The following is a 50505-nucleotide window of genomic DNA, read 5'->3' as shown; positions in this document are numbered from 1 at the left end:
GCTGTCCTGGCTCCTAAATGGTGGAATGAGCTCCCCATCGACATCCGGACATCTGAAAGTTTACACATCTTCCGCCGAAAACTAAAAACATACCTCTTCCGACTATACATTGAATAATAAAAAAAAAAAAAATAACAACTTTTTGAAACTAACACTTTAGTAGCACTTAAATGGCACTTACTTATAGCACTTTGTAGTTTTCCTTTATTTTGAAGAGATTGTACTTTCTTGATTCTTGTCGTCCTGGGTCTGTACCCTCGGGGTTGAATGCACTTATTGTAAGTTGCTTTGGATAAAAGCGTCAGCTAAATGAAATGTAATATAATGTAATGTATTAGAGCCAATCCCAGCTGACACTGGGTCTGTTTTCAGACGGATAAGATAGACAGATAAAGTCCAGAGAATTGTGACGTATAACGAGATCACAGTTTCACACAGACCCCGGTGTGACGCTCTTATCACCACAAACTCGAACACACTTCTTCTTCTGTGTCTTTTCTGTGTGTTTCATCGCCTTTTCACCTGGAGATATTTCTTTTCTTTTTTTTTTTATTTGGCATCTGTTACGAAGCGGCATCAACCTCCCTACTCGCTCACTGTGAATCCAGCAGAGTGAACTTCGGCTGAGTTCTCACATTGCATTCTCCTGACTGTCTGCGTACTTAATAGGTCCAGATGATTTGTGTTCACACGTGCAACTCCTCCACAGAAGATGTGGAGAATCTCCAGAGTTCAGTGCATGTCTGAAAGCAGCTAGGGTGAGAGGTGGGGTACACCCTGGACAGGTTGCCACTATACCACTGCCACTAGGTTACTACAGGGCCAACATATATAAATTACCCTGACCCCAATCTGCATGTCTTTGAAAGGAAGAGAGAAGAAGAGAAACCCCATGCAGACCTAGGGAGAACATGCAAACTCCACACAGAAAGACACTGGACCAACCAGGATTTGAACAGAGAACCTTCGTGCAGTGAGGCGACAGTGCTAATCACAAGTTCACAACAACTGCACTTTTTTTGTGAAATTATTAGTTTTGTGTCTCACAATATACAGATATATTTGTGAAGAAAAAAAGGAAAATTATTAAGGGAAGAAGCCTTGGGTTTAAGCAATAACAGATTAACAAATTGTTACGTTGCATATTGCCAGTCTTATCCTTTAATGCAGCTGTTTAATCCCGAAAATTCCTTTTTACACTAAACGTATCCGTGACTAAGATAATTAATTTTGTTTCACATAAGTCCTGTAAGGGGAATCATTTGTTCTTGTATGAATTTACTGTTAAACCCTGGAAACCATGGCAGCTGACTCAGCCGACACAGTGCATGTAGCTTAGACGTGTTTATTTCGTTCCTCTCAGTGGGAAACGAGGGAGACTGAGACTTGAAAGTTTGGTCGGCGTGTGTGTAGCTGCCCCACATACACACTGACCCTTTGCTGAACCAACCGCCGTTTGATCCTCACTGCAGGCAGACTGCCGCCCTCACGTTCAGTAGCACAGCGCTGCTTGATGCATTGTGGTTTATATTAATCACTGAGGTGCATTGAAGCCTCATAGACAGCAGGTAATGCTTTCATGTGAAGCGAGAAGAATCAATTAAAATGGAAAAAGCCTGGCTCTATATATTTCCAGATTATTTTTGCCCGAAGGCGACTCTTAGGCAAGAGTTGTCTGGAGAAGAATCTGGGCAGAACTTAATTAGACTGACCGGAGTGTCAAGCTGGAGTTTTCCGGCAGTAAAACTCATGCACAAACACACACAAACACACACACACACACACACACACACACACACACACACACACACACACACACACAGACACACACACTAGATTGGATAACTGTGTGGGAGAGCTGACCACTTATCAAGCCCTCACACACACACAGACACACACAATAAAGAAGGCGCCCTGTTTAATCTGCTCCACACATTAAAGCACACAGCACCTCAAAGCAGGCATGTCCTAACAGCTGTGGACATGACTCTCCCTCTGAAGTGATGCAGCACAGCGGTGTCCACAGCCTGTGCACGGAGGATGGAGACTTGGAGACCACTCACCACGAATGAGTCAATCTCACACCAGGGTTGTGACAATCCAAAGAGGCTTCGAAACCCAATGAAGCACATCCAGCGTGCACAAAGGGCTTTTCTCTTCACTGTTAAAGGTGTCACACTGGTGCGGCAGCGCTTTGAAATGCTGATATTGTTTTCTGCAGGATTTTTCGTCATACTTTCAGCACGAAATCCCCAGAGGTAATAAAAAAAGAGATCAAAGAATGGCTTAATATTTAATCGCCGCCGATCATGAAACTATTTAGCAGATTACAATCGGCGCTCTGGCTTTTAAAAGACGCAGAACTATCATCACGGCTGCATCAGGATTTATTTATTTGTGACTTAATTAACTGTGGATGGCTCACAGGCAGCCTGCTGCTGCGTGGAGGTCCAGCTCGGAGGCCTTTGGAGAAGCACCACTAATGGCATCTATCATCAGCTACTAATCATGCTGCCTATACGAGCTCGGCTGGATCTGGTTTCAGCTTTGGGCTCCAGCCACCGAACACTTAGCATTCATTTTTAATCACACGTCATTATCAGTCAACAATATAGGAGGGAGGGAGAGACTTCACCTGATATGCCAGACAGACACAGTCAATATATAGGCTGCAGACACAAAAGAAAATCTCACACACAAACAAACCTGCGACACACAAATTTAGCAGTAAGGCATACGGCGGCGTCCCGTCAATGGGCGTCTTCTCTCGAAGTGACTCAACCTCTTTGATGAGCGGTAGCGCCCAAACTCTGTGCCTTCTCAGCGTGTCGCGTCCTTTCATGTGAGATCCTTTTCTTTTCAGAGTTTTCTGGTTCAAAGAGCAGCAAAAGCAAGCAGGGGCTAATCCTTTATCCTCACAACAACCGCCGGTTTGTTGCTGGGTTATCAGCTCACCGTGATGTCACATGCACTCTTCAGGTGATAAGCAGTCTGATGTCGGACATCAAATTTGACTTTGGTCTGCCCAAAGCACCTGCACATGTCATGGTCATGCAGGTGAAACTTGAATATGGTGACTCATGCTCCTCAGTCGGGGACAGTTTCAGGGTAATCGGGGTCGAGTTTTGCATTTGATTCGGCTCCATGTGTGCGTTCAGTGTTCCCTCGTGTGTGTTTGTGTGTGCACAAGCAGAGTGTGTGCACGTTAGCAGCCAACTAGAGAGTTACTGTATCTGATGTGCCTCAGCGTCTCCTTTCAAGAGCCCGTCGGTGCAATTTGTACTTAACGCTGGTGCGGATAATTATTCAGCACTCGTTCGTCAAGCTCTAGGATGCCGGCCAGCTGAAACTGGAGACGCTCCTGAAAGATGCAGGAGCTATTAAGCAAAAAACACACTACTCTCCTCTTTCATCAAGCTGTGAATAGACAAATAAATCAAATATCTCGTGAGTGATCTCTCCCTTTATGATTTTATCAATCTGGTGGTGAAAACTGAGCTTGGACACATTAATTAATTCAAAACCACACAAACAGTGGGCCACACATGACTCAGCATTGAAACCGTAAAGACATGACATGGCCAATGACTTTCTCCAGAGTTTGCCCCTCACATAGGAATTTCGCAGCAACAGGTTATACAGGTCAGACGATTCAGAACAACAGGAAAATCTTGGGAAGATTAAGGTGAGGACTCCTGCAGGTCGTGATGTAAGAATCTGCGTGTGTTGACACCGACGTCGGCCCTTATCTTTCAAAGCTATCGAATCTTGTTGAATTTCCAAGGTGACATCTTTGATGAAATATGTAGTCATTGTTTGTTTCGCGTCTGTCACGTGTAAGAAACGTTATCGACGCATTCCACTCCCTCGGTGTGAATATTCAGTTTTACTGCTCAAAGGGGCTCACTTGGAGATTCTACAGTTTTATTGGGAGGCCAGCTTGAAAAACTGGGACTGAGATTGTGTCAAGCAACTGCTTTGGACATTTGCTTTCTCACAAACAGTGCATTTGGATAATCTCTGTAAAATGCATTTCTGAAAGCATCTTAAATAATTCCTATAGTTCTTACCTTTGGATATCAGATTCCAGTTATTAGCAGACATTTACAATTTGTGCTTGCCAGAAGAAGCATGTGCAGGATTGGTAGTTTTTTTTTCCAACGACATCTTGGTGTTTTGCGTGTTGATTACATGTCTTTACATCACACGTCATTACATCACATGTCACGTTGTGGTACTCGGCGTCCACAGCTAAACGCAGTCCTGAGAGTTGTCTGCACTTGGTCCAGAGCCTGGAGGTGGTTGTAGAAGTGTAAACAACACATTTAAGAGTCATTTGACCCCATGTGGGGGCAAGTAATCAGTGTGTGACCTCAGACTCACGCCGTCTCTCATTTCTCCTCACAGACAGGAGGCCAAGAGAGAAAGTCATCATCAGGCACGTACACTTACGCCTCTAACTCCCCACGGCACGTTGCAGAAACATATGTGGATACACATCAACTCACATACACATGTAAAGTAGTGAAACAACAAACACGGCACGCGCAAGCAGATTCAAATCCTCTTTCATCCCATCAAAGACTTGTTTTTATCATTGTTTAATACATTTTTCGAAAATCTAACTGAACCCGATGATGAAAAAATGTGTAACAGAATATGCTGAAGGTGTCACAAGCCATAACCCTGAATTATTCATTGAAGAAATGACGCCTGATAGAAAATCAATCATTCAATCCCGATCTGAGACACTACCTCCTGAAATATTAGCTGTAGGAGAAACATCATTTATCAGCTCCTTAATGTATGTTCCATTAAAAATTTACACAGGTCTGAGAGTGTGTGTGTATATGTATCTGTGCGTTCACTGAGGACAGTGTGTGTGTTTGAGTAGGGTGCGGTCACTACGTCCACTCTCTAGTCTCGGTCTGGAGGTCCGTGATGGCCTGTCATCGAGGCAGCAGACAGTAGACGGGAGGGGGGGGGTCACATGAGCGTGGTGACCTCCAGGCAGCGTTACGTGACCCCCCTCATGGACCATGATGAGGTCAGATTGGCTAATCCGCGGAAAACAAAGGTAGCGTCAGTCAGCCTGGACGAGTCATCAACAACAACAACAACAACAGCAACACAAGCCTGGGAGAAGAGTTTCACCGGGCCGGGGCGGCACACGTAGCATTCCACTTATGGGATATTGATGACGGAAAGACGCCCGGCTTTTACGCTGCTGCCGCTAATGGTCTCTAAGTGTTCACCAGTGAAAATGGACCATGCATTTTCATGTTCAAATAAATTGGATATGCTCATTATGGCGGGCGCTCTGTGTTTTATTGTAAGTGCTTTCGACGATTGGTCTCCGAGTGTCAAATAACAATCAATGGCGGGCGGCCTCGAAGGCGACGACGGAATATAAACGTATGAAATGTATTTAGACGAGAGAGAAGGAGTCTGTCAGAATAAACAAAGTAATTCTGTGTTTGCCCATATGGAAGGGATTATTTAAATCCCCCTGGAATTATAATCCATCTCAGAGGGAAGGTGCTTATCAGTCTCCCAAGCACTTTTACCGCACTGTTCACGTTTGGCTACTATGCTTTGTTTTCTAGTTGTTGTTCGGGTGAGTTGGTGCGGTACGATAATAAACCAAATCCCAGCGCATCCCAATCCACTAAAGAGGATGATTTCTCATGCACTACGGGCCTGTACTGTAATATACATTGTTTACCTCCTGTCCACCCTTGAGCGTCTCCAGAGAAGCGTAATGAGCATTATGAATGAGATCATCATACAGAACGAGAGACCCGCACAGATAAATGAGAGAAAACCCAGTCTGCAGCAGTGACAGCTTCCTTTGGTGGAACCCCCCCTTGGCAACGAGCCCTCCGACTGAACCCACCCCCCCCATGTTCCACTTCAGATGATGTCATTTCAGCATCTCTGTTATTCTTTGTGAATATTTAACCCAGATAAGCAGGATGCACTGACAGGAGGAACCGAGTGAGAAGCGGGAGGAGATGCGATTGAGAGCGAGCCGGACCACATTCCAGGGGTATGAGTTGACCAGGTCCCGACTGGCCCCGTGAGGAAACCCCTTTGATGGCGCTGCTATCTGCCCGGCGATCAATACGAAGCACGGCACTGATAAAAACAACGCGGCTCACATCAAAGCGCACGCCTGCCACAATGAGGGGGGGGGATAAGTAATAAAATGTCAATTATTAATGGAGGGGAAGGGTCCCCTTTCAAGTGGGAGAGGATTCAGATAATGAAAATCAAACAGAAGGCCAGATGTAACATCCTCAAGGTTTTCTAATCCTCACTTTTTGAAAGCCTCCTCTCTAGCCTTATTAAACAAAAGCCTCAGTCAGTTGCTGCTTCAACCGGAGGTCCAGTTTGTTTTGGAGAGGTCCATTCATGCATTAAGAAAGGATTGTAACCTTCAGATTCCTCCACAGCTGCTGTGAGGCTGAAACTGTAACCTCCACATAACCCTCCACATCTGTCCCGACAAACTATGGATGCACAGATCCATATTCACACACACCTGAACTCTCCACACCTCTGTGGCTCTCGATCAATACTCTCCTCCCTGGACTCTCTATTCTTTCATGTTTTGAGTCAGGTAGCCAACAAAGTTTGGTCTCAGCTGAGCTGACTTTTTGAATTCATGCCTTTTGTTGCAGTTTGTCAGACGCTATGATTTATTGATCAGAATGCCTCCGATAATCAGAGAATGAGACATCGGCTTAGCACTTAGGACCTCTACATTGTTATTAAATGAAGTAAAGCCTTGTGTTATATCCCTCAGTGTGGCTGGCATGTTAAATATTCATGGGAAAGGACTTATGGATTAACATGCATATTTAATGTCGGCATTCCCACGTGGAAATGTACAGTACAGCGCCAATAGGCTCTACAATAAAAAATCATCTCTGTGTTTCTTTGCCCTTTTCACTTTGCCTACAGGCAACTTCTGTCAGCCTCCTCCCTGCTATGAAGAACAATCACTAATGAACCTGTGCGAGTGTTTTCTGGGTCGTTCTTTCCCGTAAAGTTCACATGAAAGCAGATTTATTGATTTTCTCAGACCAGGCAAATGGAGCTGTGAAGCTTTTCTCTCGACTCCCACCTCGAGCCTCGCACCCCCTGCCTCTGCTGGTGCGGCCTGTGCGAGCTCGATGGAGGGTCATGTTTGTTTATTTCCACTCAGCTGCTCTCAGAAATTAGTCTCTAAATACCCCTGTTTTTTTTTGTTGAAGACTGCTTTATGAACTCCTTGACGTATTCCTTTGAATATTAATTTAAACTTCCTGGGAGCTCAATCATACAGTATAAATAATGCAGCGCCACTGTAAACATGGGTCTGAGCATACATTAACTTAAAGCTAACAATCTTTGACAAGTGCCAGAGCATATAAGAAACAACAAGCCAAGGAGGTCCCACAGGCCTCAACCACCTATTGCCTAATGTATAAATGACTCGTGTTGGGTTTGTGTTGTTCAACATCTGGAATGATATTAGCTGCTACAACAAACATGAATGTTCACAGCTGTAAAGCCGGAGCGGTCTGGGGGCTGGTAAGTGTGGGTGCAGGGGGATCCCACTCCCTTTCCCTCCCTCCCTCTCTCACCCTCTCTCTCTCCCTCTCCCTCTCTCTCCCTCCTACCCTTCCTGGCTTCCTAATCTGCTCCTTTTGACAAGCTAATGTGCTGACTCTGGGATTCTCCAGCTCTCAGCAGGGAGCTCCTGGCCACCTGCAGCTGAGGACACTGCAGCCCAGGAATGACCACGTCGACCTGAACAAAGGGGGCCCTCTGAGGTCAAGCTGGGATCAGTATTTAAATGTCCCTCACCGCAGGGAATCAACCGGGAGGAAAGCTTTTATACAGTAGTGATCCCTGTGGGGGGGCGGGGGGGGCGAGGGTCACGTTACCATCATCATCTGGATCAACCAAATCTGTAATTAGCTCCAGCAAGGGGGTTATGTTTTCATTGCTATGTTTGTCTATGTTGGTCAGCGGGATAACACAAAAAAAGAATGAACTGGGTGAGGAATAGGCAGTGGAAGAACCCATTCACTTTTGGAGTGGATTCGAAAAAGGGGGCGGACCCAAACAAACAGGAAATTTAAAACCTTTCAAAAGTCCTTTACCAGTAACAGATATAGATCCTGTGGGAAGCTGATCTTTATTCTTTACTATTTCACCATATCAGAGAATGGATGTTTGTCTTTTAAATGATGTTGTGGTGTATATGATATATGTTTCTGATCTCATTACATTACATATGCAATAGGATGATAAAGTGGCTGATCAGCCTTGGTGGAGGTATGCCTTCTCCCAATGCCCTTGTGGTTTTGTAACCCATTTTCAGACATAACCTCCGGGTAAAATCCAGAGAATAGGCTCTGGAGTTTACCCGTAGTCTGCCTTTCAACACGTGCACAACACAGCTGGAGGTTCTCTGCACAGACGCGTTCACAACAGCATCAAATCCTCCGTGATACTCAGGCAAGAGGTGGAGACAGAGACAAAGAAACACACTTCGGTGGAATCAGTCTTAAATTCTATCAAAATGGGATCTGTTGTATTTTATTTATTAATTATTTACACATTTATTTCATTTTTCAGCCACTGTTGTTGCTTTTTTCTGACTGACGTCACCATTAATTACGCTCTCCATCAGTCACAGCTAACTAGCCTGTTTTAAAATGCCTTTTTAAATACTATGAGTGAACCTCGTGAAGCTCCAGCTGCATAACTGTGTACATATTGAAATCAGTAATCTTGGTATTGTGTCTGAAGTTTGGAGTAAAAAGGGAAAAAATACTGAAACAACAGTGTGACAGCTCCTGTCAAATAACGGGCAGACAGACCAACCGAGAAGCTGGCAGCTTTTCAGACGGATCGCAGACGGCTGCCAAACCGTTACCACAATACAAAGACGATGATGTCATGCCACCTCCTGCCTGGCAGCGCTGGCACCTCCAGTCAATGTTACTGCTATTAACATAACAGTCAGGAGGAGACGGCTCATTTGAAAGACAGCGACAAACCACAAAGAGCTCATAATGCCGGCTTTTTAAGGAGGCACCTCACCGCAAAGAAGCCATCAATTCAATCACACCCTGCGTGTGTAACTCGACCCCTATGTGATGACATCATCAGTTCATAATTAAAGAGTAAGTGTTGGCGTTTCCCGAAGAGAGATCCTCTGACTTACCTCAGGGGGATTTGAGAGACGGAATGAGGGGATGTGCTGGGACCTACTGTTTGTAGATTAAGCAAAAACTACTGAACAGTTTTTCACAATAAAGACGGAAAATGAGCCAAGAGAGAATCCGTTCATTGGCAATTTTTGATCCAGACAAATCGGAGGGTGCAGGAATTTCTTCATCCCATTATTTAACTTGGTTGGATCGATTGTAGCTTTGGCAGAGGTATGTGCCCTTTCTCTGTCTTTATTTTTCTTAAAGCCAATCAGATGTTTTCACATACAGGTACAACTTTAAGGAAACAAGAAGTTAACCTATTGCCCCTAGCAATTATTTATGTTACTATAAGTTGTTTGTCTTTCTCACTTCTCCTCCACTCACAGACCTGCCAATGACCCATCATCAGCTGCACCTCCACATTCCTGAACCTTTATTCCCCTCTTTTCACACTCATCTCCTAGGTCCCCCCCATCGAGTCCTGGGTTTCTAATCTTGTTCCTCCTTGTCCCTTTACGCATCAGTGTGACCTCCTGATATCAGATTAGCTTCTCATTATCCTACTCTCCTCCCCTCTCCCCTCTCTTCTTCTTTTCCCTCCTCACCTTGTCTCAGTGTCACCGCATCTCCTCCCTGCTACCCCCCCCCCCCCCCTCCCTCAGGCCGGCCTGCCTGTGTGCCGAGCCTGAGGTCCAGGATAAGGTTACCGCGCTGGGGTCGCTGACCCGCAGGAAGGGGTAAGTTAGTGAGTCATGGGAAAGATAAAGACACCCCCCCCTCCCACCTGGGTGCAGACGCTGATGTCATGGCGAGACGCCTAGGGGACAGGCCTCAGACGAGTAATGTCATAATGCTTTAAAATCTGGTGGTTGGTTGATGTAAGAGACGGGTTCATGAGTGTTCTCAAAATTAGCCTGATACTGTCGCCCCTCTTGTGTGTTTCTTGTCAATACAATGAGAGACGTCTCATCTGGAGCAATTCATTAAAAAAAGATTGAAAATGTGATTTATCTTTATTCAGTTTTTTTCTTATCGTCATATCCAGCACTGCAGCCTGTAAAGATCTTAAATAACAGAAATGGCTCCACTGGACAAGGTGACCTTGAGTGAGTAAACTGTTATTCTAGGATGGTGACCACAAAGATTTTCCACGTCAGACAGTCGCACTGCTTGTCCATGTTTTTTGTTTGTTGAGTTGTTTGAGTGGTGGAGGTCCGGGGAGGCGCAGCTCTGGCCAGTATAAGGTGCCACCACCTGTGACCTTGTTAAAGAGAAGTGATGAAACATTAATGGGAGAAATCCGAGCGCTTTTCTTTTCTTTGGCTGTTCACAGTTCGTGATTTACGTCCTCTCTCATATTTTGTCTTCACACTCGATCTGATGCAGAGCAAATCGCACGCTGCGAGCACAGGCAGGTGCTGTGGTTGTAGATCGGTAACTGAAGAGCCAGACAAGCTGTGGTCAACTGATTTATATCTGCGAGTGACATATTTTAGCCGCGTGCCGATCAGGTTTTATACCGAGGCTGTAAAGCAATCAGTGAGCTCAGCGCTCTGCCACATCAGTCACGGTTGTGCACCAAGGTGAAGAAAGAGTCACACACACTCACAGACACTGTAGTGTACACACACAGATACCACAACAGAGATCTGCTTTGATGTGTGGTCGCTGCACATTCCTGCCGGTGTGTGTTTGTGTTATTCACCCAAGGAGAAAGTGCGCTGTTGACCCTTCCGTCCTCCAAAGTCTGTGGCTGATGGAGCAAAAAATAGCTGTGCAGTATGAGGGGCAGCTGTGATTCTGTGTGTGTATGCGTGTATGTGTGTGTACGTGTGTGTACAAGCTCAAAAACAGCACAAACAGGTGCCTTGAACATACACCAAACACACACACACACATGTCCTCTGATATGCCACATTCCAGCTGAAGGCCGAGCGCGCTCCCCTGCACATTAAAGTCTCAAGACTCCCAAACACTTTGATTACAAGATCCATTTACATTACCAAGCCAATATTGAAACATAAGGGGGGCGGTAACTCTCTGTCAGTTACTTATGGATCGTGGATGAGGTCACTGAGAATACGCGTGGCTGCTCAGCCTCACTGTCACTTTTCTAATTGGAAAGACAGGCGGGGTCACGTCGCTCCGAAAATTAAGATCTTAATCTTCTCAACGGGATTGACGCAGACAATGTTTTTTACCGAGCGGACATAAATATTGACACAAGTATCCAGATGTATGTGGGATGAGGTGTAACACTCGGCCGTCTGTCTCCGTTATTAATGACAGGTGATTTGCCGACCTTGGCGATGGCAAGTTCACGCCCGAGGCGAGGGATGCAGCTGCACGCGAGGCTGGACATGGGTGTGTGTTTTTGGTACATCGTGTTCTACCATGGACCTTCAACATCGCAGGCAGTTGTTGCCTGGCAATCTTTTCCCCGGCCAACCGATCTGATGAAATCACAGGCAGCTGTCATGTGGCACGGCAACCAAATTCACCAGGGAAGCGCCAAAATGGCTGCCAACCGCACCGCTCCGACCGCGGTGCTCTGCTTCGCGTGGAGGGAAAAACAAAGCTGTGGCACCGGGGCGAAGGCTCCATTAAGGGCCATCAAATATTCATCCGCCATACAGCACCGAGCCCTCGGCTCTGTCCCCGCAGCAACTAACTGCCAAGAAAACTGTGCCGGTAAACAACAATAACAACCTCACAGCGAAGGGCGGAGAAACTCCTTTAATTATCTTTGACCTTCCGGCGGATCAGACTGATTTATTTATTGAGGAATAGCTCCAGAGCTAAAAAGCATCACACAGATCCTAAGCACCACTATCTCAATGGCGGTCTAATTTGCACATGATAAACCAGGCACGTGATTGGCTAATGGAGAGGGGAACTTGTTCTCTCACTTGTCCACTTGATGCAGCGTTGAAAACAAACAAGGGGGCAGAGCAGGCATTAATGAGGATGAGTATGACATCACCGGGCTGACCACACGGCTCAATACGTTGAGTTAACTCCAAACTGTCAATAAAAACTCCATCAATGAATCAAACCCGGCCTATCCAGCCTGCGATCAGGTCTTAAATGTGTTTAGTGCTGCTGGTGGGGTGGTAATAGCCTCAGTCGGCTAAAGCAGGCCGGCCCTAATGGCATTATCAACCTGTTAACAACCACAGAGGAGCTGGAGTTATTCCTCGAAAGGCTCTGTCATCCGTCAATTTACAGTCAGCTGTACGGCTTTTCATCCACACTGCTACCTTTTACTGTTCTCTTGTGTTCTGGGGGTTGAATTTTAATGTTTTAATCAATGAGATGATGGTTTCGTGATCACAAACACTGTAAAAGAAATAAATAAAGGAGCATGATGTATAAGACTGGGTTAAACTATGACAGGAAACTGGCAGCAGCGACCATCAGGGTTTCACCAGGGGGCAGTATCACACAGCAACACATTTTTCACAGTGTTCATACCTCAGCTCATTCATGCCTTAATTTGTCTTATTTACACTGATGCTGATTCGACCTTTAACCTAATATAAGTTCTTGGATCCATAATATCATTTCATAAACACAAACTGTATTAGCAATGAATATATACCAATTCATGTTTTGTACCATCTGCGTTAAAAAAGCCGACGAGATGATTTTGCGTTATGCTTCTGGGGAGTTTGAGTCGAAACAAACAAGCAACATTGAAAATGCATGAAAAGTGAGACCTAGTGCTTGTGGTTGGAAGACTAAAGGACTCATATTCATATTATATATTCATTCATATTCAGGATTAGAATTTAAAATGTTGTTTTTAGAGGTTTGATTAACACTTCTGCCAGATTAGCTGCTTCCTCTTGTTTCCAGTCTTTATGATAAGCTAACATAACCAGCAGCAGCCTTATATTAACCACACTGATATGAAGTGGTGTGGGTTATTCTTATTTAACACTGTTGCCTGCATTGAGAAAATCTCACTCAGGTAGAAGGAGCCACTCTGCTGTTGGGTGACACATAAAAACAGAATAGAATAGAATAGAATAGAATGATGTTACAAACTGATTTAAAGTGTCGCTGGATGTTTGTTGTGAAGACGTTGATTCTGATCTGTTCCACCCATCTGAAAGCTTGGTATAAATCAACAATTTTCAACACAGTTTAACATCTGCTCTACCGACATGTATGTTATAGTTTTCATTTTTGTTCTGGTAATGTATTTTTTTATTTGCTGATCTGCAAACTGAAAAAAAAACTGTTTGTCCGTGCCAAAGAGTTTGATGTGTGTTTTCCATAACACGTCAACTGAAATTCTAAATGTTTTCAAAGGATTGCTCTTAAATGTATTTAAATATGTCAGTGTGGATTTGACATTATTTTTCCATCACAAGGTCAGTGGACCTGCATGAGGGAAACAAAACAGATGCAGGAGCAGTTATTTAATTATAAGCCAGACTTCAACCCTTAAGAGAAAAAACATACACATTGTATAACCCATATTATCAAATCACAGTTTGTCTCACAGGGTTTGACAAGGTACGACATCCCCTGTCCTTGACCCTCAACAAGAGTTTATGGCCTGTTGTTCAGACAGATTTCAGCTGCAGCACCGAGATAAACTGTGTCAAAGCAAGATAATGTACTGATCACTGCACCAGGTCCTAACTTCATGTGTCATCAAACGTCAACAACAAGGTATTGTATAATCCTCAAACCCTTTGCTCTGTCAACTCTGAAAATAGGGAACCGTCAAATTCAAACCGTCTGACTGGCTCCAATGAATTCTTCTGGTTCTTTGTTAAGCAAAAATAGTTAATACTGTTTCACAGATTGTCCTGATTAAAGAGGGCATAGTTATACAGCAGGGAAAGATTGCCCCCTATTGGTCGAAAAGTTGATTATACTGCTGTGGAACTCAATCACACTGTCAAATTGTTTCATACACAAATTCTATTTAGAAGATCTATTGGAGCTTTTCATTTCTCTCTCTCTCTCTCTCTCTCTCTCTCTCTCTCTCTCTCTCTCTCTCTCTCTCTCTCTCTCTCTCTCTCTCTCTCTTTCTTTCCTTAAAAAAAAATTACTTAAATATGGATAATATTATAAATCCATAAGAGATCACCCTGAGTTGGTAAAACACTCTCAACAGTGTGTGTGAATCGTAAGAGGAACAGAAATCTCACATACCATAAACATTCGTAACAGTGAAAAGTTGAATTAGATATATTAACAAGTAGGACAACTATCTTTAAAATGAAGTATACATCTGTTGTCTTTTTTATTCTAATGCAAAGGGAATGATTGCTTCTTGTAGGTCATGGGAAGGTAAAAGTACAATGTAAAAAATGTTCTTTAAATATTTTTAAGCTGCCTGACACCTTTTCAGTCAGTAAAAGATAAATAAAGGTCTAATAACAATATGTTGGTAACTAAACCATTTTATTTCTGCAGGGATTCTCCTTATTTATCTTTTATTAAAATTCCAGCAAAATTGTTAAAGAGAACAAACCCTCACAGTTCGTCATCATACTCATTAATAAGGTGTTTATATCGTGCATGCTAGATATAACAGAGGCAGAACTAACAGCCACAAGGGGGCAGCATTTCATTTCACAGAGTCAAGCCTCTCCTGAATGAGCTGAGGTCATTCAGCTCCCTGCCTCTGCTCCGCGTGCCTCTGAATCACTACACTAATCTGAATTGTCTTCATTGAGAAAAACAAAAGTCTGAACCGAGTCCAGCTGTGCCAGGGGAAGATGGAGCGGTGTCCTGGAAGTCATTTGTGCTGATGACTAAAGGCCCAGTCTCCCTCGCAGTAAAACCAGCCCAGATTACAATGTTGTGATTCACCCGGAATACATCACGCTCCTCTCGGGCAGTCCGAGCTGCAGTCATGCACCGGAATGCAGCGTGTAAATGTTTGGGAAGAAAAACACGCCGCTGTTATGACTGATGTGGTTGTCATATGAACCGAAGATGGCAAAACTCGGAGAGCACAAAAAAAAAGAGGTGAAAGGAAGTCTTGTCCCCCGCACGCACTGTGCAGCGTTGGGGGCCGAACCCGGCAGCTCGCACTGTGCGTGCCTGCAGATCATTATCCCGTGCCGACAGAGAGCAGCACCCCCTGTGCCCCTGCGCCTTAACTGGCTGACAAGCAATGAGCTCACGACTACCCGAAGTGATAAGAAGCCTGAGGGCACTAGTCTGATATATGACTGCAGTCTATACTCACATCTATAGAAGCTAAAACGTTTCACCAACATTCGTAGTGAGGGATCACTTGGAATCATGTGTTTTTGAGTGTGTGTTGCTATGCAATATGCATTTCTACCTAATGTGATGTTCTCAATTCATAACAGATTCAATCTCACATTAACAAATTGTATTCATACTTCATACTATTTGGCCTAGTGCTGTCAATTAAATGTTACACCTGATCATAGAAGGTTGTCCAAGTTTTTATTCTGGTGAAATGTGTTCAGGATTATAACTCGCAGACGTGTGTTTTGGAGTATTACAGCTTTTTAAAACTTACAGCACCTTAATTGGACACCACGCTGTATCCTCCCCTCATGCAGAACTCATGTCGGCCCGGCCGGTTTATTTATCTATGTCGGAATAATCTTCTAAATGACCAAAGCGTGCCAGTCGAAAACTGGGGTAATTACTGCCATGCACATCTGGGGGAAAAAAAGGGGGCCTTCATGCAGAGCACAGCAGGCGGCTATGATATACCTGAGTGTGTCGGTATGTAAGAGCTCACTATGTAAGCCGCAGCTGACACTTCATCTGTAAACTATAAAAGCTGTGATTACAAATCAGAGGAGTGATGGTGAAATACACTGTGGAGAAAAACGTGTCGATTTCAGGAGGCCGGTACACACACACACACACACACACACACACACGCACGCACACACATTTATTACAGCTAACGTCAACATAACTGCTTTTTATTCATTCATATCAGTGCTGGGCTACTTAAGTACATTTTTGTATGTATCTGTACTTTACCTGAGTAACTTTTACTTTTACTCCACTACATAAATTATCAAATATCTGAACCCAATACTCTATTTTGATAGTGTATTACGTCGCATGTTCACATAGTTAAAAAAATATATTTTTAGTAAGTAAGTAATCAATAACGTCAAGTAATTTTGCTGTTTTAAAGTCATAAATCTTGACACCTCTAAAAACTGCATGAAAGGAAGCCGTCGTGTTGAAGCTTCTGGGAACATTTGAGTTAAAAGAGACGGGTGAGGAAGAATTTAAACTCTGTCCAATAAAACTGTCCTGAGTGAAAATGTGGCCACCAGAATAAAATCTTAACATATGAAGATATGTGTGCTTCAGTGGCCATAAATCAGGGGCCACAGAGGGGCCACACTTAATACAGAGGGGCCAATTATATGTCCAACATCGCACATTGAGTAATTCAAAACAGATCGAAAATTCTCAATAAATTGTATTATTATGATTAATAGTTTAAGTGTATTGAAATAACTGTTAGTCTCATATAACTGATAGGATAGGGGTATTTCAGGGGCCAATCCGATTTCAGCTGGGGCCAGTCCCCCCCCTGAACTTGACCCTGGATCCGCCTCTGGTTTGCTTTAGTGGATGTAACCTGATAAAACACTTGTTTGTTTTAAGTAGCGCTTGGAGAGACACATCATGCATCATTTTGTGAAACAGAACAACGTCATGAAAAGTCTCTCTGTGATACTGTAATGACTGCGAGTGGATTTCACCACTTCGTGCTCCTTGTGACGCTGTATACTTTCAAAAGAGAATTTAACTCGGGCCTGAGCAAATAAACCATTCTTCAAAAGTTCAGTTTCCAGATGGGAGATCATTAGCCTTTAGTAGAGCAGCACTAATAATAATAATAACACTGGTCCTAATCACGGTGTTAAGTGTGAATAGGTTGGGTTTTAATGATCAGCATATTTAAGGTGCAGGAAAAGAGACATCGGCGTTCGCGTGTGTTTTATTAAACAGTGTCTGGACTGAATCCTGCCCTGTAAAAAGCCAAATTGCTGATCTCAAATGACCTATAAAGCCTGAGGTCTTGTTCCCGGAGCCTCGCGTGTCTGGAAGAAATATGATTAGTCAGATTTAACTACCCGTGCACCTAGATTTTTATTTGACTTAATAATAATATACAGCGTTCTCTATAACTGCCTTCTATAAAGAATGGAGTGAACATGAGGATCAGAATTTGACATCTCTTAGTGACAATGCAAAATAACTCTAATTGGACCCTGCTCCCTTGTTTTGCCATTTTCCGGGGGGGGGGGGGGGGGGGGGCAGCTCACTTCCTTGCGCCCTCCCTTTCCCGTCTCCTTTTTCATAAATACTCAAAATGATTTATTTCCTAGTAACTTTGCTCGTGAAATTGATGTGGACCCGGGGCCTTTGTAGCGTCTGGTTTCCCCCCTGCAGTAAAACCAGGCTGAGGTCCAGGCGCAGGGCAGCGTTTGCGTGACTACAGAGGGGGGGTGCACCGGCCATAAGTCTCGGCGCAGGGGCACCTGTGGGCACCCCCCACCCCCCCTCCCCTCCACCTCCTTGCGTGTCACGATGTGGCCCCCGGACTCAAAGCACTCAGGCTGATAGATTCGAGGGCCCGTGGTTAAGTGTGCAGATTTATGATGGGCGGTTGCAGCATGTCAGGCAAACTCTGTTACTTTTTTAGGGAGCACGAAGGGGAGGCCCCCTTCCTGCAGGGAAACAGGGAGTGAAGAGGGGGGAAACAGAGCCAAGGTGCTTTCAGGTTACCGGCCGTGACTTGGGAAACTCTTCAAACAACTGTAATTGGTGAGGGGTAGCCAGATGGCTGCAGGCGCATGTACGCGGCCACTTGACTGAGATGAACTGTCTTGCCTGGAATTCTGCAATCGCTGCTCGACAACGTCTTTCATCAGGTGGGTAGCCGATGCGGTGAGAATTAGAGGTCATGAAAAGTGACCTGTGGAATTTGAGATCCTCCTCCCTAGCAGTTGCTTGTCTCGCCTTCGCACGTCATGTCCAACAGCGGGACGGATCGTTCTCATTCCTGTCACGAAACGGGGGTTCTCTCTCCGTCCGTCATGACCTGGGGAGCTCGTCATCCCTCAGCGATGTGAGGCTGAAGGCCTGATACAAGCCCTCGCACATCTGTCCACCGAATATGTCCGAATTTATCACAATCACTCGCAAATTCAATAATAACAGAAAAAACAGATAGGGATTTATTATGTTTGTTGCTATGCACTGTTGGAATAAAAACACTAGCATAGTAGACTTCAGTGGCAGCGAGAGAAGTGGGATTTAACAGTTCCTAGAAGTTCTCAGCAGTAATTTATGAGTAAGACTCTGGAATGCATGCTCATTACATGGGCCTTCTTCCTTAGATGACACTGCATCTCATGGTGGAGTATTTCCTCATTCAAGCAGCCTTTAAACGAACCTCATAACCACCATCTTGATCCCACACTTTACAGACATGAAAGAGGTTAAAGTCGTCTGGATCCATTCACACTGAGTGTAGGTTGCTACAACTTTCAACTTGGCTGCAATGTAGCTTTTAAAATTCACACTCGATGAAGTTGCGGTATTTGCTTCACACAAATGGTGCAGGCCTGCACCGCAGTGATGTAGAGTTTACTGCAGAGACTGATTCACCCGCTGGTTTAACGCCGCAGAATTACCGACATCGTCACAGGTAATAAATAAAGAACTCAGTTTGTTGAAAAGCATATGCAGTGTAAACCGTCTATAGTGGCCACAGATAGGATCTCCAGTCTGATATCAAAACTTGAGGAATAAACATGAGCCCAGATTTAGGGATTTCTTTTCAATTCATCCAGCTTTTATTTAATATATATATATATATATATATATATATATATATATATATGTATGTTTTCAACCGCGCTTGTTTGTCCATTTCTAAGTCAGCAGAATTAAGCAAAAAGGATTCAACCGAATTCCAAGACAATTTGTGGAGCAGTGGGACAGTACCCGAGGAAGTGGACCTGGACAAACGGGCAAATCGAGGAATTTTCTTTGAACATGGTGAGATAGGGCACTATCCCTAATGAAATGATCTGCTTTCCATTTTGCCAATTTATTTAAAAACATAGTTGAACAAAGTGGAAAAAAATCCTGTATCCACCAATAAACTTGCATTCACAAGGATAATCTAATAGGTATTTCTCAGGCACCATCCCTCTGCCAAGTTTGGGATTAATCCTTTTAGTAGTATTTGCGTAAAACTCGTAACAATCCATCAAACGGGTGAAAAAATCTTCACAGAAGTAATGAGCAACAGTAAGTTCAGGATGAAAACATCCCATTGTTGTGATTACAGCTTGTTTCTGTTGCCCCATGTGGCCAAGTAAAGTGTTCACCAAGGCCTTAAAGTAGTTTATAATGTTTTAATAGTTAGTTCTGAGTTATTTAACTTGAAGCATTATGAGACTAATGAGGAGAAAATGAGCCCCTTTTCCCCTCTTGTACTAAATCCCAAAGGAAGAGTCATCTTGTGTTGTTTAGCCTATGAGTGTATGCCTTTGTGTTTCAGCAGTACATGTGTACATGTGTATTCAGTATGTTTCTGGCATGCATATAATAGGCTACGCAGCCCACGGGGATCTGATTTCAGTCAGGCTATACTGTTGCCCAAGCTTGATCATCTCTGTCTGTTTCCTGTGGCACTCCTCAGGGAGCCCTGAATCACCCTGCAGGGCTCTCGTCGACACATTCAAGTGTGAGAATACATTCTGTTCAAATAAATGAGCCAACATCGCAACAGGAGACAAATGTGGGAAGCACCCACTCTCGTGCCAGGCCTAATCAAATCTTGTTTGTATCTGTGTTTGCATTTGGGTTAGTGGCACTTTAATGTGAGAGACCACCAGAAAGATTTGTTTCCTGGAACTGCACAGGATGTTTTTTTTTAAAAGTTTTTTTTCATTTCCACCATGGCTCATTTTAATGTCTCCGGCTTGTCATTTGTGACAGTCCCAGAACATGAGGATGTGGCTCCTCTAAGCGATTCGTGCATTGTCCTGATATGCGGTCCGGCTCCTCATCAAAGCGTAGTGGACAAACCACACGATTCAGGCTTGATGAGTGTTCATTTGAAGCACATAAATCATCCAAATATGCTGCTTTGAATGTGCCCATCCAATACATGCCATGAAAGATGGATTTGACTCATGTGAAGGATCCGACAGTCGGTAATAGCGTCTCTGAAAAAAATCCTTGTGTGAACTTTTCGCAACTCTGTGTGGGGAATTTCAGTCATCCAGAGACCAGTGAGCCGCGGTGAGATCCCTCCTGTTCCTCAGCAGCTCCTGTAACAACCAGTGTCTGTGTTTACAGCCAAAGCGTCACATCCAGTGGCCAGACGGCTCCATGAAGTGCTTCCATCCCAGCAGAGGTATCGACTGAGGCGGTGGCAGAGGTTAATCTGGAACATACTTGCGACTATGTCAGGATGTGTTCTCCTGCTGTCCCAACATCCTGATTGATTCATGGGCCTCCTCTCGCTGCTGTTCACCGGGTTCTTCTTAGATTTAAAGGATTAGTGGGAAGTGACATCAGCTGAAGCTCCCTGCTACTCTGTCTACGCTCATGATTTTCATAAGGATCTGTCAGTGTGTGTGTGTGTGTGTGTGTGTGTGTGGTGTGTGGGGCTTTATGTGTGTGCCCTGTAACCAGCACTATAGGTTGAGTACAATTTAAAAACTCAAATTCTTTCCCACACCTCTGCTTCACTGCTGTGTGTCGTGATGAGCTAGTGATAGTCACTAAACACAGGAGAGTAAATTAACACAACCGCAAAGTCTGTCTGCATCCACTGAATTGGGACCAGATGTGTTTACATGCTGTTTTCTCCAGCTCTCAATAGCTTAATTCATCTAATTATTGCAAAAAAATGTAATTGCCCAAGTCACATGCATGTGCACTGCTACTCAGCCTCCTGGTGTATCTCAAAATGTCTCTGAATTACAATCATAAGCTGGTTCCAGACATGCACTGGCCTCCAGGGTTCCTCCACAATTTCTCTCCGGAGGAGGTGCACGTGTGACCTCAACTGTCCGAGTGAGACGCTCTGCAGTTTCTGGAGACTTTATCCGTCGGCCTCCTTGTATAATGTCTGTAGAAATCCAGAATGGGGACTTGGAACGATATAGGCTCTATTCGGCTCCATTTAGCAGCTTTGGACCAATATCAGCCCTAATACTGGTGCATTATTAACCACAGGAAAAGGAGCAGCCTGGTCAAGTCCTTTCAGCTACCAGGACAGCAAAAGCTTAGAGGCAGCTTTACGTAAACCTTGGGAGTATAAAGTAAGTGCCTCCCATAGATTTCTATCAATTCTGGAAGAAAAGGATATGAGAAAGAGTCTAATTACTCTTTTTGAGGTTTTCTGCAATATGTAAATATATATATGCAAATCTATGTAATAACCCTTCAGGCAATTTAATATATTTGAAAAGTTTTGACTGGTGAAAGCTCAGTGCATTGTGCTTTCTCCTTATGTTGAAAGTTAAAGGTCTGTTAAGTGTAACTACAGAGCAAATTTAACTTCAACGCTTTCTCTATTTTATTTTGTAGCCAAAGTTTTAGGAAGGTAGGGGTTAGTGAGACACCCCCTGTATCTAGGCAACGGTACACATTTGTGGTCATGTGACCATTATGTTTTCAAGCCCCTCCCATTCCCCCCTTGCCATGAAGGAGAAGTTGGTGCTGGTGCTGTGGAAAGTATTTTTTTTCACAAAAATGTGTTTTTTGCATGTAAAAGTAAATTTTCTTGCTTTGAACTTAATCAACTGTTGTGTCAAAACAAATTGAATCAGATAGAACAACTTATATCATACATGTTGGTGAACTTCCAACATATAAAACCATGTGATCGATGCTAGCTGAAGATTAGCCTGATTTGCTAAGAGATGTTGTTTCTTCTAAAACGGTGGCTGTGGGGTAAAGTGGGACAAATGCTGTGGCACAAGTTAAGTTTAGTCTTAAACATATTTTAGTGTAATATTACATCATATGTGTTTTATTTTTAATGTCATAAACATTATAGAAAAGCCATCATGCCAAGAAACTATACACCAGGAAGACAACCTGGGGCCAAACACCCCTCGCAGAGATGGAGAGTGCAGCCGCTGAGGTCATGCAAGGAAAGAAGTCCTTAAGAAAAGCTGGAAGGGATAGAAATATTGACAAGACAACCCTCAAAAGATTCATAAAGAAAAAAGAGAGAGGGGAAGTAAAATCAGTAGCCTGGTGTGCAGTAGCTGAGGCAAAGAGAATATTCACACTTGAAACAACTAGCTGACCAGTTCCATGGCCTTGCTCCAGTTAAGTGCAGTGAACTGGCATTTGAATACGCAGAGAAAAACAATATCCCTGTCCCTGCTCATTGGACAGAGAAACAATGTGCAGGTAAGCTAGGGTGTGCAAGAGATCACATGAATCATAATAATCATAAATGTGCTTAATTGACCAATCCCCATGATTCTGTTACTAGTCCGATATTAGTTTTGGAATGTGTGGTTGTCAATCTAGCTGTCAGGATTTTAACTATTACAACATGTGTTGTTATGGTAATTTTAAAGTGGAAAAAGTAAGTGGATCACTTTACCCCGGCTACGGGGTAAAGTGAGACACAAGACCACTTTTTTAAAACAATCATATTTTCACTGCCCTTTGTCCTGAAGACATTCTGATCATTGCCATTGCTAGAAAACATCCTGAATTAATGGGAAATGTGTAAATTTTACTGATATATCATTTTAGCTCGCCTAGAGGGGAGCAAATGTAAAAAATGTCCCACATTACCCCGCTCTCCCCTGAGGGAGTAAAAGTTGCTGTCCCAGTAGCATGACCCACTTTTGTAAAGTGTGTTTGTTGTGTGATTAAGTAACTTCAAAGTTAGTCTAAGACTCCCCCCTGTATGAGCTCAGCGTGCCGTGGGGCTGCACACAATCTGTCCTGGTTCAGCAGCCAGTGCAGGAAAAGTCTTTAAATGCGATTGCCTTGCATGAACTCTCTTTTACAGATTCGTGTTAGCCCGGGTCCCATTGCTCCTATCTATATTCATATATCCATTCAGAATACAATAGGGGAAATTTGGCAGGAGAGGGAATGTGCCGAGACATGAACGTTAGCGTGAGCATTTGTTGGATTACATCAGTGGGGGCAAGTTAAATCTCCGCACATTGCCGCGGTCCGCGTGCTCCCTTCTCTCCGGCGCTCTCTGTGGACGGCAAGCGGGACGGTAAACTCTGAGTGACCCTTCTGTGCATGTCATTCCTCAAAAGCAGTTACAGTTGGGGAATATTTCCCTCTGACCAAGCAGGCGGGTTACACACTTAAATATTACCAGCCACACATTACCACGCACATGCAAAGCACAGAGCTCTTCAGCTGCTCATCCTAATATCGCCCCCCTTCCACACACACACACACACACCAACACCTTCACTCAAGAGATGACTCCTCCCTGAGCGTGGTGAGAATGTGCCTTTCACACGGGCGGCCAGCCAAAGCAAATAAACCAGCGACAAACCAGCTAACGAGGGCATGCACGGGGTCACTGGGGGGGCTTGCTGGGAGGTGCCAGGAGTGACAGAGGGAGGGACATGGTCACGCAAAGAAAACAAGCCCAGCAAGAGCGAGCCAGCCTTCTCACGCAGGGGCCCAGACATGTGTCTTGTCATGCAACAGCCACCCCATCAACCCAAATTAGGGCTGACGGAGGTAATAAAGCGAGGGAGCAAAGAAGGAGAAAGAGAGGAGCAAAGGATGCTTCTCCTCGGAGAGTGAAGAAGAGAGAGGAAGAATATATTGTTCACCTTTTAGAAGAGTCTTACAAAACAACTCCGGTGACCTGAGTGTACCTCGGAGGCTGCCTGCGTGGTAAAGCCTCGGCAGGCAGATCTGTTTTACTCACACACACTATGTCCTCAGTTAACACCAGGCCTTGTGTCAACAGTTTTCCCAAATGCGGATAGGTGTAAGTGCCGTATAACCGCAGCAAAGCCCATTAACTTGACCATACGCCAGCAGCCCTGACTTCATATCCAATGACTCTACATCTTTGATTTCCAAAGGAAGCCAGCTCAGACTCCTCTGGAGTCTTTTCCCAGTCTATAGGGACTTTTAAGAAATTCAAATCTACCCATGTTTTTTCTATACCCACGGGTGAGTGGGGCAATGAAACAAGGGATAACATTGTGGACAGGATGCGAGTACACAGCCCAGAATCCCTGGGAATTGTGGATGAGTCGGCACATTTACGTCCAATGCCAACATTAGGCGCCAGCGCAGGAAGTGCTGTGCCCTTTATGTAGAGAGGCGGAAAGTAAGGGTGTGGAGGTCGGGGATGGACGTGCAGCACATTTGACTTTAATGCAGGAGATCAGTTTGCATCCTGTCACAGAGCTCCAGTTCCCTTTCACCCTCATATTACTGGATCCAAAACGGTTCTCTAATACTTGTCAAGAGTTTGAGTAGCCTATCCTTAACTATACATTAACTATACATGACTTGCCATAACCATCATGATTCCAACGTTAATCATTCAGTAGTTAAAATGCCCAGACGTTATGGAAAGAAACAGAAACGCATAATATCAACGTCCTTGTTCTGCAATTAAGTTGCAATGCAAAATTATCATTATATATATAACAATGTAGTTTGTAAGACAGTGTATAACATTGAAGAAAGATCAAGGAATTTGTTCCCATGTAGCCACATTAGATGGATGAGGATGAAATGTGAAATGCACACAGAAGGAAAGTTTGAGAGAGGAGTTCATCCCTGCTTAGGTCTCACCTTTGGTATCGGAAAGTTTCAGCAAAACTTCGGCTGCAGTTTCAGACGCTGTTTGACAATCCAAGAAGCATTTCATTCCACAACACTCTACTTAACACGAGGAGACTCATTCACACAACCCAAGATAAATTGGATTTAAAACAACGTTTGGATGCAGTGGAAAAAGAATTCCAAATCCTGTGTGATAATAGAAAAGAAACTATGCTAGAAGCCACGTCTAAATTATATTAAGGCTGAAATGTCAAAGTCAATTGTAATAGTATATAAAGTTGAAGATGTTTTACGATAAACCTTATGCTTCTCCTTTAAATGTCCATATATAAGTTACTATTCAGAATGAGTGGAGAAATTTAAAAACTAAATCAAAAGTCGGTCAAAATAGTGAACTTGTGAAGATGATATACAAATGTGATAATGAATGATCAGAAACACAAGCATAAAGACAGGGTTGAGAGTTGACTATTTACTTTTTTGTTGATGATACTTATAGACTGTAATGAAATTAAGCCGAAATATCTTGAAAATCCTCTTTAACCATTGATTTCATTTGGAGTCTATCGGGGGATGAAGTCGCATCACCAAAGTCTCGCTAATACAGGCACTCGACCAATCGCAAGTCAGCCTCAGCTGAGAAAATTGTCTGATCATTTGGTTTGATCCATGTCCTCTTCACTGACACGGAGGTGGCAGGGTGTATGACCGATACTGCAGCCAGCCACCAGGGGGCCATCAGGATGCTATGTTTTTTTCGTCATGTTGGTCATGTTATATTATTAAATGTTAAAGCTTTATCTTAAACCTACACCATTTTCATTCATAGATATGAACCATATTCAATTTTATTTAATTGCACCAAGAACTAATCAGGTGCATTTGACCTGATCATAAATAAACTCACTGTCTCTCTCTCTGTTTGGTTCATAAACAAACACCAACATAAAAAAAACAGATCAGTGATGAGTCCCCAGCCTCCGCCCACTGAGAGGCCACTGCTGTGATGGTCTGGGGATGTCAGCTAGCATAGGTGGTCCGGGCCAGATGTGAGGCATAGGGTGCCTCTCGGCCTCTGAGGGAGCATATGGAATACATTGCATATGAGGGACTCCTCCGAGACTGTTCTCTCTTAAGCTATTTAGGTTGTGAGGAAGCCTGTCCGCCTGCGACCCCACTCCTCACCCTCACCCTCATCCCTGCCGCTTCTCCCTGCAGAAACGGTGGGATTCAGAAATGTATCACCTTCAGTGGTGGGTGCGTCAAGGAAGAGGGGGCAGCAGGCCACGCAGGGGGACATGGGTAAGAAGGTCAATCTTCACTCTTGTTTGTGTCTGAGTCTGCCTCCATGGGAAGCCTGCGGCCTGTAGAGCTCATGTCTCGGATTAGAGCATCACACAGATGTATGTATATGCTGAGCGACATGTATGATGTGTTTGTATCTTACTAAGAATTAAAAGAGTTTTATTATTATTTCTCTGGCCATGCATCTCTGTTGTGTAGGTTCTTTTAGTCCTCACATCTGCCTCGAGTGCAGCTCCCCCCTGAGGCTCCTATAATAATATCAATAAATTACCAAAGCATATCGAATGGGCAGGAAAAAGGCATATCATCCCACATGATGTACAGGGCCAACATTGGTCTTCATTGCACATGTCTGTGAAATTGTTCCCAAACAATGACAGAGTGCCGCACGTTCAAGCTATGCCTGCGGGAGTCGTTTAAAAAAAAAAAATTATAAAAACAGACTTCTGTGTTTCCCACCGGTCTGTTCTGCAAATTAACAGGAGTCTGACAAACTCTTCAGACTGCTTCATGCTCTATATTGACCATTTCCCACTTCCTCTCTTAACTGGATGGATGTGACGAAAGGGCCGGACCATGAATATCTTTGGAGGCGATCTCTGTATATTCTGATAAAAAAAGAGCCAAATAGCAAAATACTCTGGTCTATAGTGTATGTAAGTTGAGCCCCTGCACAAATTGACCAACGGGAATACGTTAGCATGCTATATAATAACCTTGACCACTCAAGAGGCAGAACTAGTAAAATATAATCATTGTTAAATTACAGATGAGGATGAGGAAAGTGCAAAAAAAATGTTCTGGTATGACTTCATCACATTAATAGGACTGCTAATGGCTATTAGTGTGCTAACAGTGTTTACATTCCCCCATAAATGACTGTAGCTCCGACAAGAACAGGCCTTATATAGACACAATCCACTGAGTGTAGCATTTGAACCAGTCCCGTATGTAAACAGAGGAGATGGCTGCGATGCAATCACTATAAATGTATAATTTTTTTCCTCAAGCATAAAATTCCTGAGCCTGAGCCGACTGAACATTAAAGAGAAGGTACGATGATATAAGTGCTTCAAACACGCAGACTGGCCTGTCTGCTCAAACACCATGTGTCTGGTGTGTATATGGATGACTTGAAAGCGTCCTCATGTCTGCTTGCATTGCATCTATATGGAGAGGTTTGCACGCCTGCAGAGCCAAACAGCTGAACAGGTCAGTGACTGCGGGTGATTTCCACATGGGCCGCGGCTGCAGGGTGCGCTGCAGTCTGACAGACAGGGTGAGGTGGACTTCGGTGCAGCTGCGGCTGGTCGAACACGTCAGGGTCAAGCGAAACCCAGAAACCGAGCAGAGATCTGGATGAAAAGATGCTACAGGATACACGTGCCGCAGAATCAGGATTTGGAGTTCTTGGCGTCGCGTTTTCTATCACAGACCTAAGTTTGACTCACTCCAAAACATGAGTAGTCAAATGCTAAGAGTGACTATGGGCAGAAAAGGTCTCTGGTTCGTCTCTGGTTCGACTCCACGGAGAAACAACAAAAAGACGAACCTGGATTGATTTGTCCAAAATTCCAAGAGGATTCTCCCTACCCTGTCTAGTGCCCCTGAGCAAGGCACCTTACTCCCCCAACATCTGCTCCCCGGGCGCCGTACATGGTCGCTCACTGCTCTGTGTGTCCTGCACCAGATGGGTCAAAAGCAGAGGTTAAATTTCCCTACCTGCATGAGTGTGCCTGTGCATGTCTGTGCATGTGTTTGGTACTAATAAATGCATCTTAATCTTAATCTTAATCTTAAAGCACGTCTGCACAGTCAGTTCATACATGCAGGGTTATAGCTATGATGTCAACTCAAGCTTGGGTTATTCTTCTTGGTTGCTTTTCTAATTTATACAAGGGTGTAGTATGACTGTGTTGCTCATACAATCATACTAGAAACCGAAAAGAAAAATAACATCTGAGATCTTTTTTTTTAAAGATATATTTCTTCATAAAAATGGATAAAAAGTGTTATTATTGTAATTGTTATCCAAAATGTTTCCAACAATGCTCAAACAGAGAGAAATCCCCAACTTTATTCAAACTAACAGGATGTTTTGTTTGAACTCATATCGTCTTTAGGGGCACACACAGCCATCCGTCACCTAAAGCCAGGCTCTCACTTTTTAAGAGCATCAGAGGGCGAGACGCTGCTGGAGTTGTGTCTTCTCCTAAGGGTCACACTGTTATTTCATGTCAGCCGGCTGTAAGAGCTGCAATCCGTCTTTCTGCACTCATGAACTCAAGTATAAACACTTCTGCAGCGTTTTCAGGAGATCTCTCCTCCTCAAGCAGCAGCCAGGACAGAGCTGAGTGTCCGGGTCATAGGAGAGATTCAGTCTCTGAAGTGAGTCAGGACTCAAAGTGAACTGTGACAAAAGACAGGAGAGTTTCCCTCAATGAATCCAAACTAAACAAGAAAGAGGAGACGGACGGAAGCAGGTGGCTCGCAGAAGGTTTTTTAAGGAAAATTTAAACATGGTTTTAGAGTTAATTAAATTGACTTCACAGAAGTCGGGAAGTAACTTAAACTGACTTCTCTGGTCTCTGCTCAACAGTAAGTGCCTCAGACTTTATAATCCCAGATACAAAGTGTTGTGGTGTGCAAATGAGGCGTGCGGTACATGATGCACACACACAAGACTAATATGAGGCCACACACACACACACACACACACACACACACACACACTTCTTTCACATTTTCCTCCACAACAGATCAGTTTTTTCCCTTCTTCTTTCTAATCCCAAAATTATTAATATCTTCATTTTTAAAATGTTTTTCTTTCCAGTATTCATATCCATATTCTTTTTAAATATGGATGAAATAAAATCACAAAGAAAGCAACGTTTTCCACCCTTATATTGAAGAGAGACTAGATCGAGCTGTCAGAGGGCCCAGGACAGTGAATGACCTCTGACCTCACAGGCCCTCGTGCCACTGCTGTGGTGATTCCATTGGCCCATCAGCAGATTTGCAGAAGGGAAGGGGGGACTTCGACTGTTTTCTGACCCGGCTTCATTTTCAGGATACTAAAACGCACTGAGCTGCTCAAGCAGAATATATGGACGTGCAAAAGAGAGGGAATCACGGAACATTATCCGCCCAATTACACAATGAGAAGAGCAACCCGCTGCTCATATCCATACTAGCACGTAATGCTCAGTATGACTGTAGCTGAGCCACTGGCCCCCCCAGCACCGATCAGACCAGCTCAGCCTCCCACACCTGCAGGGATCCCAGCCTGGGAGAGTCTGTCTCAAAGAGAGACAGAGACAAACAGCTCATAAATATATGTGAGTCAGTAAAAAGTAATGAGAAGAAACAGGAACATCCTGTGTCACATCCAGAGGAGGAAAAACCTAATTCATGTAATATCACAGCAAACGGAGCAGATGCTCTTCAGATGTTGTGAATCGTGTGGTATCAGGAGACGAGAGGTTTTCACTGTCACCGGCTTCCAAGTTTAATGGAGAAGGTGACGTGTCGTCAAAGTCCACATTTTGAACGACAAACTGGCATCAGAGCAGAGAGTAATGCTCATTCTCACTCAGCAGGACTCACGAGTTCCACGATTTGAGTTAAAGGGACACAGTCTCTACCCTCAGTAACCTGAGGACCCAGCCGGCCGCTGAGAAAGACTTGACTGTATTTCAGCATTAAATTACCTCTCTGTTCACTTTCTTATGGATATTTTAGATATGTATTGAGGTAAATTAATAAGTAAATTAATGTATGCATTAATATTGAGGCATAATAAAATAAAAAGATCAAAATACCAAGTGTTTGGTTTGGTTCTTATGACATTTTGCCGACAAATTTTAACTTAATGTGGGTTATATGAACAAACTTTAGGACAGATTATACATTCTATATTTAAACTTTTTGAACAATGAAAAGTAAAATGTATTCTACAGATAAGTAACAATAAAATCAGTAGCTTCCAAATATGTATGTATGAAAATCTGGACACCTAGAAACTCTAATTTCAAATAGTTCTGATCTTAGAGGTGCTGTCCTTTTCTGTCTCTTCTAACATTATCTTCTGTATTTGAAGTGTGTGGTCCCGGTCTTCCTGCTGTTTTGGGGACCTAAATCTGTTTAGTGACATAATGGGGACTTGTCTTCCTTATGGGGACAAAAAGCAAGTCCCCATAATGTAAATCGTTCCACTTTAAGGTGAAGACATGTTTTAAAGTTACGTTAGGGGTTAAGGTTAAGTTTAAGGTTAAGGTTAAAGTTAGGGTTAGGTAAGGCAAGTAGTAACTATGGCTAGAGGAAATCTTCGGGAAATCAATGTAAGCCAATGTAATGAGAAATCATAGAGACAAAACTGTGTGAGTGTGTGTGTGTGTGTGTGTGTGTTGCACCGATACGACTCTGTCTCATTCAAATCAATCTCAGCAATCTTACCAAAATAAAAGCAGTGAGAACTGTCCTCACAGTCAGCTTCAGTAAACATTGCAGACAAATTGTTGTCGCTCCAGCTTTAACTGCGTAAGAGGTTCCTCCATATGCAAGTGATTTATTTTTCAAGGTGAATTTCCTCTTTAATTTTCTTCTGAGTGGCCAGAAAGATGATTTCTGTATCACAGAGTCTGCGAGGAATTTAGAGAAAGTCGAACTCTGACAGTTAATGATTCGCAGATTACAGTGACATAATTCAAGTGAAGCAGGTAAAAGATACGTAACAGATGTTGCTGTAAAGTTTGTGTGAAAGGTTAATTGCCAGAAATTAGTTTATGAAATGCAGTAGTCTGCTGTGTCTCATAGTAAGATGGGAGTGATTATCCCAGCATTTAAACTGCTATGGATGTGGTTTGGTGCGTATTAAAAACTGCAGTGACTCATCTGTAAAATACTAAGAAACTAAGTATAAAAGTACTAAGAAAGTTAAGACCTCTACCACAAGTTTTTAGGCGTAACGCTGTGCATCCTGGAGACCTATGAGTTAAATTTACTCAACTCTTATTGGAAATGCCATCATCGTATATATTTCCTTTATCTAAAGATTAGAAGAGATACTGTCTGTCATGGTTGATGGATGACAGATCAATGGGCTTATAATCTTTTACCAACTTAACAGCATGTAGGCTGCGAAGTAACCGAAAAATCTAACCCTAAATTTTGTACCAAAAAGGACAAGAATCCTCTTCTAATATCAAACATGACACAAAACCAGTGGCAGATCCAGGGGTGGGGCCAGCGGGGCACCGGCCCAGCTGAAATCTGATTAGCCCCTGAAGTGCCCCTGTCCTCTCAGACACACATGAACAACACTAATAATTTTAACAATAATTATAACAATTTGTAAAGGAGCTTTTCTCTAGTACACAATGTACTCGAATGGGTGAATATTTTGTTTGTAAAAAAATTCAATGATGTGTGACTTTGCTCAAAGGACTATCAGTAAACAAGGAATGACTTAACTGTGCATCTTACTGAATCAGGAATTGTGCATGGATATAAGAAATGTAATTTGTCCCTCAACGGCGGATAAAAGTGACATTAAATCAAATAAGTCATGATACACAACCCCTAGAAAATTTTAAGTGTTGCATAATTTTTGGGTTGTGCTGAACTGTCATCTTTAACATCGTCTCTGTTCACAAGGTTGCTGCAAAGATTTCATGTCTCTCTGGACTTAAGTTTGATGGCAACTTGTATCCAAATCCCTCTTTTTTCTCGCTATTTTCGCTCAGCCCAAATGTAACAGTGTCATCCATTTCTTTTTCTTCTTCAGTATTAAATAATCTGCTCTTTCATCGGGCAGAAGGTGAGTAAGATTAGAAAAACGTTTCTGAGCGATGCCTCAGCCTTGTCTCTGGTGGGCTCGGGGAGCCGGGGTCATCTGGAAGCCATTTCTTCTTGTGCTTTCTCCCTCGTCTCATTTTAATCTCTCAGCACAGCCCCACACCTCCTCCCCGCCGCCCCCGCTCCCAGGGGAAGCCGAAGTTCAGTGACCGAGCTCCGCGCACGCCAGGCCGGCATGGCACGCAAGCTCATCCCCGCTCCGCTCCCCCCTTGCACGCAAAAAACTCTACGGGATTAGAAACAAATCACCCTGTACTGTACATAATAGATGGCTCCTGTCCTGGGTGCCACATTAAGTGAAGATCTATCACGCAGCCTGCACACAGTGAGGAGGGAAAGTGTCCGGGGGGAGCAGTGTGGGAAAAAAGAAGTATGCTATTATCCTAATAGGTTACTTGATTAATAATAGGCTAGAATAACTTCTGGGTTTTTCTGCAGTGGTTTGTTGAGCTGCATCTGCATTTACTCAGTCACTTTATCACTTACACCTTTGTTTTTACATCGATGCAGAAGTTTGCAGTACATTTTTTAAGACAACCTCGGAAAGTGCACGCAAGGGCAAGTTTCATGCCGTCCGGAAATCAGATGAAATTACTGTGTGGCACTTTGAAATAACATTTCGTAGTGAAATTGAATGTCTGGATGTCGGGTTATGTTTTTCCATTAAAACATCCCTTTTGATGAATTCTTAAGTACCCTGCGGTACTACGAGTGTAGTGTGGGTGGTCACTGGGTGGAATCAAAGCCCTAATCTGGACTGTTTTGCTGCTGCGTTGAACTACAGAATCACATGAGAGTGCAGTATGTGTTAGAAATCTTATGCTACTATTAGAAATCGTATGTTTGAAAAGGGCCTGAATACATGTTTCTCATTGTTGGAGCGAGGACCTTAAATCATTCCAGGGGAGCCTCCTCCTGATGTGCTGCTCGCCCCTCTCATGTGGGCTGTTTGATATTGCCTGCAGCGACACAGCAGGTCTAACACAACAAGGGTTTGGACGATAAGCAGATTCCTTAGCAAGCTGTTTTCGTACTATTTATTCCGAATCAAAATGAACACGGGGCATCGAAGCTGCTGTGATACCACAATTCAACCCGTCTTACATAAGAAAGTCTGTGACTCTTTTGATGCGACAGGCTTTAAACAAGTGAAACCAGAGGGGGAGCTTCTGACGAGTACACAAGCAGGGAATCGAATATACTCGATAGTTCAGTGCTGGTTTGTGCACCAGAGTTCAATGTGCTGCGTGTGGTGAAATGTATGTAACACAATACACACATAATGCTTGAATCCTTTTTTTTAAGGATTTGTTTTTCCTTGTGATATTAAACAAGGATTTAGAACTTAATTCAGTCTGAGCTCGGATTTAGACATTTTCCAAAAGTATCGCTTGTTCCCTGAGCACAATATTTTCCAAAACATATTGCACATAGTGATGGATAAAACGAAAAATTGGATTTAAACATCTGGATTATCATCATATGAAGGCATTTGTTATATTCCACAACAGCAAGTTTAAAGGAAAATGAATAGTAAAGCTGCATTATTGACCACTTGGAGGCAGTGTAACAAGCTGTAAACATACAGAAATTTCATATTAGCGGTTTATACAGTTGATAAGAAGAAAATGTGACTCTGAAAAAACTAACTTCATACTTTTATTGGTAACACACAAAATAATTAGAGTTTTTGGAAATTAATTGAACAAGATATACGAACAAATCGGATATTTATTTGAAATTTTATATAATTTTTGTGTTACCAATTTACTAGATTTGACAGAGTATGTACCTTTTTTGTGTAGCTAGCAGAACATCGTGTTTCGTGATGGAGATGTCTGTCTCTTTAGCCAAATGCTCCACCAGCCGGTTACATGCCGTCCTCTTGGTGCTTTTCAGCGAACATGAAGCTTATGAGAGTGTTTCTGTTGAAGTCAGCTCTTAGCTGTGGCTAGAAATGAGTTTAGTGAGAGCAATGAAACTCAACCAGCTGAGTAAAGTTTGAGGCTGACAAAACCAAAACAAGGAGCTGAAAGACAATAAAATTATAGTTAGTTGGGTGAAAATAAATTGTCGTGGGTTCATTAATGCGAGTGACACCTTCCAATTGAATTAGTCATTATACACAGTATCGATTAGTGCAACTTTAAAAGTGATATCATTACTTTTTTACATTTTCAGTCTCAGCTTTAAGAAAAAAGAGTTTTGTCAGTAGATGTGTTTCCTTCCCATGTTGTAAGATGACGTCGAACGTTTAAGGGCTGAACTCAATCATACGGGTTGAAATCGATCTCTCTGCTTATACAGCTTCAGCCACAAGTCCATTTAGGATCACCCCACAAAAGTGAGTTGTGTCTTTTCTCAGGCTCTTTACAGACAAACAACAATCAGGTCAGACACTGAGGTTTTTTTCCCTGTCTTTCCAAGTATCTCTCTTTCCCCGTTATGTGGTCTGGCGAGCGAAAACGCTGTCATTTCAGACATCACCATCTCTAACTAGCGATGTCCGGTGGTGGTTACCTCCTGGCTGCCTGAGATGGCTCCGACCCAGAGGCAGTTTTTTGTGTTGTTTTCTTGTTGGTTTGCTTACTGGTTTTTGTCTGGGATGTTTTTGGCTTCAGCTTTTTTTTTCCGTTCTTGGCACACCTTTGTTCTCACGAGAAAAAAGACTAAGCTAAAGCTTCACTCAAATTCCTTTATTCTCTGCACTTTCCATTCCTAAGTCCCATCAGCTCCCCAACTGCCTGTAAGACCCCTGGCTCCCAACCCCCCCTTCAAACACACACACACACACACACACACACACACACACACACACACACACACACAAACACACCCCCTAACCCCCGTCCCTCTTCCTTCCTCCCTGTCGGTGCTGTGCGTGACAGTAGCTCACTGAGAAGTGGAAATGAGACTAGTAAACAATGATTAGCTCCAGAGCCGGGGCAAGCCTGGCCTGCCATTGGTCCTGTCTCCCCACAGCAAGAGCCCACCCGCTTGCACAAGACATGCACCGGCACATAGACCCCGTCCCTGCCTGTGCCCTCCCACCACCACCGACCCTCACCCACCCGACTCCCCCCTTTGACTACTTCCCCCCCTTCGCCCCAGAGTCACCGCAGGGTCAGGGCCAACCTTTCACAGCCAGGTTACAAAGGGGTAATCACAGGCAAACGCAGCAGCCACACGCAAGACTCACACACGACACCCCCCCCCACCCCTCACCCATAACCCTGCCCTCCCACTCCCCTCCCTCACTCAGCCACAAACCTGGCTCCAATTAGCGTGATGGGGATGCGTGTGGCCACATGTGTACGAGGAGTATGGATGGAGGAGGAGGAGGAGGAGGAGGAGGAGGAGGAGGAGGAGGAGGGTGTCAGCAGAGGTGGAGGTGGAGAGGGGGGAGATTCCCCCTATAGGACTGGAGGAGCCACTGTACTGGAAGACATGTCTATGTCCCTGGTTAACCGAGGACTCGTTCTGGAGCCACACCACATTTCTGAAGACAAACAGCTCTCAGGCGCTGCTCCGCACCAGCAACACTCTCCCATCTATGTACCAGGCTGTTTAAGGACCATTGTTGGGGAAGAACAAGAACACATAGCAGCAGTAATTGCAACCGAAGTTGCCCGTGCTGTTGCCGTTTCTGTTTGTTGACGCAATGTTAGCATGCTGTGCCAATAAGACCTGTGACTTATGGCTTTATTCAATCAGAGCTCATTACAAGCTATTGTTTTATGAGCATCTTTGCGACAGTCGTATAACTTAATAAAAAGAAGCCTGCTGTATCTTTGGAGGCAGTGAAATGCTTTGCAGATCCACTCACTTATCTGAGGGTTGTAAAAACTGAGTGCTCATGGTGCAATCCATGAATATTCAGTGGATGTTTTTGTATTGACAAATGTGTTCTGCATGTGATTTTACCTCCACTGTGTATAAAGATAAATTCTCCTTCCTCCTCATGGTCGTCATTTGTTGGTAATCGGTCGAACATAAACCCAGGGATTAGCAGTTGCTCTCTTGTCATGAAAACTGATGTGTACATCTAATATACGTTGTAAAACACATGTTTAAACAGTCATGTATCACTCTCAACGTCAGCCATCATCCTCCATTACTCACCCTCCTCCTCCTCCTCTTTCTCTGTTAATAATGACTGCCTGTGCTTGTGTTTGGAGTTTCTGTCCCTCTGACTTGGTGCCTTACTTCGGAAACGTTTTAGTGCCTTCAATTAGGGTCATTACCTCTGTGCAAAAATAAACTTCACAGTCGGTGGGAACACAAGAAACTAATTTTTTGTCCTCTGCTTCGAGGAGGGAAATGTTTCACCCCCGGGAAATCATATCGCTTTAAACAGAAACTTCCTTAGAATCAAGAAATAAAAGATACATTTTATTAAAGTTGATATGAATGCCAAGGATATCTATCTATCTATCTGTCTATCTATCTATCTATCTATCTATCTATCTATCTATCTATCTATCTATCTATCTATCTATCTATCTCTTACTATTTGTATTTGTCCATCTGTCGTCAATTCATCTATCTATATCTAAAAAGGTTTTGAGCCCGCACTCTTGACTCATACCTATAAAATAATTGTGCAACAATATCATAAACAGAGCGCATGATTTATTACTTAACAAAAAATACAATATAACTACAATACAACTAAAGCGAAGTTTGTTGGCTTTGTGTTGCTTTTTCTTTCTTCTGCATTGCCCCATCTTTGTGAGGACTGCTGATGAAAGGGGGCCACTTGAAGTTTTCTGTGCGATGACATAACCTGGAGTCTCATGCAAAAGAGTTCAGTTTATGTGTTGGCAAAAACAAGATGTTGCAAATTCAAGTATCAATATTTCATGGGGCGTGTGTTAGTTTGTTGTGTCAGTTCACTCACTGAATTTTGAAAGATAGACAGAAATAAAGAAAGAGAAAGAGAAAGAGAAAGAGAAAGAGAAAGAGAAAGAAAGAAAGATGATTATAATATATATACATTAAGATCATGAGTTATGGTAATCATGAAGAGTGAAATTTTCAGAGTACTATTATATCATAGACTGTATGGATTATATTCATTGTCATGGTGTGATTAACTAATTCATTAATTAATTACTTAATGTATCGATTTATTGATTTGTTGAATGAGTTGAAAGATGTCCAGATATGATATTTTGTATAATATCTAATTACCAACTATATCTTTATTGTCTTTAAAAATGTCTTTACTTTTGCTGCTGTAGTTCTTCACCTCTCTTCTGTGCTAATCCAACAAGTTTCAATGACATGATTTTTTTCTCTGATCAATTTATTTGCTTAAATTCAATCTGCCATGTACAGATCAAATATCCACAGAGGCGGCTGCAGGGTCATTCGAGCACATTTGGCACAAACTAACGACCAACTTACAAAGCGAAACTTTGTCAACCTGCTGGGCTTAAATGATGGAGTTACAGTTGCTTCCCACAGACGAGTCACAACAGACTCGTCGCTGCGCACCGAGTAATCAAACTTTCCCAACAGATGATCCATGTAACCAGATGTGCGCAAACAAACTTTTACGCACATCGCTAAACCGTCCAATTTACACATAAATAAAAACACGATGAGCTGAAAATAAAAACACGCTCATATACACCCCGTACAATTCGAATTAGCAAATACAAACTCAGTCTGAAGTTGGACAAACCGTATCCAAACACTTCCTGCCTGTCTGTGCCAAAGTGCGCACGCCGCGTCTCCTGCAGCTAGAGAATCAATCAGGTTAGAAGAGGACGCACAGTGAACTGTGCAGCCTCCGCCAGCTTCTCCAATTACTCGAACAAATTGCCTCGACACGTTTTCCTACTGAAGCGGTCACCAGTTGCTGAGGACGGCGGCTGTTCACGCCGCACGCTCCCGGTGTCCCCCGCTCGCAAGTGCGCGCCTCCAGAGCACACTGACAGCAGGGAGAGATAATGGGGTCTGCGGGGCTACCACAATGGGAGGAGTATGAAAGTTATCCCGAGCCCTGCCCACCGACTACAAAACATATAAGACGCTGGAGTGAAGCGAAGAGCAGGCACTTTATCCTTAAATCTTCATGAAAAGACTCACTAAAGAAAACAAAACTTCTCCGTGAGGCACTTCATTTATCAGACAATTTAGTTTTTGTTGTTGTTAAGACCTCACCTGCATTTGACTTGCACTCCTGAAATATCTTTTCCTCAGCTCATATGGATGTACAAGAACTTTATTCGTTTTTTTCCCTAGCATACAACCACTGAGCAGACTTTATAGAGACTTTTTTTTTTTGAAGGAACAAGTGTGTGTGTCAGAATGGCTCTGGACTCTGAGTTCGGTGTGAAGGGCAGCAGCATCATCAGGGAATGGAGTGGACAGGTCCAGCCGGCTCTGGTGGCCACCTTCGTTTTCCTCTTCTGTCTGGAAGCCGGTCTGTGGGTCAGGAACCTCCGGCTCAAGAGACGACTGCCGGGACCCTTCGCCTGGCCCGTGGTGGGCAATGCCATGCAGCTGGGCCAGATGCCGCACATCACCTTCGCCAGGCTGGCCAAAAAGTACGGCAACGTGTACCAGATACGACTGGGCTGCAGTGACATTGTGGTTCTCAATGGAGACAGGGCGATCCGTCAGGCTCTGATAGAGCACAGCACAGAGTTCGCAGGCAGACCCAACTTTGTCTCTTTCCAGATGATCTCTGGAGGCAGGAGTGTAACATTCACTACTTACAGCAAACAGTGGAAAGCACACAGGAAAATTGCCCAGACGAGCCTCAGAGCCTTTTCCTCTGCAAATAGTCAGACCAAGAAAGCTTTTGAACAGCATATTACATTCGAGGCCATGGAGCTGGTGCAGGTATTTCTGCGGCACAGCACTGACGCACAGTATTTTGACCCTGCTCATGAATTTACAGTATCTGCTGCCAATGTCATGTGCGCGCTCTGCTTTGGGAAGCGATACGGACCTGAAGACTTAGAGTTCAGGACCCTGTTGAAAAACCTTAACAAGTTTGGAGAGACAGTCGGGGCAGGAAGCCTGGTAGATGTCATGCCATGGCTCCAGTCCTTCCCTAACCCGGTCCGCAGCATCTATGAAAACTTCAAAAACCTCAACGAGGAGTTTTTCGCCTTTGTGAAAGATAAAGTGGCGCAGCACAGAGAGTCCTTCAGCCCTGATTCGACCCGGGACATCAGCGATGCCATCATCAACATGATCGAGCATGGAAAAGACAGTGGACTGTCTAAAGAGTTCGTCGAAGCGACAGTAGCAGACATCATTGGAGCAGGTCAAGACACAATGTCAACAATCATGCAGTGGATCGTGCTGCTCCTTGTCAAATACCCAGATATGCAAACCAAGCTCCACGAGCTCATAGACAAAGCAGTGGGCCCAGACAGACTGCCAACAATTGAGGACAGGAGCAGCCTGACATACCTGGACGCCTTCATCTATGAGACCATGCGCTTCACCAGCTTCGTCCCCGTCACCATCCCACACTCCACAACTGCAGACGTCACTATTGAAGGTCTCCACATCCCGAAAGACACGGTTGTATTCATCAATCAGTGGTCCGTCAACCACGACCCCCTGAAGTGGAAGGACCCGCACATCTTTGACCCCATGCGTTTCCTTGATGAAAACGGGGCCCTCGATAAAGACATCACAAACGGTGTGATGATCTTTTCAACGGGTAAAAGACGCTGCATCGGCAACCAGATCGCCAAGGTGGAGGTGTTTTTATTAACAGCAGTGCTGCTGCACCAGTGCAGCCTTGAGAGCGACCCCTCTCAACCCCTCTCTCTTGACTGCTCCTACGGGCTCACGCTGAAGCCCCTCCGATTCTGTGTCGGCGCCAAGCTCAGGGGGAAGCTGCTCGGCTTGGTTTCCCCAGCATGATCAGCGTGTCCCTGTATTGTGACTCAAGGCCAGCAAACACTTTTACACCAATGACTTTTACAGTAACAGTGAGTATCAGTATACCTGCACTAAATCCTGTTGTAAGATTCACATATTTAATAATATTTAATGGGTATTTTAACACAGTGTGCTTTTGTTTTGTTGTTGGTGCTGGACTGAGGGTAGGATTTCAAAGATGTGTCTTTAGCTGCAGGGTGAAAGCTTGTGGACAGTTGGAATCAGTACAAATATTACACCTCTGCTCCACACAAATATTCTATACTTGATGAGATCTTGTGCATAATTGTTTCATTCTGAGTTGTGTACTTGTTTTACATCCACTAATGTATATGTAAATGCACGGTGTGTGCTGGAATTAGCTATGTTTCCTATAAATGTCAGTTTAAACTAATATAACTACATGAAAATGCTTGTGAATGTTACCAAGTCACCTGATGACTTATTGTTTGTTCTCTATTGTAATATGTAAGAAGATATTTAACCTATGCCATGTAACTCAGTTACAACATGTTTTTTATAATTTCATATTTCAGGTATGGTAATAAATGTAATGAAATGTAATGTATTTCACTATCTACTGTACTCAAAGCATAGGAACACATTAAACAAAGAGTGATCAAAGTGGCGTTGGAGGGTGGGGGGGTGGAATTTTTGTGAAAGAGGAAGACGTTCATTAGTAAGGAAGCAAGCAACCACACTGTCGTGAGGATGAAGAGCAGACCCTGCCAAGGACTGCAGACACTTCACACACTTGTCATGTATGTATTCAGGGTTTTCAGCTTTACTGTACAAGCACTGCAGCCCTCCCCCCATGCCAAACCCAAGTCTCACCCGTTCAAACGAAACACATGTGCAGCAGCAGCAAAACATTTTTTTTTTTTTTAAATCACTCACGAGGCATTCTCAAAAACATGTTTGTTTACAGAGGAACTATTTCAAAGAAACACGGACGTCGCCGCACCCTCTTTAAGCTTCTGCATTCAGGAACTATGGTGTTATAATGAAAGAGGGGGAGGGCTCCTTCTGTCCGTGTCAAAGCAACAAGTCGAACTCAGAGGGGCCTCGAATGTTAAAGCGTTCATCACAGAGGATGTTTTGTTATCAGTGTGTCGGCTTCATATGATGGGGAAAATAAGCTATATCTGAATAAATGAATAAAGTGAAATGTCAACAATCAGTGTGATTCTTTGATTGTCCTTTTATCCTCAAGAAAGAAGCTGAGCAAAAAACATTACCATATTCCCGTAGAGCTGCTCAGCTACGTGCACATCACGTCTCTGGCTGTGATATGAAAGTAGTTTTCGTCGCCCCTGTTGCCACCGTCCAGATACTAGATGTGCCAACTATTGGACAATAGGAATCAACCATTGTTTAAATGTCTGTCGTTACTCATTGTTCCCAAATAGGAAACTGCTAGAAGACTTGACTTGGCCAAATATCACTAAAACTAAATCGGATGCTTTTTTAAAGTTCCTCTTTTGGTTGCACAATCACCAGCCTACAAGCAGATTTACAGCCAGACTCCTCAAAACTATTCTGATGCAGCCGCAAACCCTCACAGCTACGATATCTTTAAAGGGCCATTATGCCAACAATAAGGCTGCAAATGTATTTTTATGGAGCAGAATAAGTCGTGCTGTTTGTATCTGTTGAGTGTTTGACTCTTAAAACCCACAGCTTTCATGGTGATATCCCAGAGCCCTGTTTTCTCTGTATGGTTATAATTAACAGCTTGGCTGTAAATAACAGAAACCAAATCATGTTTTAAATGGTCACGGAAAGTCCATAGGAAACAGCAAAGAGCAAAAACATGTAAACCCAGAGGAAAAAATCAACTCCAGCTCATTGTCCATTATTAACACTTCATGCTCCCACTTAAAAATGCATCCATTCCACCACAAGTTCCCCTTTACACATGTATTACTATTATTATTATTATTATTATTATTATTATTATTATTATTATTATTATTATTATTATTATTATTATTATTATTATATTATTATTATTATTATTGTGTCAAAACATGACAAAAACATTTAGGCCCCACATGACATGTAGGGTTGTTAATCTTTAAAACTGTCTCTGTTATGTTCTTTGGCAGCACAACTATAAATCCTCATTTTTTTCTGGCAACAGGTTTCATTAAGTAGCTGCTCCCCTCCTCGTCCTAGATGGGACAGTGCTGGAGGGAGGCCTGAGAAGGAGTAGGACTACGGTCTGCAGGCTGGGGTCAAAATGGGAGGGGAGAGATAATAAAAACCTGAGTCGCTGACCCCTCCCACTGTGGAGATACATATAAGAGAAGTGTTAAGGCTTGAATCTGCATTCTTCTGAGGTGGTCATCTGAAGACGTGCTGCACTAGTGCTAACCAGCGGAGCTGATCGAGCCCTTCTCAACCCAGCTTCTGTGGAGGAGGGGGAGTGAGACAGCATGTGAGCGCTGCTTGGAACCCATTTCATTTGGTATGGCTATTTTATCCATCTGAAAAGTAAAGATCTGTATTTAATCCATTTTAAACTGTTTCTTTGAATTGTTTTTCGCATTTTAAGTGCAATTTCCCCTTTATTTTAAGCAGTGGATGACAAACTACAGCACAGCACAATGACTCAAGTGGACTCTGAGTTCGGTGTGAAGGGCAGCAGCATCATCAGGGAATGGAGTGGACAGGTCCAGCCGGCTCTGGTGGCCACCTTCGTTTTCCTCTTCTGTCTGGAAGCCGGTCTGTGGGTCAGGAACCTCCGGCTCAAGAGACGACTGCCGGGACCCTTCGCCTGGCCCGTGGTGGGCAACGCCATGCAGCTGGGCCAGATGCCGCACATCACCTTCGCCAAGCTGGCCAAAAAGTACGGCAACGTGTACCAGATACGACTCGGCTGCAGTGACATTGTGGTTCTCAATGGAGACAGGGCGATCCGTCAGGCTCTGATTGAGCACAGCACAGAGTTCGCAGGCAGACCCAACTTTGTCTCATTTCAGTTTGTGTCAGGGGGGAAAAGTATAACTTTCACCAATTACAGCAAACAGTGGAAGATGCATCGGAAAATTGCTCAATCAACGATTAGAGCGTTCTCATCCGCCAACAGCCAGACCAAGAAAGCCTTTGAGCAGCAAATTGTGGCAGAGGCCACAGAGCTAGTTGAGAGTTTCCTTAAACTCAGCGCTCACGGCCATTATTTCAACCCTGCTCATGAGCTGACAGTGTCTGCAGCTAATGTGATTTGTGCATTGTGCTTTGGAAAACGATATGGACACGATGACGTTGAGTTTAGAACATTGTTGAAGCATATAGATCAGTTCGGACAGACGGTCGGGGCCGGCAGCCTTGTAGATGTGATGCCATGGCTCCAGTTTTTCCCTAATCCGGTTCGCAGTGTCTTTAAAAGCTTCAAAGTCCTGAACAAAGACTACTTCATGTTTGTCCAGAGCAAAGTGAAGGAGCATAGAGAGACATTTGATCCAGAGGTGACGAGGGACATGAGCGATGCGTTTATCGGCAACATTGACAAATCTGACAGCGATAACGGGCTCACCATAGGTCACGCTGAAGCGCTGGTGTCCGATCTGATCGGCGCAGGCCTGGACACTGTCTCTACGGCTCTTCACTGGATCGTCCTTCTTCTGGCAAAACACCCTGAAATTCAAACCAAACTCCATGATCTCATAGACAAAGTGGTGGGCCCGGACAGACTGCCATCGATCGAGGACAGGAGCAGCCTCACGTACGTGGACGCCTTCATCTATGAGACTATGCGCTACACCAGCTTCGTCCCAGTCACCATCCCCCACTCCACGACCTCAGACGTCACCGTTGAGGGTCTTCACATCCCCAAAGACACGGTGGTCTTCATCAATCAGTGGTCCGTCAATCACGACCCCCTAAAGTGGAAGGACCCACAATACTTTGACCCCTCGCGCTTCCTGGATGAAAGTGGTTCCCTGGACAAGGACCTCACAAACAATGTTATGATCTTCTCAGCAGGGAAGAGGAGGTGCATCGGGGACCAGATCGCCAAAGTCGAGATCTTTTTGTTCGTTGCGATTCTGCTCCACCAGTGCAACTTTGAGAAATGCCCAGACGAGGACCTGTCTTTAAATTGCTCGTATGGTTTAACACTGAAACCTTTAGATTACAAGATCGCTGCCAAACTCAGGGGAGGAAAAAGCTGTGTGACTGTGGTTTCAGCGATTTAAGAAATGCAGTCTGAGGTACGTCTTCTGGAATAAATATGTATGTCTTGTATATGGATTTTTTTTAAAGATTTTGATTAACCCCCCAAAAATGCAAACGATAAGCTTGTAACTTCTGCTGACATTTTGGGAAGTTATTTCATTGGGAAACAAAGCATTAGTTAATGTATTAAAACTATGCATCCTTACTAAGAATAGAATAAAAGTAATTTCTCAGCTCAAAGAAGATTTCGCTCCTCAAAACCTGGGAGTCTAAGCGAATGAGAAAACCCGAAAATATACTGTGTCATGTAAGTGACAGAAAAAGATGTCATGAAAGCTTCGATGTGGTCGACCATAAACACAATGTTATTATTTATATGAGGCTATTTAGTGGAATGTCTCCCGAAATGCAATATAAACTGGCTGGTGATGACTAAATGTCCTTTTCAGTGCTGATGGGGAGAAATGATGAAGCAGCTGCGTGGTCTATATCCCCCTAAACACTCATATGTACTGGACTTTATTATATCTTTCAGCTCAATACACATACAATGTGCATGTCATTACATTCATGTGCTCTGAAATCCTGCATGATACTGCTATATCCAACAACTTGTGTAAAGCCACTAATCAAACTGCCTTAGCTCACATAACACTGTGCAATAAGCTGTATGGTGATAGAAGCTAAACAATGAGTCACCATGACCCTGTCTGCTACAGTCTGTACTCTGCCGTGCCACTAAAAGCTTGTACAATGAACGTCCAATAAACAATTTTTTTACTGATTCCTACCTGAATCTGTGGGATGTGTATATCAGCCGAAGAGAATCATAAAGGCGAGAGAGGTCAAAGAGATAATAATAGATCATGATGTCTGGTCTCGGTGTTGTTGTAAAACTTTAATGTGGGTTACAGGCCCGGCATGCCCCTGTTCCCCCCCGCCTTACAAGCAGCCTGTGACTCGGTGCATCAGCGTTAAGCAGCCGCGAGCTGCACTCATCAATATTTAACACGGGCCGCGCTGTACTCTTGACTGCTGTGTCATTTTTTTTGGTCCTGAACGAACACATCGTTCAGATTCACAGACTCAGTGAGCAGCCCTGCATCTCCTAAACTGATGTCATGTCTAATAAAAGGTGTGAATTTCAAAAGGCTAAAAATGAATGGCACTTCTTTAACACTTAGCACTTTAACTTTGGGTGGGGCACCCTATCAGACACTGTTACAGGGGAGGGAGTTGGGCTGGGGTGAGTCAAATCAGGTTATATTTGAATAATCTACGCTTGTCAGCCCAGTTTGCACTTTGCGTGAGTATCACATCCCTGGAGGGGTTTCATTTGGTTTCTTCTGCCACTGTTTCGGGTGCAGATTGGGTTTGGCAAATGTTTTTTTGGCCCAGTAGGAGAAGTGGAATGTAAATAAGAGCATTTTAGTTTAGTGCTGAACCTAGTTGGATTTTAGCACAAGTAACAATTTAGGTTAAGGTTCCATAAAGATAAATTAGAACTTTGTTACCTCTGTAGAGTAGCCTGTGTTTTCATCCCTTCCCATTTGTTTGTTTGTTTTTTTGTAAGAAAAATTATGCAAAAACTGATTTCAACAAAACCTTGCGGAAGGACGTCGGGTCAGGGAAGAACCCGTAAATTGTTGATTGTTTTATTTCACTTAATTTAACATTGTGAGATGTGTTTTTCAAAAAATTTCCTTGATTTCTCAGAGAATAATAAGAGAATGGATCTTGATTAAAAAATATCAGGCATGTTTAGGGGACTGATATTTATGAGTGCTGATCTAGTACATTTAAATGTGGTTTCATAAGGGGCATTCTACTGAGCCATTCTTGCCATTCTTGTTAAAGATCAAATAATTTGTCCCGAAACTATTTGTCCTGTGTCTCAATACAAAAAGGAAGCGTCTGGCTGGGTCCTTCAACACATTTCAGATGTCGATATTTTGTTTAATTTATTACAGTTTGAGGTGGACAAATTGTGCAGTATTTTACAAAAAAAAGTGGATAAAAGAGTGGAATTAAACTTGTGAAGTTTCTTCTTTTCTACATCAATATTCATCATGTGACCCCAAGATTGGGAAACACTGGACTCAGCAGCCTAATGATATATTAAACAGTTAAATCGGCAACAGCAGATAAAACGCATCAGTATAGCATCAATAATAATAATAGACCCTCCTGTGTTTGCACCCATGTCTCTATAATAATGACTCTCCCTTATTTTCTATCCCTTGTACAAAATATTTGCTCAAGTCATGTGATTGGCATCTATTCCAACAAGTGCAGTCAACAAACCTCCTGAAATTCTTCCTCCCAAGTAACTTTTTTCTATTTCGGGAAAACCAAAACCACTGGTTGCTCAACATTTATCCTGCTATAAGTATGCTCCATAAATGTTCGTTTAACTGAGGGTTAGCAGCTCATCATTTTCATCCCCCGTCTTATTTTTATGTCCACTCTCTTCTCCCATGAGTTGCCTCAGTGAGTGCACGTGAGTCTACCAGCAGGAGCAGGAGTGTGGATGGAAACTGAGGTTTTCCCGGGAGTTAATGTAGAGCAGGCTGGAGACATTCTGTCCTGTTCACACACTCTCTCTCTCCCGATCTCTCTCTCTTTGCTCTGACACCAAGGGAGGGGGGGGGGGTTCAGGAGACAAGCCACCTGAACTCCCCCATCTGCATCGCTGCTTCCCGAAACATCCATGAAATGTGTCCAGCTGAAAGACCTCCTTTCACCCTGAGTCACCCGGCTCCGCATCCCCTCTGCAGACCGGCTGAACTGTGAAGGCTGACGGTTTCTCTGAGGTTGTTCACATTCTGCACATGCTCAGAGTGACCTCCCACAATGTTCTCACCACCAGCTACCAAACCGCCCCGCTGGAGCTTTAACATGCAAACTGCACTCACTGCTATAGGCGATGCACAGTGAGGTAGAATCACTTAAAAGTAGACAAACGCAGGCAAATTATCCAGAAAACCTCTTTCCCTGTCCACTGCCGTCATCTGCAGAAAACACAGCGTGACATTGTGTCTGGGAACAGCCGTGTGTGCTCATCCAGCCAATCCCCCCCCCCCCCCAAGACCAACACACTGACCACAGCTACACTCCAAATCGTAAATGTTGCAGACAAACAATGTGATTGTAATTTTGCACGCTCTTCAATCTTAAACAAGGAAAGCACCAGACACCACAGTGGATCATTAATCATTATATTACAGGAAAAAAATGAAACTGAGAGAGAAGCATTTTTCTTTGGTTAACAAAAACAACTTCAGGGGGAAAGAGGCTCATGCTAAATAAGTATGAATCAACTTTTTCCCACAGGACAAAGGTGACATTTAAAACAAGACAAACAACCATGAGCGCACAGAGGTACACGCATACTCACCTCTTTATATTCACGTGGTAAATTGATTGTATTTATATAGTGCTTTTCAAGTCTTAACCACATTCATCCATTCATACAAACCTCCAGACGATGTGTCTTTTCTAGAACACACCTGTCAGGGGCAGTTTAGGGTTCAGTATCTTGCCCATGGACATTTCAGAATGTAGACAGGAGACGATTCCGTGGCTTTTTCTGTGTTCTCCCGCTTCCTCCCACAGTCCAAAGACATGCAGATTGAGGTTAGGTTGAATTGAGACTAGAGTGAATTGTTGTTTGTCTCTGTAAGTTGGCCCCGTGATATGCTGGCGTGATATGTCCAGGGTGTAGCCCACCTCTCACCCCATGTCAGCTGGGATTGTCTCCAGCTCCTCTTGGACACTATAAAGTATAAGCTTTATAGATGATGGATGGATGAACACTGGATAATAAGAGGGAAAGGAAATGAGAGTTGACACTTCAATAACCCTGGTCACTTTTCAACATGATGCCCTGAGTATTAAACGGCCGCTGTCCTGCATCAGGCCTAAATGTGTCCAAACAAACTGGAAAGAGCTGTGATGTGCGTTGTGATTCGTTGTAATATATTCCAGAGTCTGTTTGATGTTCCACTTGTGAGTTCGAAAAATGTTTCCTCTCTCTTCAACGCCCCTGTGGAATTATGTCATGGACGTAAACACTGAACAGGACTTACAATGATGTTCCACTCGACATTATAATCAAAGTCGTGCCACCTTGAGGCTCAGCGTCCTGCATCTGACTCCGTGTTTTAACACATTACTAACATACGGTCAAGACCTGCAATTAGTGACCTTCACTTCATGTTCTGGAAACACAACCTCGTCACAAAGACACGTGAAGTGGCCCTTTTCAATAAACAATGACCCAACTCATTATTTCAGGGTGGGACGGCCAGCGCTTGTTGCTGCGTCCGAGCTGGGTTTGTGTTTTGGAGCGATGGCAGAAGAGGGACCTTTGCTATGAAATTACACTATTCATTTCCATTCGCCACATTCTCTTTCCATATAACAAACAATTATTTTCATGAGGTGCAGGAGGAGGCGATCCGTGGTGGTCAGTGTGAGAACACTGCTAGCGTGTGGCGTGTGGTTCCTGAGCATGGACGGGAGTTCACATCACGGTCGGTCACAGTCGAGTTAAAGTGTCTGATTTTGTTTGATATGGAAACTGCGACGCAGTATTTCCATGTGATTTATGTTATGTGACGTGATGTCGGTGGCGTTTAGCGAAACAAGATGAAGGTGGAGGAGCTTGCACTGTCTCTCCCAAAGTCACCATCTGCCATCACTGAGACATGCTGAGGCTGTGCCAGGTTTTTCCACCTTCTCCTAGTGATGGAGGAAGTATATCAACATAAAAGAACAAATAAATAGGCAAAACTGACTCAAGTCTGAGGCTCAGTTGGGGCTTTTTCAGATATTTCTCCACCAGTGAGCGCTGCTGCTGCTGTGGAGGAGGAGGCAGATTCCAAGGATGCATCTATACACATGCACTAAGTGGAGAAGTTTGGAATCGCTGCTGGCCGTGTTTTAGTTAGGGAACTGCAGGGAGTTTTAGTCCGGACGGGTAGAATCGATAATGTTTTGAGTTGATGACATAAGACACCCACAACTACTTTTCACTCACAATGTGCTGATAATGAAAATGTAGTGGTATGGCTGAACATTAATATTACCTGCTCTGATTGGATCAGTGGAACAATTCCCCTCTCTCTATTGAAAGTACTGATATTTGCTGGGGTGTCAGGTAGAGGAAATGTGAAAATTGCGCAAAAACAAAATCCATTGAGTACTGTAATGGAGTAAATGTACTTTGTTCCATTCAACCACTGCTCCCGAGGTGATGTTCACATTCTTCAGTGTGTAAACATCTGTACTTCCTCACTATCTATCAAGAGCAGCAGACACATAACTCCCTCTTCGCTTGCCAAACCTAGAGAGCAAATTAGATTACAGCAGCATGTCTCCTACATACAACTCATGATCTCATTCATCTCATGATAAATCAGCTCTGGTGGAGCTTCAGAGAAGGTGTCTGGTACTTCCCAGTAGGTCCAGCACCTTCGCAAGGCCATCAATCTTGTGCAGTGTCCGAGATAGTGCCGTCCGCTCAGATGATAATGAAACACTGGCACCACTGTTGTGGTGCAACACAGACTGGGACCTCTTATGGAGGAGCACAGAGAGGGAATGAGAAGAGGATGGATTCTATTTTTTTTTTCCGAGAGGAAATAAATCAGCTCATTGCATTATCCTGTATTTGTTCACGTCACATGAGAATGTTGGAAGAGCTCAACGTTGTGATATCCCACATATCACATGGAGGGACAGGGGAAGATTTGCAAGATATGTATTTGTACAGAACATAGAGTTAAATAAAAATAATAAAAATCATTAATTAATTAATAAAACATTCACTGTACTCAAGCCTGTTACACACGAAAGTATTTCTAACTGTAATCCGATTTTTCGATTTCACAGACGTGATTGCTGACACTTGAAATCTCACGTGATTATTCTTCAGTTTTTTTTTAAAGAATCATAAAGAAGCATTACCCCCCCCCCCCCCCCTTTTGAATTGGTGTGGAAAACCTAAACGTTAAACGTGACTTCAGAAGAAAATCGTAAACATGGACGTTGTGTGTTCTAAATTAAACTAAATTATGTCACCAGTGTATCCCAGGACCAACATACAGAGACAAATAAGCATTCACACAGTTTAGAGTCTCCATCAGTGTTCGAATTACCAGGGAGCCAGAGGGAGCAAAGCTCCCAGAGAGTGAGAACTATCTCCCATGAAAGCAACAAA

At 43.5% G+C, this 50505-nt stretch overlaps 2 protein-coding genes across 3 annotated transcripts; both read left to right on the top strand.

The window, feature by feature from the left end:
- Positions 1–38222: 38222 nt before the first annotated feature.
- On the top strand, positions 38223–41283 carry LOC128451438 (cytochrome P450 1B1). Its single transcript, XM_053435269.1, has one exon. The coding sequence runs from the start codon at positions 38508–38510 to the stop codon at positions 40083–40085; it is 1578 nt and encodes a 525-aa protein (XP_053291244.1). The 5' UTR covers positions 38223–38507; the 3' UTR covers positions 40086–41283.
- A 1138-nt stretch (positions 41284–42421) lies between these two features.
- On the top strand, positions 42422–45066 carry LOC128451370 (cytochrome P450 1B1). 2 transcript variants are annotated; one of them, XM_053435169.1, is made up of 2 exons: positions 42422–42573; positions 42684–45066. In XM_053435169.1, the coding sequence occupies exon 2, from the start codon at positions 42713–42715 to the stop codon at positions 44300–44302; it is 1590 nt and encodes a 529-aa protein (XP_053291144.1). In that variant the 5' UTR covers positions 42422–42573; positions 42684–42712; the 3' UTR covers positions 44303–45066. The 2 variants fall into 2 exon arrangements, with proteins under 2 accessions (XP_053291144.1, XP_053291142.1); XM_053435167.1 differs by having other exon boundaries at positions 42423–42573; positions 42687–45066.
- Positions 45067–50505: the final 5439 nt, after the last annotated feature.

Source organism: Pleuronectes platessa, chromosome 11 (genome assembly GCF_947347685.1).
Source record: "Pleuronectes platessa chromosome 11, fPlePla1.1, whole genome shotgun sequence".
NCBI lineage: Eukaryota > Metazoa > Chordata > Actinopteri > Pleuronectiformes > Pleuronectidae > Pleuronectes > Pleuronectes platessa.
The sequence above is the reverse complement of the archived record's forward strand: the minus strand, read 5'-3'. Positions and strand labels throughout refer to the sequence as shown.

What these genes read in the sequence shown, in the direction of transcription:
- LOC128451438 (XM_053435269.1), top strand. Translation starts at nt 38,508, where the DNA reads ATGGCTCTGGACTCTGAGTTCGGTGTGAAGGGCAGCAGCATCATCAGG.
- LOC128451370 (XM_053435169.1), top strand. Translation starts at nt 42,713, where the DNA reads ATGACTCAAGTGGACTCTGAGTTCGGTGTGAAGGGCAGCAGCATCATC.